At 44.0% G+C, this 62,500-nt stretch overlaps 2 protein-coding genes across 4 annotated transcripts; one reads left to right on the top strand and one right to left on the bottom strand.

Moving 5' to 3' along the window:
• Nucleotides 1-4,915: 4,915 nt before the first annotated feature.
• On the top strand, nt 4,916-14,667 carry pcgf5a (polycomb group ring finger 5a). Of its 3 annotated transcripts, none has more exons than XM_076978426.1 (9): nt 4,916-5,086; nt 5,611-5,692; nt 6,245-6,515; nt 7,690-7,786; nt 7,955-8,010; nt 8,138-8,197; nt 10,048-10,199; nt 10,288-10,386; nt 10,805-12,124. In XM_076978426.1, the coding sequence occupies exons 3-9, from the start codon at nt 6,404-6,406 to the stop codon at nt 11,264-11,266; spliced, it is 1,038 nt and encodes a 345-aa protein (XP_076834541.1). In that variant the 5' UTR covers nt 4,916-5,086; nt 5,611-5,692; nt 6,245-6,403; the 3' UTR covers nt 11,267-12,124. The 3 variants fall into 3 exon arrangements, with proteins under 3 accessions (XP_076834541.1, XP_076834540.1, XP_076834542.1); XM_076978427.1 differs by lacking the exon at nt 5,611-5,692 and adding an exon at nt 12,133-14,667 and having other exon boundaries at nt 4,923-5,086; nt 10,805-10,894; XM_076978425.1 differs by lacking the exon at nt 5,611-5,692.
• Nucleotides 14,668-42,078: 27,411 nt separating this feature from the next.
• On the bottom strand, nt 42,079-44,650 carry ppp1r3ca (protein phosphatase 1, regulatory subunit 3Ca). Its single transcript, XM_076978819.1, has 2 exons — nt 44,482-44,650; nt 42,079-44,020 (listed from the first exon to the last, which is right to left on the bottom strand). The coding sequence occupies exons 1-2, from the start codon at nt 44,493-44,495 to the stop codon at nt 43,066-43,068; spliced, it is 969 nt and encodes a 322-aa protein (XP_076834934.1). The 5' UTR covers nt 44,496-44,650; the 3' UTR covers nt 42,079-43,065.
• Between the last annotated feature and the right edge of the window lie 17,850 nt (nt 44,651-62,500).

Raw genomic sequence — 62,500 nt, 5'->3', positions numbered from 1 at the left:
TCCCTGGCAGAAAAGCAAGAAAACTGAGACACTCGCGATGCCTTAAACTGGACCTTTCTGTTGCCGCGTTGGAGTAAAACGAGTCTAGTCCAGCTTCAAATCGCCCTTTTCTCCCACTCAAGTGTGCATGTCACACTCAATGTGACAAATGAAGTTTACAGAACCCGCTGACTGGGGGAGGCGACCAGAGGGCACGGTGGGTGAGATCACATCTACGTGTGGACGTTATCGTAACGTTATCGTAACGTTATCGTTACACCCCACGAGCCTTTCCAGCTGCCCATCTCTCACCGGGGACATAGAGATGTCCTGGTGCAGCACGCCACGGCCGAAGTATCGCCGCTGTGTGATGGGGTCTGAGTGAGGTGGATGCTTCACTTCAGCTGAGGTGGAGCAGACGTAGACCGTAAGGAAGTGCCAGGTTCTGTCTCCTCGCCTGTCGTTTGCATGAGAGTTGTACAGTGGGAATAAAATCACAGGAAATGAACAGGAAGGTTCTGGGCAGGATACAAAGCAGAATCCATCAGACTGGAGAGCGGTGATCCGGGTTTGAATCGGGTTTCAGAGGCTCGGCCCGGGCTGGCAGCTGTTCAGGACAGCAGGCACGCAGGAGTCAACCAGCAAACGCAGACAGAGAAAGAGTTTCTCCACTTACAGTTCTCAGACACAGAGAAAACACACACGCACATGCAACACACACACACACACAAACATATGCACACATACAAACACATGCACACATACACACACACACACACACACACACACACACACGCAAACACACAAACATATGCACACACACAAACACACACACACACGCACACACATGCTGGCATGGACATTTGGACAAGTGCTGTTTGTAATGGGTTTCATTGCAGGAACAGCTGAAGAGGTATAAATGCTTTTATGTGCACATTTAAAAGTGAACACACACACACACACACACACACACACACAGTCAGCTGAACACATTTAAAAGTGAACACACACACACACACACACACACACACACTCACACACACACACACATACACAGTCAGCTGCACACTTAAAAGTGAACACACACACACACACACACAGTCAGCTGCACATTTGCAGGATTGTTTGAAACATTTCTAATAACCTTGTTGGTTTTGCTTCATCAAATCTGTGGGGTGATGCAAAACCAAAACAACATAAACAGAAAACAATAAACAAATTATGTAAACAAACACACTAAATCTTATCTAACCTTATAGAGAGAGACAGGAAGAGAGAGGATGAACATTTCAGAGCTAATAAGTGGTATTCATCAAGCTCATGGTGACAGATTTCTTGTTCATAACCCATCGCCCTCTCTATCCTATTTCTAAAGGTCTCTGCTTTATTTGAAAACAAAACAAAATTATTAAAATGTTTTAATTCAGCTAAAGGTTAATCTACTCGGCTGACATTTAGAGAACGTGCAAAGCTATAAATGTGAACCAGGCATGAATCGGAAAACTGCCTATCATAACATGTTAATAGTAGTTTACTTTATGCAAAATAAAGTCCTGATGGTTGCAGCATTATGCATATGTGTAAGATTCATTTTCTCATGGTATCAACAAACGTAACAGGTCTGGTGTTGCTTTATGGTCCTGGTTCAGACATAGCAGTGGGACATTTTCTTAGCTTGATTATTCTTGACAATCAGTGTATTTTAAACTGTGGCTAAGGAAAGCCTGTCAATTGCCTAACCAAGATCAATTGCCATTTAAAACTTTGCAGTAATTATTTAGGGCTTGTCTGCACAATTATGTTCTTTATGTACTAAGCCTGGATTTTAGCACAATCTACGACAAATCTGTTTGAACTTTGGCTGCTGACCTGGACCTTAGATGAGGTCAGTCTGAACACGAATGCCACAACTGAGCTGAGCTTCATGTATTTTGACATATTATGTGTTAGTTTGTCATTAAGCCATTAATAAAAAATTTCATTTACATTAAATTAAAAACGATTCAGAATCAAAATAGGAGTTTAAAAATTAATAGTTAAATTTTATTAAGTTCATCTTATTAAGTTCATTTTGTAATTGTTTTATTTTTTAATCAGTTTCTCAATCAAATATAACATTGCATATTTCAAACACCAAGCAAAGGTCTGCGTTTTAGGGTGAATCACATGTGAAGGCAGTACTGCGTTATAGCTGCCTGCTGTAGCTGCTATGTGCAGTTATAGTCTTCATGGTTTTGCTTTGGTCATCTGTTCTATAAATACCACAGGCTGGCAGCAGGTGACATCACTAGTCTGGCAGCAGGTGACATCACTAGGCTGGGTTGAAGGACAGCCAAAATCTTGAGGTCTGTGTGTGTTTTTGTGTGTGTGTGTGTGTGTGTGTGTGTGTTTGTGTGTGTGTGTGTTTTGATGTCTTTGTAAGGACCTGATGTCCTTATGACGGGAGCCAGGGAGACTAGGTCCGATGTTGGTAGGGGGTGTGGGCTTAAAACACCAAACGTTTTCCTGTCATGTCCCGTTCGGCTCGTTTTGTGGAGACGTCTTTGTACACAAATGGCAGGCAAAAGATTTCTTAGTCAGAGTTGCGTTCGGATCTACACGTGGCGATGCTAAGCTACAGTAATATACTACATGGTTCAACGGATGACATGCAAAGTTTCTGTTAATTACATGTGGTTATTTTTACATGAAGGTCTCATCAGTATATCTAAGTAGTAAGATATATTATAAGCCACATTTCACAAATCCACTAGTCATGTCTTCTTCTCTGATCACACAGCATGCTACACGCCCCTGGGGGAAAGTCATGCCTGGGGCAGGTCGGAGGGCAGGTCTGTGTGGCCATGTTCCATTGCCATGGTAACGTGCCCTAGTGGGAAAATTTTACATTATTCAGTTGTCAGACAACTTGGACTCTGTGTGGTGTTAACCACAGCACAGCAGAGAATCCTCTTTCATGCTTAGTGGACCGGGACCAACTTTAACACAGTGGTATTAAAACCATATATTACCGTTTATACTGCAGTGTTAACACCATAACTGATATTTCATACTAAAATGTTAATAACAAATCCTGCTTTTTATACTGAAGTGTTGAAATCATATATTACACTGCTGTGTTAATGCCACAGCTTACATTTTACACTGTAGCGTTAAATCCATTTTTTAACTCTGAAATGTTAAAACCATATACTGCCTTTTAAACTGTAGTGTTATAACAATCTTACTTTAAAAAACTAAGTGTTAAAACCACATCTTATTTTAATACTGCACCGGTAAAAAAAAAAATAATAATAAAAATAATAATAAAACAAACCAAGGCTTACTTCTTACTTTCAACAATGCAGTTACAAGAATATCTTACTTTAAACATTGTTCAAACCAAAATTTACTGACAGAAAAAGGCCTGACTTACATTGCTGTAGTGTTACATCCACACGTTAAGACTACACCTTACTGGACTGTGTTAAAATCACAAATGATTGTTGAAGCCATGCTTCACCTTTAATGTTATTAATATTAACCCCAGTATTTGTGAGGGTTGAGAGTGACGCTGTCTGTGACTTTCACGTGATCTTTGCTCAGCCGCGTGTTCAACGCCAACCTGCAGGACGTCACAGGTGTTGCTTCTTCACCTGAGCCACGTGCACACGTTCCCGGGTAAAACACTCGGAACATTTTTGAATGTATCTACGTTCCAGCTGCACTGTCCAATCAGGAAAGAGACAAATGAGCTATGATTTGCATGCAGTAAGCAAATGCACGGTTAGAGATTGGAGGGCGGGGCTTTGAAGAATGGTCTTGGTGGGATTAACATAGGGCCTTTGGTAGTTAAATGACACAGACTAGCAAAGACTGTCAAATTGATTACAGAAGCTTTCATTGAGCTTTAGTTTTATGCAGTTTTAGTTAATTGCACATTATTTGAGTACTTTATGCATGCTTTTAAAATAAACTGGCTAATGTATGTGCTTATAATTCAAGTAGTGGTGTCCACCCAAATAATGACACAACGTACACATGGGTGATGAAGAACGGCACTTTGTCGCTCTTGTGACCCGTTGGAAACTGGGGGGAATTTAACTCGCTGAACAGTGCTTTCATTCACGAGCTTTTAGGTAGCTGTGCAAGATGTGTTGCACTTTTCACGCTGTTTTGAGAACGTCAGTGTTGAACTGGAGACGTATTACAACTGAAACGCATTTTCAGTAAGCACACAGCGGTAATCAGCTATTATAGAAGCTGGTTTTTCCAACAGGCATAAAGACTTGGCTTTAGGAATATGACATTTGCTTAAAATTACTGTTAAGGTTCGTCTTACATCCCTCAATGTTTCGTAGCCAGCGATGGGGCAACAGATTCACAACACACGGCTGTCAGGAATGAGTTGTATAGTTTAAATAAGGAAGACATCTATAAGACAGAAGAAATAAAATGTGTCTTATACCAACTGGTTAAGAATGATAAAACACGTATGATTGGTGTTCGGGTAACGAGGTACAGTGGAAACAGACTGGATGGTGGGGAAAGGGGAAACTATAAGATACGCAGGAAACAAGGAGAGGAGGAGGTTTGGGGGCAGAAATAATAGAATTAACAGACTGTTCAGACTGAGAATAATGAATTCACTCACAATTACAGGCCTAATTTTGTCTAGTAAAACAATATCAACACGGTAAAAGTTCATTTATGATCCACTTTTACATTTGAAAAAAAAAAGAACATCAATGAAAATAAATTTCAAATTAAACTTCATAAGTTTGCTTTCTTTAAGTAGTAAACAACGTTAACATTCATTAATATCACTGTTAAGTTAAACCCAAGGGAGAAAGTGAAAGCAAAGAAGAGAAAAAAGGAAAGAAAGAAAAAAAAGCTGGCTTCCTGTGATTGGCGGCAGCGCGCGAACACGCGCCGAGAGCCCCGCCCCCCTTGGCTCGAGCGGCGCTCCGTGTGCGCGTGAGCTGGGCTAGTTCCGTGTTCCTCGCCACTTTACCCGGAGCACGCAGCGCTGGGGCCGCTACGTACGCGAGGCAGCGCGCGATGCGAGTCCGCGGAGTTTTAACGGGCGCCCCCCGGTAGCGCGACGACGGCGACGCAATTCGTTTCGGTGAGTAAAACGTTGGGTCGGTCACGTTTGGCCGCCGTTTACGCACGCCAGCGCGTGTGGGCAAAGTTTGGGGAGGGGAGGGACCGTCGTGTTGTCGCAGTCGTATCGCGGAGTCGCCGTCGGTGCCTCCACGAGACGTCGCGGGCGTCTCAGCGCGCAGCCGTCACGTCTTGGGATACGTCATGGAACGCGGACGGGGTCCGCCGAGCAGCGCGACTTGAGCGCGTGTTGTGATTCTCGTGCGGGTGACGTCAGGCGGACCCTTGACGTCAGCGCTCTCGGTTCTAGGCGATGACATCACGGGACCGTCGGAGCGCTGGACCGCGTGCGCCGCGTGTAACACGCGTTTCTCTGTTTTATTTTTTTTTCTTACTCCATCACGCTTTTAAAGGGGCAAATAACGCCGTATGTTGCCCGTCGTGGACGGTGTCGGACCGTTTTAGACGAGCTGTCCCGTATCGCGTGGGCACGGTGCCGTTATTGTGTGTGTGTGGCTGGTTTATTACATAAAGTGTCTCCGCTAGGTCCGCCGTCCCGTTACGTCATGTGGAGTGAGTGGGCCGCGAGGACGTGAAGCGGTCCAGTAGATCAAAGCGTTTAACCTCGGTGAGACTTCAGTGGTTTTACCGAGCGCACATTCGTAATAACGCTGCAGTTACTGCATTGCAGGTGTTGTATCTGGGTTTTGGGGTGATACTGTTATTATTGTAGGAATGCTTTATTCTTTTTGTAGTGCTTATACGCACGTTGTTATTACCCCTGATAACTTTTAGTAAACGTGAGTGTGTGTGTGTGTGTGTGTGTGTGTGTGTAGAGAGAGGGAGAAAGACAAAAATGTAAGAACATCATGAAAGAGCTCTTGAATTGACCACTCCCACTGATTTCCCTGTTTGTCTTGACAGGGACTTTCCAAAAAGTTCGCGAACTTGGTTAACCAGAAAAAAAAAATTACTGACATCATGTCTTCCTGCAGACATGCAAAGTCTGACTCCTCAGACACCAGTTGTGCAAAATGTGAACTCTAGTTTTTACTTTATGTCCTGAACACAAGTGTATGCAACTGTAATGTGATTTTACACGAGGACCTGTAGTGCTGGTGATAGTGCAACATTTGACTTGTACCTAATACTTACAAATAACATATTATTTGTTCTTCAGGGCACTGCAGACCAAGAGGAATGATGAGTTTTAATTGGATAATCAAGTGCCTCACTGTGGAGGCAGGGACAGCATCACTGTGGCGGCTTCTCCCTGTGCAGCGGCTGGCTCTGTGACGCTGTAGTGTTTGACCCCTGACCCCATGACCTTTTAGTGAAGATGGCGACCCAGAGGAGGTACCTGGTCCGAGACTTCAACCGCTACATCACATGCTCCGTGTGCAGTGGCTACCTGATCAAACCCACAGCCGTCACAGAATGTCTGCACACATGTAAGTCGCCTTACGCACACCTTATGCACACCTTACACACACCTTCTGTCCCTGTGTAACCTCCACCTGCCCCTAGCTTTAACCTTGACCCTGACCTGAACCCTGAATCCTAACCAATCCAAACCCCAGTCATAACTGCCTCTGCATTTGTGAGTGTTCCACCTTGACTCTTCCTACAAACTGTGACCTTATCCTGACCTTAAGCATGAACCTGACCCTACTGCTGCTGACGGTGATCCACACACGTATGATTGACCCTAACATTAACCCTCACCTCTTCACCCATTCCTAGCACCAGTCTGTCACCATCAGTAAGCGTTCAGTCAGATTAAAGTCTGGCCTTCCTAGTCCCCTCAAATACTGTAGGCCAGATTATTATTAATGGTTTAGTTTGTTTTTGTTTGTTTAATTTTGCCCAAATTTGTCATGGCGACAACCTTCTATGGAGTGCAGTACATGCCTTGAATGGATACGTTGTTATTTACTAGTTTATAACGGAGTTCAGACATGATGGATTTGTTGTGTGCTTTCTGAACGGGTAACTTTAAAAAACTTAATTTCCAGATTCTCTGAATAGAGTGAATAACCCTACTGTATTCTTAGTATGTGGAGCTTCTGTTCTCCAGCTGTGGACACATGAACTCTCATTAGCATGAAAATGTGAAAAGATTAAATATCTCAAAGGGAAGCTATTAAAAGGGCTATATTCATCATTACAGGTGGAATTAGAAGCTTAACTAAAGTACCTGTTCGGGTGCTGTGGAGGTGTTTCCTCTGCAGCGTCTAGCCTAGTTTTAATTCTAATCCTCCATCTCCTCTCTCCATCTCCCTCTTATAGACCCTCTTGGCACCTTCTGTGTGTGGTTGAACTCTGAAGTCACTCGCTCAGAGGTGATAAGCCAAAAAGCCAATTAGCCCCTCATCATGTGTGCCTTTCACAGCACTTTTTGGGTAGAATACTCCAAATTAGCCCTCACCTGAACCAGGCTTCGCTAGACCCAACCCCTTGATATAAGCCTCACCTCAGCCAGGAGTCACTAGATTCATCAGTGCCATGGAAGTGTAGCAACTCAGACCACACCATGCTCTCACGGGGTCATGGGGGAGATGTGATTGTCACATGACCTCCTACAGTTTTCAAATATGAATCTTGTCTGTTTCTCTCTCCCTGTAGTCTGTAAGAGCTGTATTGTCCAGCACTTTGAAGAAAGCAATGAGTGTCCAGAATGTGGCATTCAAGTCCATGAAACCAACCCTCTGGAGATGCTAAGGTGACACACACACACACACACACACACACGCACACTCACACACACACACACACACACACACACACACACACACACACACACACACACACACACACACACACACACACACACACACACACACACACAGTATGTAGCTCTTCATTGAAAATTATATTTTTCTCTTGTTAGGTTGGATAAGACATTGGAGGAGATCATTTTTAAACTTGTTCCCGGTCTTCGAGAGAGTGAGTTATGAGTTACACTGGGTTTCAATTAATGTGTCATTTTTAAACAATGCACAGTAAAACTCGATAACATGGTTGTGTGTGAAATTCATGTTTGTTGTTGTTGCTATTTGTTGTGATTAACTAGAGGAGGAACAACAGGAAATCGATTTCTGGAGGAAGAACAAGTCCAGAAGCATTGGTGACGGTGAGATGCGAACACTTTGGGGTTTCATCCTAAACCTGTGGTTAACTTCAGTAACCACAAATAAATATTACAGTGTCACAAATTACAGTGTCAAAAATGTAAAGATGGAATTTTTGTAAAAACAAACAGACCAGAACACAGGACGACTAGAGAAGGGTTGGTTCAGCATTGCTCAGGCATTGTGTGAACTGAGAGATCATTAGAGTTGGAGTGTCTGCTGTGTCTTACTGGAGAGATCAGCGCAGAGTTGGAGTGTCTGCTGTGTCTCACTGGAGAGATCAGCGCAGAGTTGGAGTGTCTGCTGTGTCTCACTGGAGAGATCAGCGCAGAGTTGGAGTGTCTGCTGTGTCTCACTGGAGAGATCAGCGCAGAGTTGGAGTGTCTGCTTTGTCTCACTGGAGAGATCAGCGCAGAGTTGGAGTGTCTGCTGTGTCTCACTGGAGAGATCAGCGCAGAGTTAGTGTCTGCTGTGTCTTACTGGAGAGATCAGCGCAGAGTTGGACTGTCTACTGTGTCTTACTGGAGAGATCAGCACAGAGTTGGAGTGTCTGCTGTGTCTCACTGGAGAGATCAGCGCAGAGTTGGAGTGTCTGCTGTCTCTCACTGGAGAGATCAGCGCAGAGTTGGAGTGTCTGCTGTGTCTCACTGGAGAGATCAGTGCAGAGTTGGAGTGCCTGCTGTGTCTCACTGGAGAGATCAGTGCAGAGTTAGAGTGCCTACTGTGTCTCACTGGAGAGATCAGCGAAGAGTTGGACTGTCTACTGTGTCTCACTGTAGAGATCAGCGCAGAGTTGGAGTGTCTGCTGTGTCATATTGGAAAGATCAGCGCAGAGTTGGAGTGTATTGAATAGTAGTCTGCTGTGTCTCACTGGAGAGATCAGCGCAGAGTTGGAGTGTCTGCTGTGTCTCACTGGAGAGATCAGCGCAGAGTTGGAGTGCCTGCTGTGTCTCACTGGAGAGATCAGCGCAGAGTTGGAGTGTCTGCTGTGTCTTACTGGAGAGATCAGCGCAGAGTTGGAGTGTCTGCTGTGTCTCACTGGAGAGATCAGCACAGAGTTGGAGTGTCTGCTGTGTCTCACTGGAGAGATCAGCGCAGAGTTGGAGTGACTGCTGTGTCTTACTGGAGAGATCAGCGCCTCAGTGGTATGAAGACTGAAGTTCTCTCTTTGTATTTTGCCTTCATTTGCAGCACCAGTCTGACCTCCGTCTGCATATTTAAATGGGCGAGAGGAGTCACGTGTATAGAAGGACCCTAAACGTTACATTTGAGTAAATGAGATCAGTATGAGTTGTTCTTTCCTGCTGCACGACTGCAGTATTTGAGAAACAAGTTGAGGAGTGAACATGCCAGATTTACAAGCCAGTAGGTTGTAGTGTTAAGATAAAGCTGCAAGAAGCTCACTAGCTCACTATTAACCATCAGCATTCTTCAGTGTCATCCACCCACGTGACTGCCTACCCAGTGATGTGATTAAAGGGAGAACACAGACACAGTGTTTTTATTTCTGTCCTCACTACTAACCAATTTGTTTGGCTGACAAACTTTGCTCCCTGCCTAACTAGCTATTGTATGTGTGCTGAGTTTGAGTAGTGGGACTCGGTCTGTGAACACGATTCAGTCTGTGAATATGAATTGGTCTGTGAATACGATTTGCTCTGTGAATACAACTCATTCTATGAATACGATTCAGTCTGTGAATACGATTCAGTCTGTGAATATGAATCTTTTTTCACCTCATTCACCTCGGTGAGCAAACAGTTCTCTCTTAGCATGTTGTCAGGATTTAGACCAGGATCTTCTGTGGTTTGGTCGTACACTCTTCATTAAAGCCTGTGTTTATCTCACTCAGAGGGTCCCAGGCCCAAGAAGACTCGGCTCAGTGAGGAAGAGGATGACAAGGATGAAGACAAGGGTGGTGACTACCACAGGAGTGACCCACAGATTGCCATTTGTCTGGACTGCCTGCGAAATAACGGCCAATCAGGGGAAAGCATAGTAAAGGTGTGTTTGTGGCAGTGTGGGGCGTGTGTGTGTGTAGGGGTGAAGGTTGTCTGTAAGAGAGTGAGTCATCCTTTTTACATTCCTACAGGGTCTGATGAAGAGGTTTATTCGTTGCTCAACCCGTGTCACTGTGGGCACCATTAAGAAGTTTCTCTGTGTGAAACTAAAGCTGCCAAACTCGTACGAGGCAAGACGACTGTTTCATCTTTCTTCAGTTCACACAACTAGCAGTTAGGCCTCGAAAATCGGTTCTGACCATTTAATAAAAAATCTGTTCTAGCCAGTTCGGGGAAAAAAACTAGATTTTTCCTTTTTTCCTAGCTGATGAGAGTTTGTGGAACTGGTGTGTTTGCTCGTGTGTTTATGTGTGATTTAGATTTTCAGGACAGAAAAGTCCTAGCAGTGTAGGAATACAAAGGGAAACGGGGTAGTGTACCTGTCAGAACCATCATCATGGTCCTGATGAGTCCTGTCAACACAGCCACAGGCTACATGGTTTAAAGTGAAACAATTTAAAACATTGTCTTTTGTTATTGAGGTTCTGGTTAATCTTCTTACATTCATATAAACATGTATTTAAAAATGTGTGTGTGTGTGTTTCCTAGCTGGATGTTCTGTGTAATGGGGAAATCATGGGAAAGGACCACACCCTGGAATTCATCTACCGAACACGCTGGAGACTGCAGGCTGACAGCGTGAGTGAGCGTACACGTGTGTGTGTGTGTGTGTGTGTCTGTGTGTGTGTGTCTGTCTGTCTGTCTGTGTGTCTGTGTGTGTGTGTGTGTGTGTGTGTGTGTGTCTGTGTGTGTATGTCTGTGTGTGTATGTCTGTGTGTGTATGTGTGTCTGTGTGTGTGTGTGTGTGTGTGTGTTAAGCACGATCTGCTTAAGTGGGCTCTGTGCCCGTTGCTCAGCTGCTGTGTAGAGTGTGCGTTCTTCCCTTGGATGTGTGTGTGTGTGTGTGTGTGTGTGTGTGTGTGTGTGTGTGTGTGTGTGTGTGTGTGTGTGTGTGTGTGTGTGTGTGTGTGTGTGTGTGTGTGTGTGTGTGTGTGTGTGTATTTTTGTTAACATGGTCACTGAAGCAAAACTGCATGAATGTAAAATTAATAAATCAACAGCCTCTGACCAGAAGGATCTGGTAATTAATTTAATCTTGTTTATTACTGTGTATTTCAGAAATGTAAATAATCACAAAGCTTATGTAAATTGTATTTGCAAAAAAATGTAATATGTGCCAAAGAAAAGATGCGGCCAGTTGACAGGTAGGATAGATAAGTGCGAGCGAGCGTGCGAGCGTGCCTGTCTCTGTGTGGTAGAGGGTGGGTGAGGGTCTTGAAGACTGTGAACAGCTGTCAGTATGGCTGCAGATACTCACATTTCTCTATGTACACACACACACACAGACACGTGAGACCTTTAAGAAGTTCCGAGAGGAAAGAATAGAATAACAGAAGTGAGAAGGGTCTTGAGGGTCCGAACTAGTGAAATCACCTAGTGAATGGAACGAAGTCTGACTTTTTGCATGTTCATGGAGGAAATGCCTGTGTAGTGAGTCTTCCTGGTCCATAAAAATGTAGAAGCAGATGTCTGTACTACCTTAACTCTGTACTACCTTAACTGTTCTACCTTAACTCCATTCTACCTTAAATCTGTACTACGTTTACTCTGTTCTACCTTAACTGTAACTCTTACAGCAATACAGCCTGAACGTTACATGACACGTGATGGCTGTGATGTCACAATGGCATCTCCCCAGCTGTAACAATCACCAATGATGCCATTCAAAAACGCAATTAAGATTCTAGAACTCTTCACACAGGACAGTTCAATTGCTCCTTGGTTCTAGGAGTCCTGGTTAGCTGTGTATTGAATTCCTGATTCTAACTGCCGATGTGTGCATATGTGTAGTGTGTAATCAGCCTTTTCCTCTGCAGGCTTACCCCATGGTTTTGGAATACCGACCCCGCATTGACTTCGGCTAAACCGAAAGCACTTAGGCGTTCAGGCATGCTCTGTGCTCCGAGCCTGACGAACTCACGTTGGATGGAGAATGTTAAAAGAGCTATAGACGAATGGATGTGCCTCTGCAGAAACACAGTAACTCAACTAACATGTCTGCACTCCTACGTCCGGCATCCCGGTTCACCCCTCCCCTTGTGCTTGAGTGACAAGGCTGGCTCCGCCCCCACAGCAACATACATGGCTCTTCCTTTAAGACTTTCATTAGCTTGCTGTCTCCATGACAACACGTCAGTGTAAAGTCAGCCCCGTTGGGAGTGGGCCAGATAGAACCGGCCTGTGATGGACAAGGCACTGAGACAGGCACTTCAGCCCACAGACGGCCGCAGGGTTGTTTCCAAAGGTCCCTGAAGTAAGTCGGGGTGAGCTGGCTGGTCTTCGGGAGTGGACGTCCCTGTGTTAGTATGTGTTTGTCCTGGCATGATGCCCTGTATCAGGAGAGCTCATGGTTCTGTCCTCCGCTCTTCAGACCTTCATTTAGGTCTATTTTTTCTTCTCTCTCATTCCATTCCCCACCATCACCTTTTTTTTTATCCCCCTCATATACACGCAGTCTCTTAACACACACACATTTATCTCTGTGATCTCTGTAATGGTATTTTCGGCAGCTGCCGGAGGTATTGATGGATCTCATTCGGGTGGGTTTCAATAGGAGGTGCACAGATTCCCTCCTAAACGCATGCAGGTCAGTGGAAGGAGGAACACCGTCTCCAAACAGCTGCTGTTTCACTCGTAACTTCTCCCTCCGTGGTACAAGATCAGTTATTAGTGCGGATTAGCCTAAAACATTACGCCATCACACATATTTTATGCAGGACTTGTGACTGTTTGAAGGGCAGTTTGATCGTGATCCAGCTGCTCACACATAGAAAACACACTGAACCATAAAAGGATTCCAGTGTTGAAGGTGGAAAGACAGAATTCACATTTTAGACTCGTGACAAGTTGCGGGTGGAGTAAATACGAATGGTTCTGCAAGCTCTGTGGTTTTATGGTGGTGCATCATAAGAACTAATTAATTACGTTCCTTTGCTGTGTTGGATAACGACGTCATAATGGCTGGTTCAGATCCGACCGAACCGATCAGGTCTGATGAGCAGGTCTGGAAAGTCGGTTGGTCGTCAGTTTCGTTACACAGTGTTCCACCACCTGGATCCACACAAAGCCATCTTGAAACCTGTTCACCATTCTTAATGCTCTTCACATTTCTTCTTTTTTAACATTCTAATTCTTCTTCTTCCTACCGATGATTCCTGGGTTTTTTATCTGGCTTCCATTTTTATCTAGTGTGTGACATAAAGCATTCTTCTGGAATGAGGTGACCACTTCTATAGTAAACCTGATTCACCAGACGTGAAGGGCTTGGTCCATGACTCTTTAGTGTTACTCTGAAACGCTGTCTGATAACAGAGTTAGGAGTTTCTTTCCTTGGTTGTGAAAGACACCTAGACATGAGCTCAGTGGTCCTCCCCTTCCCCAAGCCCACGCCCCCTACATCTGCACCCCCTCGCCCCCGGACCGGCCCGTCAACCCGCGTGCACTCATGCTCCACTGGCTCAGGTGCTGGACACTGGGACCGAAGCGTGAATGTGGTCTGGCTGGGTGACTCCAGATCCTAAGGTTCTGCAGGAGAGTCTGTGCTGACTTGTATGAGTTGATCGACGTTACCTGGAGGATCTGTTCTGACTCGTAAGAGTGGATCGATGTTACCAGCTACCTGTGCGCAGGCCCAGAGGAGGACACATGTAAATTAACTTCAGAAGCGGCCTTGAGCTCTGAGAAAGACAAATGATGTATTTTTGTAACTCAACAAAGCACTTGTGTATGTTTGAACCTATTATCAAAAGATGTTTTGGTTTTTTTTCCATAATCAGAGATGCTGCTTAGTTATTTATTATTCTATTTTTAAATGTGAATCAACTTGTCTGAGATGCATCCCCTGTAGACAGTAAAACTACACGAAGAGCGTTCGAAATGTATGTGACACGATATAATTACTATTTAATAATTATGAATATTAAAATGTGGAAAAATGTTGCTCTCTTTGCACGTTTCTTTTTACAGAATTAGCAGTTAAGCAGGAGATTTACACCCGGAGGGACTGAACAGACATACTAATACAAAGTCTAAATACTGGAACAAGACTGAAAAACCTTCTGGACTGAGCAGTAAAACGTTACTCTTTAATGGGGGATATTTGCATCCTTCTCTGATCACCATGTATTTGATAAGTTGTCATATTGATTGTTTGTACACTTGTTTCTTTTACATTTTGGGGTTCTTCGGTAGGCACTAAGGTTTTTTATTCACTTTCACTGTACTACTTTTTCATACGTAAACATTTTACTGCTTAATGACACATTTCTAAGACCGACACAGTGAGCAGTGCTAACCCTGTTAACCAAAGCAAAATAAAACAAAGGCAAAATAAAAGTTCAAACGCTGCTGTAGTGGACGAGCGTGACATACACATCTGTCCTCCCCCAAAAAAGACCCGCAGAAAGGGAAGGAGATCTCCCATTGTTCCCAGGACGAGTAACGTGCAGACGCAGGCGTCACATGCTCTGGATGCCTGGTGTGGGTACGTTCACGTCTCTGCAACAGCTGCCCAACCTCACAAGCACGGTGGATTACCAGCTCCCCGAAATCAACAAATGGCATGGCCGTTCTAGCACAAGTTGGTTAATGAGTTGTGGGTCTCAGCTGGACAGAATGCTTCTCTGCCCTGTCTTGAGAGGTTAAAGGTTAGGATAGGCGTGATGTTTATAGCATGCCACAGTTGTTTGTTTAGTAAAAGTAAAGTCACAAATATGTCCTCCAAATTTTGAGCAATTTGTCATTTTACAGAATGAGATTCAAAAGAAAAAGCGTAAAAATCATAAAAATCTACTCTCAGTAATTCTGGCTTTTACATATTCATACTCAAAACTTGCTCACACAGACACAGACACCTCACACACAAACACCCACAAACAGGAAGCTGGTCTACTGATCCATTTCCTGTTCTGATGAGCTGTGGTTTTCAGAGCTCCTTTGCTATGACTATCACACGCACATTCAGCCAGAACCGAGCTCACACTCCCCCCCCCCCCCCCCCCCCCCCATCACCAAACCAGTCCTAAAGGACACAAGTACTGCAGTGGCCGACCCAGTACCACTGCACCTAACCACTATAAACAGCACCAGAAGCAGTTGTGTTCATCTGTAAGCGAAACATCCAGCACTAATGACTCCTCGACAGCCGGCTGCTGTGTGCTGCTCTGCTGTGTATCTGAATCACCCGACTGCGGGAGCAGGTGTCTGCAGAACCAGCACAACTTTGTGGGCCACCTGTGCTGATTCCTGTTTGTCAGTGGTTTGCGTCGTCTACCTCAGGGATGTCCGTGGATCACCTCAGCGCCTTGTTTTTGCCCGAGTGCTCCAGGCCAGGTCAACTGTCCTCAAACGAAGTGATAACACACAGGATCAGCAGTGGCGTAATTTTACTGGCACAATAATACACGCGGGGCGGAGACCCTCCATCCCAGTGGCATTGTGGGAGTTGTTGTTACTCTGTCTTGCATCACTTTTCTGCGTCCTGGTTATTGGCCAGTTAGCATCTCCAGGCTAATTATATCAGAACCATCTGAATTCGAGTGAAAACCCTCCCTGAAGGCATGTTAACTGACTCATGCATGCTTTCATTTATAGATCTGTCACTGGCCTGTTATTGGAGGCCAGCATATACCCAGCAGTGCTGGAACTGATTCAAACTGTGACAGAAAGGATGATTTATAAATATAGCCTGTCTGTCTGTGTCCATGAGGTTGATGTCAATCATTCCTTCATATCTCTCTCTCTCTCTCTCTCTCTCTCTCTCTCTCTTCTCTCTGTTGTCATCACTCACTCTGTCTGGCAGTTATTATGACATCATGTCTCTCAATATGCAGTACACAACACATTTTCTCTCACTGATCTGTCCATATTAAGAGGTGATATCAATATGCACGAGTCAGCTTTGGCAATTATGTCATCCTCCTTGAGCAATGACATCGCTAGTGTAGCAAAGGTCAGCACAGCTGTGTTAGACTGCAACAAATGGTAGAGAAGTGTGTGTGTACATAAATAAATGAAGGTGACCCATTCAGTATGGAGGTGACAAGGTTGCTTCTATGACAATACTTAAAAGGGGCCAGCCAGGGATCCGAGCTGCATCTCAACCATGTACACCACTAGTCATAAGAAAACTACTATATATAGTCCCTGTTCTCTCTCTCTCTCTCTCTCTCTCTCTCTCTCTCTCTCTCTCTCTCTCTCTCTCTCTCTCTCTCTCTTTCTCTCTCTCTGTCTCCTGTCTCACCCCCCCCCCCCCCCCCCCATTTCTCTGGGTGTGTCCCTAGAAGAGACATATAAAAAATCCACGTGTATGAAAAGAAGAAACATTTAAATTATTGATTATTTTTCGATATCTATATTTAGTATCTTGGATTCGCAGTGATGCTGTACCTGGCCATGTATAAACATTCAGTTCTGAAATTACGAACACATGCGATACACAGTATTACTGGCGCCACCTTGTGGGCGTCTGAATATTTAACGACAATTACCCGTTTCCTTACCTGTAGCCAAGCCGTACAATAACGGCTGGATTTATCATCTTTGAAAACTTTGAAAATCTTGAGCAATGCTGACAATTATTTTCAAGTAAATGACAGAAACATTGTGAGGAAAACAATAATAGCCTACTTGAATATTTATACTTATACATTCTATTTTTTGACAGACTATACGGCTATACCATACTTGATATATCTAGCGATTATAAATCAATGGTAAACATTCCAAGTATGCATCATGAGGTTATAAAGCCCCTTAAAAGATCAATAAATATATATTTTTTTACCACCAAAAGGTAGTAAACAATATTAATGAAAGTTTTTTTTTACATTTTTATATAGTCACGTAAAATGGAGGTGACGTAAAATGAAGGTGCCCATGTTGAAAATAACTTTATTACAGAAAATCTGTAACTGAAATATCGAGACAACGAGGTGTCAGGATAATGATGGAGCCACGATGTGAAGAATAGTTATTTGATAAATGACTTATTGATCCTTTAAACAAATGCGCCAAGTATCTTTTATTAGGTTGATTTTGTTTAATATATTGCGCGAATTAATTATATGCAAATTTCTAGGGATGATTTGAACTTTCGATACCTGAATAATCCTGAACGTGTAGGAGACACGCGACCGAGCGCCAGGGGTCAGAAATGTCCGATGACCCGAACCCTAACCCATATGAGCTGCACACCCCGAGTCCAAACGGGACGACATCCACAAGACTAATATCCTGTGGGACCTGCAGATCCAGAGAGATAAACAAACATTGCCAAACATTGCGAGAGTGGACGAGATGTTGAAAACAGCAGCAGACGCAACAGACGTGGCAGTGATGGAAACGTACAAGTTGAGAAATAGGAAAAATTCCACAGACTGAAGAAGAAATGGAGAGAATGTGGAGGGGTAACACCATGGTTGTGTTAGTGGTGACGGGGGCAGTGAGGCTGGAGGCGTGCCTCCACACCCTCAAGGTCTTGGGCCTCAGGTGGAAGTCAAAAGATATCAGCACCCACTGGAAGGGTTGCTTCAACTCATACGAGTATGGGAACCTATAATGGAGTGAATTGATAACAATTTGATTTACGTTTTTAAAACGTCAAAGACGGGCGATATTCTGAATCCAACAGACATGAATAAGGCAGCCCGCTACTACAAATTCCCACAGTATAAACGCTTCAGTGTCTTTATGAATACATGGGAAAGTTGGATTTAATACTATTCTTTTTTCTTTCAGGTAGATTATGTATGTGACCTCTGTAAACGTTTCATTAATCTGTAGAGCCTATTTATTTGAGGTTTTCAGGCTGATGAAACCATACAGCGTCTCCCACTGTAGGCTACAGTAATACGGGACGTAGATCCAGTCAGACCTTCAGTGCAGATGAACATTAGTGGACCTCAGACAACATGACCACGGACCTGACCCACCATTACGTCCACAGAACACGGATATAGGTGTAGCCTACTGACACCTGGGTTATAGTCAACACAACACAAAAACCAAAATGTGAGCTTAGAAATGTAGGACGGGAAACTTCGAAAGGAGCAAACTATCTGAGAATGGTCATTAAGGTAACGCTGTGTTTCTGAGGTAATTGTACGTCTTTAACAGCAAACCAGAAATGTGATTTTTTTCTTCATTGTTTGCCTCTTCTAGCTCTGAATCCCTCGCACCTCCGAAGTTCAAAGTTTTTAACTTTAGACGTCATGTCAAAGTGGAGGGACTAACTTGTGTTTGAAACGTGAGAAGATATTAGGCTAATAAACAGCTGACTTTTTGATAAACGGTGGTAGATAATAGTTAATTCATTGACTAGAGACGAACAAATTCAACAGAAATAACCGCGGGATAATGCCTTGTACAGAGTTTAATGTTCGAGTACAAAATGTATTTGTAAAGTACCCAGTGTAGCAGTCACAGCCAGTTCCTGGACGCGGTTAAATATAACAGTGGCCTTTCCTCCGTGTAATGCTGCTGTTTGACTGCAAATGAAGGCTGCTTGATTTGTGACGCTTCAAGTGTTGTACATTTTGTAAAGTGTAAAGTTGTAAAGAGTAAACAATTTTATACGCCTCTGTGTTGCTGGGAAAATAATGTAGAACGATGATACTTGGAGACATTACAATTTAGCCTGAAATAATTGGAATATCCACAAATGCGACCATTAAAACAGCCTGTACCTAATGTAAGAAAAAATAAACTATTCAGATTTATTAGCAAATAAATACATTAACAAATTAAACAGACCCGATTAAACGTGTACCTGCTAAGGTTAGTTTTGAGTTCAACAAGGACAGCACGTGTGCCTTGAAGCATTTATGTCTGGAGTTGCTTGGCACTTTGCTAATGAACACTAGGGTCCTCTGTGCAAGGTCAGAGCTGAGTTAGGTCAGCGTTTATCCTGACCAGTGAACCCTCGGGTTTGTTGACGTGCTGTTAGAAATGAGTAAGGCGGATGAATGGTTCTGTGTCAGATATTACCTGTGTGATATATAGCATATTGGCCTGTGTAACAGTCATGGACGTAATTTTGATTTCAAAAGTGGGGGGGACATGGATTCGTAGCTATTTAAATATTTGGTTTTAACCGTAAAAACTGGCGGGACCAAAGCCGGCTTTTGAAAAAGTGGCCCCCCCCCCCCAAAAATTACGTCCGTGGTAACAGTGATCGTACATGCATGTTCGTTTCTAAATGTTTCTGCTTTCATCTCCTCAACTGTCCTATGGAAATGCCTTTAAAATATAAAATGGGTTGGAGATCTTGTTGTGTGTAGCTGTTAACATGCAGGATGATTGTGTTAATGGTGGCCTTACATGGATTTCAGTGAGCCTGCGTAGGCTCGGTAGAGTGGTGGATCTGTAGGAGAGATGAATACATCCAGCTACATACAGACCTTTTAATTCCCATTACTACATACTGAGAATGTTGAGCACTGTGGTGTTGGCTTTTAATCACCACCTCTTTTAATCAGACTCATCCATTAGAGGATCCAGTCTCGATGTGCACATAATTACGCTTTATTAACCCACTGGACATTTAGTGAACCTTTTTAGAATGCTTATGCAATTTTAGTACAAAAATTTTAGATATTCAATATTAGGAATCAATCTGAGTCCACCTACTGATCTTTAGAGGATCTCTTCTTCAACACCTGCAACTGAATATCTTGGAGCCTCCATTGGCTAAAGTCTTTTCATTCTGTGGACTTAAATTATGTAAAATAATTTTCTTTGCTTAAAAACCCATTCCAGTCTTAAGCTGTGCCTACACCAGGGGGCGACAGAGTATTATGCCCATTTTGTTTTGGCACCGTGACAACAGTTGTCTGATTTTCCAACAGGCTTTGATTATTGCTTTAGTCCCTTACAGAAAGTCCACTCATGGTCTCTGTATCCTGGTGGATTTTGTAACTTTTTGAAACTTCATATTTGAGTGAGTTCAGTTCTGTCTTGCAGCGGTGTTGCTCTTTGGGCCGTGTGACAAAAGCTTCTCCCGTCCTGGTGTATATCTAAATGAATCAGACTCCTGCAAAACCATGGAACCACAACCAGGACTTGGACCACTGGAGTGGACAGGTGCCAGGGACGTGGGTGTAAGGAAGGACACCGTCTCTCTGCACAGTGCCAGAGGGACAAGCATTGCATAACCATTCTGTGTCAAAGACTAGCCAGGTGTGTGAGGTTATAGTAGGAGGCAGTGTCGTGTGTGTGTGTGTGTGTGTGTGTGTGTGTGTGTGTGTGTGTGTGTGTGTGTAAGAAGAGGACAGAGGACTGCTAGTTTTGGCTTCCCGTGTAGCAGACGTGCCAGGGTTTGGCTGCTGGTTGAATAAGAGTGACATCACTGCCAGACTGAGACTGGCAACTCAGACGACTGTCCCTGCCCTCACGACTGTCCCTGCCCTCACGACTGTCCCCTGCCCTCACGACTGTCCCCTGCCCTCACGACTGTCCCCTGCCCTCACGACTGTCCCCTGCTCTCACGACTGTCCCCTGCTCTCACGACTGTCTCCTGCTCTCACGGCTGTCCCCTGCTCTCACGGCTGTCTCCTGCTCTCACGGCTGTCTCCTGCCCTCACGACTGTCCCCTGCCCTCACGACTGTCCCCTGCCCTCACGACTGTCCCCTGCTCTCACGGCTGTCCCCTGCTCTCACGGCTGTCCCCTGCTCTCACGGCTGTCCCCTGCTCTCACGGCTGTCCCCTGCCCTCACGACTGTCCACTTCTCAGACAGCTGCCTACTTCTCATGTGGCTGTCCACTGCTTTTATGACGGTCCTTCTCAGACAGCTGCTCTTATGACTGTCCCCTGCTATTACAGCTGCCCACTGGAACCAACAAGAACATGCTGTAGAACCTAGTACTGTTCCTTAAACACAAAGACTGCCCAGTATGCATAAATACACACATTTATCCTGAGTGCCGGAAGGTCTTGCTGCACTACAATTTCATAAGCTTCATAAGACAACTAAATACAGTCTTCTGTGACATTCCTCGTTTGATTAGGTAGGGCATTGAGACATCAGTGGAAGTGTGTGTGTGTGTGTGTGTGTGTGTGTGTGTTTATGCCATTCAAGCATAAAATAATCCGTTAATTTATTATTCAGTTGATAGTAATGAAGTCAAGTCTTTTCCTCGGTTTGCATCTTCTCACACCAGTATCAGCCTCCCTCACAGCATTAAACTAAAGCCTCTCACGACACCATTAAAGAGGCAAACACTTCAGACCACTTGATTAACCCCTTAAACACCCGGTATATTATTAATTCATTAATCTCAATGCATATCATTCAGCAACTACATGGAACAGATATGACATGTTTTAACAGGATTGGGAGTGTGGAATGACTTGTACTTTCTGAGCTTTAAGGGATTTGTGGAAGTTCTGTTTTCTCACACTCTTTTATCACTCTTTTATCACTCTTTGCCTCCTCTGATGAGCCCTGATTTCTGCCGAGTCATGCTGATGAGAGGATTGTCTAGTGCCGTCGAGAGCTTTGACAACTTGGCTGCTTTTCTCAGTTCTGCTGCAAAAGTTGTGGATTCAGGACACGGTGTAAGTGGGTTTTACATTGGGGAATTGGAAATGCTTTTGTGGAGGGATTTCTGGTAGAGCCACAGTGAGTCAATGGAAGTGAGATGGTGCAGTGCAGGAATGGAAGCGGTTATCTGACCCTCCGAGCGGCCGTCGGGGCGCTGCGCAGAAGGGACTAGTGATCAGGATGGAGTGCGTGGTGAAGTTCTGGAAAGACCTTCTACAACCACCAGGATTCTCATACATGCTCTAGAGTTGAGCTCCTGTTTCCTGTTCCATATCTGACATTTACAAAGTCTTGTACTCTCATGCGTGCTCTACAATACTGTTTTATTTAGTGAAATTAGTCAGTTTGAATAAATACAACATTTCTTTGTTTAAACCAATGAAAGACTTGCAATATCCTAAAGTTCATAGACACCTGTAGCAGTAACACCAGAGTGTGTACGGCTCTAACGGGAAGTGTGATGGATGGAACAGGTGATGGTGGAACAGGTGAGCGGGATCATCAGAAAGGGGGTGATTGAGATGGGGGCGTGGTTGTGGTCGATGATTGGCAGGATTCTGTGGGTGTGTGAATGCACGTGTTCTTGGTTGACTTAGCTGACCATATGTCATCCACTGCTGTAGTGAACAGGTGTAGCTTTCAGTCAAATACTGAGCAGAGAAATGAGAAGAACCAGAGGTCTTCAGACCAGGATGAACACGAAGATTTCCTCTCTGATGCTGGATCACTGACCGTACGTCTTACCAATATGTTTAGCACCGGGTTCACCCAAGATGTGGAAATGACTGGCTGTAAGTTCTATGTTATCTTCATTAAAGACCCTGGTTCTGGCTTTGAGCCCATTTGCAGAACCCTTCATTTAAGTATAATTTCAAAGAGTAAAGGAAGATTGGACCCATAAGGGAGACTATGGAGACGTAAGCTGGGGTGTCTGAAACCAAGTTGCCTGGTTGTGCTATTGATAGATGAAGTATCTCAGGTGACGGTGATCTAATCGTGGACATCACTCTGCTAACAGTGTCTGGAGGAGATGGGGACAGTGAAAGAGAAGGACGCTGAGACAGGAGGAGACGTTGAGAGTGAGCATTTCGTGAGCCCTTGGTCTCATTGCTTATGTGATGAAGTTGTGCAGCAGGGAGCCTATCTGCTGCTTAAGTGAATGCATTAATCATGAGCTCATCTGCATAAGCCCCGCCCACCCTGTTCTCTGGCCCTGATTAAACATGCAAACTCACATACTGTGTGAGTGTCCGTGACGCAACCTCTCTGAGTGCATTGGTAATGAGGATCGGTATGGGTACGATCAGAATCTCTCTGCCACTTGGACATTATTGTTTTATTATATTATTGCTTGTATTGAAGCTGTTTCAAAGGTCTTTGCAGCTCTGAACTTCAACTATGTAGCAAGCCCTACGCATTGTAGTGATTTATGGATCGGTACGTTAAGGGCTTGGTGGGGTTCCAGGATGGAAACTAAACTCTGTGTGTTTGCTCTCTCCATGTGTTATATAAGAGTGGAGACGTGTCAGTCATCGGGTGCCAGTGGCCTCTCCACTCTCAACCACTAGTTCTGTGTCTCTCCTGCAGTCACGTAAACAACACTGCAGAGTGCCTGCAAACTCATAACTGGTAATAGTGATATTTATTGATGAGTTGTCTGATTAACCAGTGCAAATACATCTGAGCATTTCTGCACCACTGCTAATAATCCAGGCATTCAGTTAGCACTGAATGGCACTAATGTTCTTAATTTGGCTGCTGAATTAATTTGTGTGTGTGTGTGTGTGTGTGTGTGTGTGTGTGTGTGTGTGTGTGTGTGTGTGTGCGCGCGTGCACTTGTGTGTGTTTATCTGTCTGCACACGAGTGAGTGAGAGTAAAAGTTCAGACTCTGTGTTTTGAACAACACAGTGACCTAAATAGACTTTGGAACAGTGGAACTTTGCAGTGTGTGGGTGTGGGGGTGTGTGGGGGTGTGTGTGTGTGTGTGTGTGTGTGTGTGTGTGTGTGCGCGCGTGTCTGTGTGTGTGTGCGCGCGTGTCTGTGTGTGTGTGTGTGTGCGTGTGTGTGTGTGTGTGTGTGCGCGTGTCTGTGTGTGTGTGTGTGTGTGTGTGTGTGTGTGTGTGTAATTCATGGTCAAAGTATCCCAGAGAGAGAGTGATACAGAGTGGAGAGTGCAACACATCTTGTTCTGCATGTTGTCTTTGCTGCAGGTGCCTGGTGTACTGAATAACTAAATATTTTACCTGAGAGTGCTTTACTGTTATTGACACACACAGCTGCTCACTGCCAAGATGGCATGACTCCATGGAATCATTTTTTATGTTACTTTCGTCCTGTTATACAACCCTGTTATGTGGTTAAGAAAACAGATCAATAGAGCAGGTTGTTATATCATCTGTATGCTGAAGCACTAATGAATAATACTCCTGATTCTGGTCTAAAACAGGCCTTATGTAGTATAAACTACCTAACTATTACATTGAAGAGTCTCACAGAGCAGTGACCGCTACACTGCACTGATAGTAAAATACTGATGTAAAATGACCATCACATCTCCTCACATCTCCTCACATCTCCTCACAACTCCTCACATCTCCTCACAACTCCTCACAGCTCCTCACAACTCCTCACAACTTCTTACAACTTCTCACAGCTCCTCACAACTCCTCACAGCTCCTCACTTCTCACAGCTCCTCACAAATCCTCACAGCTCCTTGACCTGTGTCTGTTGTAAAGGGTTAACCCTCTTTTTTCAAATATTCCCAAGGGACTTGATCACATCACACCTGTTATTGGAACTACGAAAAGGCCACGAAATGATAAGCAAAAAAATCTGTGGACAACGCAAAATGAAATCTTTGGAGATCCATGATTTATTCTGTTTGCTTTGCGTTATCAGACGGTTTGCGTTATCAGACCCCATGCCCCAAGGCCAGTGGAACAGGCCGGCAGCTCCATGAACGTGACAGTGAACATTAGCTTAGTGCAGCGTCCTTGGCAGGAGGTAGAACCTCAATCCAGCCAAATATCTGAACGAGGGCTTGGAACAAACTATTTATACCATCACCATCCATGCAGCTCCAGGCAGAGGATACGTGACATCTTGTTCAATCTGCGCCTGGATAAATTAAAGCAGTTATAAGTGCAAAAGCAGGTGATGACAAGAGTCAGGACGAGAGTGTCTTTGGTCGCCTTCAGTACACAACAACAGACCAAGTTTAAATGAAGACTGCTGGCAGCCAGACTGCCAGGATCTCAGAGACGTTGTGGTTTGTTTCATTATTCATAACAAAGTTGCTGTTATTGGGGAAGGGAAATCACTGGATGTTTGGATGAGATTCGTTGTGTTTGACAGGATCTTATAGGATCTCAACATTTTGCCTTTCACATGTAAACATCCATTTTCAGCAGTAGGATGCCGACCAGAGTACTTTGGTTTTCCAAGCAGAGCTGTGTCTTTGTATATCTTTCTATATCTATATCTATATCTATAATCTGGGTAAGGTCTCCTATTCCATCTGCAGTCTGGGTAAGGTGTCGTATTCCACTGTTGAAACACCACATGTTAAAGACTCTTGCGATGCAGAGACCCAATGCACCCAGTGTGGAAACAAGGTTTGACTCTGCAGAGAAAAGTACAGTTGATCCAGCAAGAGACACAGGACCAGGATAAACCAGATAAACCAGAATAAACAATGTTTAGGAAAGGTTTCTCAAAGAATACATATACTTTATGAACCAGCTTCTATCCTTTTGTCAGATCTTTGCTCTGTGTATGTCCGTTTCAGAAGATTTCATGTCAATGACTGAATAATTATTTTTTAATAATGAAAAAATAAACAACCCACCAAAGAAACACATTACACTGGGCAAGAATCTTTGAGCTTAAATAAGACGTGTTTGATTAGGATGTTTGCGAATTGTGAGCAAGGTTGTGTGTGTGTGTGTGTGTGTGTGTGTGTGTGTGTGTGTGTGTGTGTGTGTGTGTGTGTGTGTGTGTGTGTGTAATGCATGCCAAATTGCTTGCTACCATCTACTGCATGCCACTATTCTATCAGGTTTCTCTGTATGTCTGATGTATGGCTGAATGAGCTCCAGTGATATCGAGACTAGAAAGGTCGTGACCCCTGCCACTCCACACACCTGTGAACACTCTCTACCTCACACTCTGTTCCACTGCCCAACACCCTTCACTGAGCATGTGCAGACTGAGCACATGGGCAGAGGAAGGGTGTGGCATCTTAAAGAGCTGCTGAGGCATTGACATGTTCCGCTCAGATATGTTCCCAATTAGAGTGTGTGTGTGTGTGTGTGTGTGTGTGTGTGTGTGTGTGTGTGTGTGTGTGTGTGTGTGTGTGTCCTATAAAAGTGTAACACTATAATGTCAAGTCGTTCGACTGGATTATGCTGTGGTTGCTTTTTTTTGTAGGGACAGTTACTTCATCTCTGTGTATTTTATTTATGTATTTGACTCCCATTATCACATGTCCACGTGCTGAGTTCATCATGTCCATGGGTCACTGGGTTTGTGTGCGTGTGTGTGTGTGTGTGTGTGTGTGTGTGTGTGTGTGTGTGTGTGTGTGTGTGTGTGTGTGTGTCCTCAGGTGGAGTGTTAAAATCCCTCTTCACCAAACACAACAGTAGACCGTAACGGTTACGACAGGTACATCTTCCCTGCTCACAGTCTTGGCTAACTAGTTAAATGTATTGATGTAATGTTAGCCCTCCTCACGGTGAAAGAAGCCTGATGCTTGGACATCTTGTTAAAGTGAATTATATTATATTCTATATTATATGATATAGTATATTATGGCTTGGTCATATGATTAACGATGAACATCCATTCAGTACATCTACATCAAAGTGGATGAAAGACCGTGTTCATTTGCGTGAGATGTCTTAACATGTACAGCTGTGTAACATGCTTGGCAGGAGTTTATCAAGCTAGCACGAGCGTTTCTTTCCTGTCTGAGGTCTGAGGTATGTTTTATTATTGAGCATCCACGTACACATATTTTTAAGTATTGTGCTACTCGTTTGTAACACCTGAACATTTTCTGCGCTACACCAAACCAGTCATGCCGATGTCAGACGACGCTGCGGGCCGCACGGCGTTCATCACGGTGTCTCCAGACTCCTCTGGGTCTGTCACATGTGGTCAATGTGAACCTGCTTTCATCTGTGGAGATGACAGGGCACCAGAGACAGACCTGCCAACTCTGGTGTTCTCTGGTGAACGTCAGTGCAGCTGCGCGGTGCTGTTCTGTGACCTCGGGTCCCGTTATAGCACACCAGACCCTAACGCCCCCCTCGTGGAGTCTGGTTCTGACAGATTGGTCAGACAAATGCGCAGCTGCACGCTCCTGGAGGTCTTCATCTCTGTCAGCGCTCCTCCTCTTCCTCCTCGCACACAGACGCCAGTCCTGCTGATGGGTTGAGTCCCTTCTGAATCCCTAGCCCAGCTCTCCTGGTATCTCCATGCTCCTGAGACTGTGCTGGGAGACCCAGCAGAACTTCTGGTGACTACACGTATCGATGTGGCATCCTGGACGATCTGGACCACCTGTGCAACATGGATGAGCTGCCAGGAGTGAGAAGTGAAAACCTGCAGCCCTTCAGTAAGGACGAGGGAGAGTAATAGTGTTTGTTCTCTCTTCTTTCTGGGCTGTGGGGGTGTGGCATCTTCAGGGAACCTGTTGTCATCTTCATTTGCACCAAATCAGGCGAAACTGATACTGACTCCCTTATGATTTCCGGCTGGACGGATTAATATCCCTGACGTTTAATCGACTCGATGGTTTAGTTCCCCTAATTCTTTTGAGCACAGAATCACTAGTGTTCAGCTTTCGCATTGAAAGAAACAACCATTGTAATCGGTGTGAATATGGGACATGCTAGCTAGCATACTTGTGTTTACTGCAAAGACAAAATGTGTTATGACTGAAAAATGAGATTCTTCTGCTAGTGGCCACGTGGCACGTGATGCAGGTGCCATTACTGAGTTGTCAGCCCACCCACAGGGTACGTTAACAGTGACAGGTCTGTGTTACTATTGGATACCATCAGCGACTATCACAGGGCTTTGACTTCACAGACACCTCTACCTCTCTCAGACGTTCTGAACTTGGTATATACTGTATACTGTACACAACACTTTTTACTATATACTGTATACAGGCTCATGTAGTAGTATGGAGTATAGTGTCCAGTATGCAACAAACAAGTCATATTACAAGGTCACGTGAATATATGAGGGTTCTACGCACTTGGGAAAGATTTGCTGCCACTGTTGCATGATGGGATACAGTACACCATGAAGACAGCTCTGCTCACATAATGTATTTGTGAGTATTTGGTGGAAATATCATCTGGATATCTTTTGTGTATGTTTTGCATACTACATATGACATTCTGATCTGGGGCCCAGACAGCATGTGAGTAATACACGATATTGCCAAAAGTATTCGCTCATCTTCCTTGACTCACATATGAGCTTAAGTGACATCCCATTCCTAATCTATATAGGGTTCAATATGACGTTTGTCCACCCTTTGCAGCTAGAACAACTTCAACTCTTCTGGGAAGGCTGTCCACAATGTTTAGGAGTGTGTTTATGGGGATTTTGACAATTCTTCCAGCCCAGCTCCTGAAAAACAACCCCGTACCCTAATCCCCCCTCCACCAAACTTTACACTTGGCACAATGTAGTCAGACAAGTTTTCCTGGCAACTGCCAAACCCAGACTCGTCCATCAGATTAGTCACTCCAGAGAACGCACCTCCACTACTCTAGAGTCCACTGTCGGCGTGCACCACTACATCCGACACTTGAGCATTGCACTTGGAGATGTATGGCCTGGATGCACCTGCTTGACCATGGAAGCCCATTCCATGAAGCTCTCTGCACACTGTTCTTGAGATAATCTGAAGGCCACGTGAAGTTTGGATGTCTGTAGTGATTGACTGCAGAACTTCACCTCTGCTGATCCTGCTCCATCGGTTTACGTCTCCTACCACTATGTGGCTGAGTTGCTGTCGTTCCCAAACACTTCAGTTTTCTGATAATACAGCTGACAGTTGACTGTGGAATATTTAGGAACAAGGAAATTTTACGACTGGATTTGTTGCACAGGTGGCATCCTATCCAAGGCCGGCGCCAGAACATATACAGTGAGGGGGCGTCAGAAAATTTCGGGGGGGCGAACGTAAGTTGTTGAGCGGGGGGGGGGGGGGGGGGGGGGTGGGGGGGGGGGGGGGGTGGTGCGTGTAACGATTGTCGAGCGGCACCATGTAGCGATTGTTGTAAAATAAATGGGTCTTATTTTTTACATTGAGGGGGCGGGACACCTCGCCTGAGGGGGCGACGCCCCCATTCGCCCCCCCGTGGCGCCGGCCCTGATCCTATCACAGTTCCACAGTTCCATACTGGAATTCACTGAGCTCCTGAGAGCGACCCATTTTTTCACAAATGTTTGTAAAAACTGTCTGCATGCCAAGGTGCTTAATTTTATACACCTGTGGCCATGGAAGTGATTGGAACACCTAATTCCAATAATTAGGATGGTTGAGCGAATACTTTTGGCAATGTAGTGTTATAATGTGCTAAACTATCTCAAACACACACACACACACATACACACAGGTACCTCAGACATACTGTGGGGTCATGTGTAATTCTGGCGTCTGATAGGCCGAGGGGCTAATGCGTCTGATAGGCCGAGGGGCTAATGTTTGTAGTGTGATGTGATTGAGCAACAGCTGAGTTGCTAACAGGTGACAAGTTTAACACTTTCTGTGCTCTTTAGGCAAAAATCAAGAGAAAAATTTAATGGGCATGAACTAGCTAGCTGCTAAATTGATGTGTGTGGCTAATGAGAGAAATATGCTATGCTAATGATATAGTGCATCCGTAACACTCATGAATACATGTAATGACAGTTCACTTGTGCACAACATCTCTTTACAACAAACGCTGGCAACGTTTAAAGACCCGAGTTAACAACAGCCTTCTTGACAGACAGAACACTTTTGCCATGTTGTGTTTCTTCTTCTTTTCTTGCGTGATCCTTCTGTCAGTGGGGAATACATTTGAGGTGACACACAAGTCATGTTGCCATACTTATCAACACGGAGAACATCAAAGAATACAGGAGATGTTCCTCACACTTCATAAATCAAGCAATGAGTAAAAAACGTGAACAGGAAAAAACATACAATCCTCCTTATTTTAAAATAAAAACCGTTCTAAACAGGTTGTAATATTCAGTCACTTGTGAATGATCCAAAATCTACATGGAAACTAAGCTATAGAAGATAGGGTATGTTTCTTTAAGAGGGAGGAATGACACTGGACCTAGGGCTGTGTTTCTGGAATGTAAGTGTAAGTTTAAAATAGCTAGATTTGTGTTGATCCCCCAGGAAGGACACCTTTTGCCCCCATACACAGCACAGAAGGTGGTCAGGGATCAGAGGTCACAGGAGTTCACAGTTTGAGAGCTGCAGATGTTTTTTTGGACGTCAAGGTCACCAAGTATTTCCACACAGATACCACGCCATACTCATCTACCACCATAAACACACTCAGAAGCTTCCGCAATGTCATTTTGGCAACGGGAGTGTATAATAGTGTAAAGGTAACAGGCAAAATAATGATTTAATGCCAAACATTTTACTAATTTAATGCCAATAATAGTTGTTATATTATTTTGTCATTCACACACACCCACTTTCATTCCAAACTCTCTCCACTCAAATTGCCTGTGGTCTGTTTGGTACCAGAAAAGGATCTCAGCAGCTCAGAAGAACCCCAATGCTTCATGGAGCGTTCTGCTCCCAGGTCATCTACACGTGTTGCTCCACCGATGACACACTGTAGTGACGAGACATACATTGAGCTTCACATTGACACCCAAGCGAGCCAGGAAGTAGGCCAAAGAGCACAGGCGGGGCTTCTCATAACACAAGCGTTACGAAGACTACAGAACCAGAATACACCTAAAGGGTATTGTCTGTGTTCGCCCTGACCCAGACTGTGCATTGATTTGTGTAGGGATCCTTGCGTCACTGCAGGTCACTGGGTGTTTGTTTATGTATTTCTGTACGTGCCAGAATGTATGTCAGTATGCTCACATTACAGTAACATGTCTGAGCACACGTGTGTAGTGGCCTAGGGAGAAATAAACGACAGCGTGTGTCCTGTTGGGGTTCTCAAAGCTCCTGGTCCTCTCACTGTGGAAGATGATGCACATATTGCTGCCATATTAGTTTCTTCCATCATTACTCTTACAGCTGAGTGGGTGACGGGGTGTGTGTGTGTGTGTGTGTGTTGCTGAAGGAAGGCGGATCAAAGATGTCTATTTTTACACATACACTTCACACACCAACAGCTGTAACATCCCTGTAGTTGGAGCTCCCACAGAACCTGTGTAGCCTCTAATGAAATGCTCTCACCTTCCCAAGTCTCAAGTTCCCAAATCCATTACTCGGAGCTAAATGTAATCGTGACAGCAGCGTTGCTGGTTATGTAATTGTGTCAGTGAAGCACCAGCACCAAAGCACCAATTTGAAGGAGTTGTCTGGAATTACAGAAGCCATCGATGAATTAGTGTCATTTGAGTCTGGGGTCTGGGTAATGCCCCACAGCCCAGATGAGGCCTGGTAGAAAGATATGGGAACATTTAACATCCTGTCTGGATTCCAGTCCGTATGTGGCCTCCCTGACACTATCTCCCACTGGTCATGTGACCCTGTGTTGCTGGCAGGTAATCATGGTGTTTAGGTATACAGGCAGCGCTGGGAAGTGACCCGATGACCCGGAGTACCGCTGACCCATGACGGGGGGACCGGGAGGTACTTAGCTCTCTCCTCTTCTGAGTGCTCTAGGCTGATGTTTTCAGAAAGGTCTAGATATGCAGTCAGGAATTATTGTTCTTTGCATTCTCATTTTACTTCACAATGAGGCTTGGTTGGGTCAGGTGTGTTGGGTCAGGTGTGTAGGGACAGGTGTGTTGGGTCAGGTGTGTTGGGACGGGTGTGTAGGGACAGGTGTGTTGGGTCAGGTGTGTAGGGACAGGTGTGTTGGGTCAGGTGTGTAGGGACAGGTGTGTTGGGTCAGGTGTGTATGAACAGGTGTGTTGGGACAGGTGTGCTGGGTCAGATGTGTAAGGACAGGTGTGCTGGGTCAGATGTGTAGGGACAGGTGTGTTGGGTCAGGTGTGTTGGGACAGGTGTGTAGTGTCCATTAATACTCCAGAACTGGGACAGGAAAACATGCTCCATCAGTTGTCACAACCAGCACTTGTGCTTTTTTGTAGATTAAATGACATGAGGTTCAGAATTAATTGGGCTATATTCTTCACATTTAGGTGTTCCTTCATAAACATGAGAACATGAGAGAACCGTGACGTCCAGCTCCACCACCCTCCACACAGGAGCAGGGCTGTTGCCGACGGCTCCATATCCTGCCTGTAGGTCAGCTGGCCCCTGAAGAATTCCACACGCTCCACTCTATAGCCAAGAATTCACACCCGGCTAAATCTGTAGACCTGGGCTTGAGTGATATATCATGTAGCCATTTTCATCCTTGGTCCTATTCATCGTTTGTCTTCTGCTTGTTTGAAACAATTTACAATTGTTAATGAGATGTTTCCTTCGCCAAAACTCTTCAGAGTTGGTACTGAAGCTGTCTGTGTGGACCAAGCCATAGACATTACTTTCCAGCATAAGCATCAATATAGGACAAATATAGCTCGGATATAGGTCTGGAAAAAGATTAATTTTTCAGTCTCAACAACCAAAAGAAAATGTGTATATCTAGATTTTATGAATTGCATTAAGGAAACCAGCACTAATAAGGGGTTGTCTGATAGTGTTAGTATGAGACCACTAAAACCAGCACTAGTAAGGGGTTTATGTCTGATAGTGTTAGTATGAGACCATTAAAACCAGCACTAGTAAGGGGTTTATGTCTTATAGTGTTAGTATGAGCCCACTAAAACCTGGTGAGATACAGTCACAGGACACAGTCTTGATGTCGCTTGTCCCTCCTGGATGCTGTGTAGACAGCATTAGATCAGTTTTGGCAAAAGATTACACCCATGATCGAAGAGGACATTAACGTAGAGGACAGAGAGGACTTTTGTGTGATGTCATAGTTTTTCTCAGTTGCATGAACACATTTCAAGAGCAGTAACTCTGTTCTAACAAGCCTCAACACATTTCATAAAACCTTACACACATTTTGCAAATCATTATGTATTGTAAGCAAAATGAAACATTGACTTCAAAACCATGAACTTTATCCTCAAAATGAAATATTCACACCAAAATTCACACCAAACATTTTTTTTGCACCTATCATTTGAAAACACACTGAATTATAATACAATGTCAGATATTTGCTGCCTTAAAGACAACTGTTTAGCATTGGTGCACAGAGCTCTGTGCTGCCTCAATCACTACAAACTAAACATGTTTAAATTTAAGTTTACAATTCGATTCAATAGGAAAGGTATTTTCCCTGTATGGCCATAGTCTCCATGTGTACGTGTTGGTAAATAAAGCATCTCGGACCACCCAGTCATGTAATCTTTGCTGACCAAAGTTCAGTCCAAGTTTTCAGTCCAAGTTAAAGGATGTGAGATAGCAGATCCCCTGATCATATTGCAGGAGTGAGTTACAGTGAGCAGTTATTTTGATAGCAGCTCAAAAACATCCCCAGAGCAGTTTTAATGTTACGCTTTGTTTAAAGAATATTATCTACTACATATGTATGTTTCATATGGACTATTTATGTACTAGATTATTATGTACGAATTCTTTGTAGTATGTTTTTGTTTGCTGTTCCATTCACATATCCAAAATGAAACACTTAGAAATCAATGCATATTTTTGCCATATTTCTTGCGTTCTTGGACAGTGAAAATGGTTTTACTATGTTTTGGTTTGTTTGCAGTACACTAGACATGTTCCACATACAAGACTCCAACTATAACTGTATTTTATAACTATAGCCTATAACTGTATTTTATAACTATAGCCTATAACTGTATTTTATAACTATAGCCTATAACTGTATTTTATAACTATAGCCTATAACTGTATTTTATAACTATAGCCTATAACTGTATTTTATAACTTCATCATATAACATTATTTTATAACTATAGCCTATAACTATTTTATAACATTATTTTATAACTATAGCCTATAACTGTATTTTATAACTATAGCCTATAACTGTATTTTATAACTATAGCCTATAACTGTATTTTATAACTTCATCATATAACATTATTTTATAACTATAGCCTATAACTGTATTTTATAACTTCATCATATAACATTATTTTATAACTATAGCCTATAACTATTTTATAACTTCATCATATAACATTATGTTATAACTATAGCCTATAACTGTATTTTATAACTATAGCCTATAACTATTTTATAACTATAGCCTATAACTATTTTATAACTATAGCCTATAACTGTATTTTATAACTTCATCATATAACATTATTTTATAACTATAGCCTATAACTGTATTTTATAACTTCATCATATAACATTATTTTATAACTATAGTGTGACGGGCAGGTGTGAGCAACAAAAAGGAAGCTATCACGCCAAGTCTCAGGGAAAAAGGGTGGTTTAATATAAAGTGTGCAAAACCTAAAACCCGTGCAATAGATCCAAATTAAGGATATAATGACCAGCGGTCAACTGGTACAAAGACAAGACATATATAGGCAAACAAACGACCCTCAGGTGAGACGGATCACGGGCTCCGCCCACCCGAGGGACGCACATGACGTCACCAAACAACAACAACAACAACACAGCCGCTGTGGACAGAGGCGGCCGGTAGGGGGCCGCCTCACCGTGACAGACCCCCCCACCAAGCCGCACTCCCCTCCACTGGGTGTGTGGCACACAACGGCTGCACAACAACACGAAGGGGCAGGAAGGCAAGGACAGGCAGGGACACACCTCCTGCAGTCCACGAGCTGAAACAAAACACATAACATTAGTCAGCTCACCTCCCTGGGCGGGACCCTGGACCGACTGGGCCGTCAACAAGACAAAACCACGCCCCGGTCGGTCACAGGGCCCTCACGCCCTAACCGGCCTTAAGCCACATAGCCCCACAGGTGCGAGGACGGCGAGCCTCGGCTCCTTGTCCGTCCGGGGTGTATGTGTGTGCAGGTTACCTCCCTGGGGCGTGGCTACGTCACCTCCAGGACCCCGTGGAAGGGTCTCCGTCCTGTGCAGGAGCTCTTCAGACCGGAGCCCCATGGTCCCCAAACATCCGGGGGCCCCAGCCCTCTAGGGAGGGGCTCTTTCCGACCGGGCTCCGGTCACCCCACAACATAAGGGGGCTCCTGCCAGCTGGAGACCCCCACAAGGTCCAGGAATGCCACGATTCAACGCCAGGGAGAAGCACCTGCACATAAAACACAAATGCACACACACACCCACACACACCAACACAGAACACAAACGCGCACTACCCTGATCCCCCCTCCAGGGGGGAGGGGTCTCCATCCTAACTCAGGAGAACCCCCCACTTACCTGGTCAGGGCCTCCCTCGGGAGCAACGCCCTCCGTGCCACACCCCATGGCACGGGACCACAGCCGGTCCCCCCCCAAACACACATTCAGGGGGAGGAGCATGCGTGGAATTACATGCAAACATTAGACAACACGTTAGGACACAACACACACGCAAAGACTAGACAAGCAAACAAAAAACGGCGTACACACAAACAGACGGGACCCACAAACGCGCGCTCTACATAAACAGACACAGTGACGCGCCGCTCACGTTCGCAGTCGCTCCCCACATGAAACACAAAACACGGGGAGCGAGGCGACGGTGAGGAGCGGCACCCGCGTCACACACAGAACATGTAACATAACACAACGAGCGCGCATACCGATCGACACGTCCGTTCACGCATACACACATTCACAACAACACGAAGAGTTATCGCCAGGAAGACATTCCTGGTCTTCGCCGTGCCACGGACACAACTCGAAAACACGGCGGAACTCTTCACACACACTGACAACAGACCCGAAGAGCTTTCTCAGGGCAGACTGCCCTGGTCCTCGCCGTGCTACACACACACACACAAAACACAAAAGCACGGCGGAGCTCTTCAAACAAAACACTACGCAGACAAACACTTACCACGAGACATGACCACGAACGAAGGAGAAAGAAAAAGAGACTCGGCGGCTTCCGAAGGGTGGCTGGTCATTCTGTGACGGGCAGGTGTGAGCAACAAAAAGGAAGCGATCACGCCAAGTCTCAGGGAAAAAGGGTGGTTTAATATAAAGTGTGCAAAACCTAAAACCCGTGCAATAGATCCAAATTAAGGATATAATGACCAGCGGTCAACTGGTACAAAGACAAGACATATATAGGCAAACAAACGACCCTCAGGTGAGACGGATCACGGGCTCCGCCCACCCGAGGGACGCACATGACGTCACCAAACAACAACAACACAGCCGCTGTGGACAGAGGCGGCCGGTAGGGGGCCGCCTCACCGTGACATATAGCCTATAACTGTATTTTATAACTATAGCCTATAACTGTATTTTATAACTTCATCATATAACATTATTTTATAACTATAGCCTATAACTGTATTTTATAACTTCATCATATAACATTATTTTATAACTATAGCCTATAACTGTATTTTATAACTTCATCATATAACTTTATTTTATAACTATAGCCTATATCTGTATTTTATAACTTCATCATATAACTTTATTTTATAACTATAGCCTATATCTGTATTTTATAACTATAGCCTATAACTGTATTTTTATGTTTTTATATTTAGTAGTCTTTTAAATATAAAAACCATGTGATTGAAGGACAGGTTTGTGTGTTGCTGGAATGGTTTGCACACAACAGCTTGAGAAGTTTAATAACTTGGTACCAGCAGTGTGGTTATGTCTCTGTTTTAACCTGACAATGAAACCGGATCAGTCTGAACTAGGCTCAGGTTCTACAGAACCAGTCGTCTCGCTCGGGTGAAACCCAGCCGGTCTCAGTCTGAGCGACACGCCCACCCTCAAATCTCAGATGTTGATATATGGAGAACAAAGACCAAGAGGACTAGCAGTACTGGCAGCCAGAACATCCCAGTATGTGATGGACTGTGGTTCTGTAAACAGCTCTGGTGACAGAAGTGGTGACAGAAGGAAAGTGTTTGTCATTCCAGGAAAGTGATAAAACAAAGAAAGTGTAGGCAGGTGCAATAGAAGTGACACACAGACAGATGTCTAGACAGAGGGACATATAGACAGCTATACAGACACAGACAGATTGTTTTGTCCCAGAAGCATACAAGCATACAAAGACCGACACACAGCTGCCTGACAAAACTAATGAGCAAATAGATGCGCATCACAATATAGTGTGAAGTGGTTTAACATTACATACAGTTTAAGAAGAAAGGTTACTTCTGAAAGCACTGCAAAAATTGCAGTAGTTCTGAGTATACTTGGTTACTAAAAATGTCTAGGTTTAATTATCTTATTATCTAGTGTTTTGCCTACATTCACAGTGTTTTCACATGTTAAACATCATTTTAACCATGCTGGTTGTGCTACCATTTTTGTATTATTGAGGCTATTTGGATATAATATATATATATGTATATATAAAATATATGTTCAAGAAGAATATAAAACTAAAAGTTTAAGCCACATTTTCCTCTTCACTGATGAGCTAAACATCACAGAGTTTAGAGTGCTGTGTGAACCCAGTCACCTTTAGTGCGTGTGTGTGTGTGTGAATCTGCATGAGTCTTGTAGGTTCTTCAGGTTTTGCAGCAGTTTTGTCTTTACTGTCATCTTTTTGCAACCCTGGTGTTAAATGGGGAAAACAGCTGACATAATTTATGATGCTGAATGAGAAAGAATTTGCATAGTTGGACTAAAACTGAGGTTGGTCAGAACAAGATTATAATGGGACAGTTTGTTTATGCTACTACCATTTACATTATATTACACAAGAACAAACACCAGCAAATCTGATCATCTCTCAAATATGACTCAAATAAGTCACAGCAGCTCTTCTACTCTGATATGTGGAATCCTGGGAGCCTTGTTGAGCTATTACACTAGTGAGCAGCGTGTGTGTAGTGAGTGAGGAGAACGCTCAGGGAGGGGTGTGTATCAGCTCAGTAATGTCTACCTGTCCTGAGGTGTATGTGAGATTAAAATAGCCAAGTATCCAGACACCAGATTGTGTGTTCTGTAAAGAAAATCTAATTTGCCCCCAATAATAAGTGAGGAAGTGTGCAGGACCACACACACACACACACACACACACACACACACACACACACACACACACACACACACACACACACACTGTGCCTGGGGGCGGGGAGGATCAAAGCCTTCTTTGTGTGTTTTACACCCCCAGACAACTGCGGTAGAGCATTTGCAGCCCTTGTAGACAAAGACACAGGCGTAGACACAGGCACAGATACAGACACGGCTACAGGCACAGACACAGGCACGGCTACAGGCACAGACACAGGCACAGCTACAGGCACAGACACATGCACAGCTACAGACACAGGCACAGATACAGACACAGGCACCGGTACAGACACAGGCACAAATACAGATACAGGCACAGACACAGACAGGCACAGCTACAGACACAGGCACAGATACAGACACAGACACAGCCAGGCTCCAACGGTGCAGTATTTCATATATTGCAAAAAACTACTGCACACTGAATGACCACCAATTAGAGACACCAGAACTACAGGTGGAGATGTGTGGAAATGAGCTATAGCTAACCCTAGCTAACCCTAGGTATACCTGGCATTGGACTACAGGTTTAAATCAGGTGAGCAGGTTTTTCGTGGGTTAGTGTCCATATTTGAATGAGCAAACCAAGCGATCTGGGTGACTTTGATGAGCTGGGACCAGTACTGCCGACCTTTATCTCATCGTGTTGACAGGATTCAGGAACGAAGTAACTGAGGAAAAGCATCCAGTGAAACGGGATTCTGTTGATGTGAACAACTTATCAAGGAAAAGAGAAGGTGTCAAGAATCATTCAAGAATCATTCAAGAATCGTTCAAGAATCGTCCAGAAAAGCAGGTGATGCAGAGTCAAGCAGATTTGAGTGAAATACACCACAATTGGCCCAACTAGTCCGAACACGTCAGACCACGTCAGCATACAAGCAGCTCAACTGACACTACTGTCTAAATAGAACAGAAAGATAAGATTACAGTGTGCAAAAGTGCAGAAAAATCACTGAGCAGTGACAAACATCCCCTGGTCAGATGAATCGCCTGGTCAGATTAATCTGGTTGTATAGTGATGGATTGGTTCCAGGACCATGATAGTGAGTTCTCCTTGATTCCCTGGCCGTCCCAGTCCCAATACCTTAATCCTGTAGAACATCTATGGGACGAGGTGAAATGAGCTGCATGTCAGTACCTCCATCTAATTTACGTCAACAGAGAGAAGCTACCCTGTGTGTATGGGCCAAGATTCCTTCAGGATGATTTCAGCATCAAGTGGAATCTTATCCCAAGGTGCTGAAATAAACCGACTGCTGCACCTCTGAGGGCCAGAGATGTCCAGAGATGTCCAGAGCTACCAGATGCATGTCAGCCATAGAGTGTGGAGTCATTGGGCTTTGACGTCGTGCTGTGACACAGTAGCTTCTTCATTCTGGGCTGTTCTGGTTTGGTCTGTAATTCATGAGCACAAAAATGGATCTGGAGTCTGGAGAACCACTAGTGTCAACAGAACGTGCAGGACAGAGAGACAGAGACAGGACAGAGACAGGACAGAGATGGAGATGGAGAGAGGAAAGAGACAGGACAGAGATGGAGACAGGACAGAGACAGGACAGAGATGGAGACAGGACAGAGATGGAGATGGAGAGAGGAAAGAGACAGGACAGAGATGGAGACAGGACAGAGATGGAGAGAGGACAGAGACAGGACAGAGATGGAGAGAGACACGCAAGCTAGAACGAGAGAGAATGACAGATAATAAGTTGTTAGAAAAGCCTGAAGCCTACACTCGTGTTATGACAACCACTAATATAAGCAAATATGAAGACAACCCTGATACTTTTAACTCATTAGCCATCTGCAGTGGTCACTGCGTTCACTGAAAGGTGGAGTAGAAACCAGTATAAGCAATGCCTCTGTTCAAATTCACTCCACCCACCAAAACAATGTCCTTCAGAGACACTCTGGACTTCCCCATGGGAGACTGTCCTACTGGTCTTAAATTCACGGTGTCTGTCTTCACAACATCACATGTGCACACCACATGCACTAAGATATCATCTTTCTTGATCGAATCACAACAGTATCACAGCCCATCAAGAAAGGTTAACGTGTTTATCTCAACCCAGCTAGCATTACTTTTAGAACTGGAATATATTTTGAATACGAATATTTTAATGTCATTGCACGTCATTTGACCATTTTACATAATTTATGGTATAGAATTTTGGGTTCACTAGATATTTTATATATATTTATTTAACTTTATTGGAAAACATTTGTTTATGCAATAAAAACCATTTACTTGAACAAGAAAATCATCGTTGTCATATTTTGAAGGCAGTGGCCCTGAAATCTTAATGCATCATGTTACCTTAATTTTATATAGAGCACTGGGACATTTTCTATTACAAACAAAGTTTTTTTTTTTATGACACTGAGTGAATATATTATGGAATTGATTGTTTCTATTAGATAATATTAAAACAATCTTGTGAAATAGTCTCATTCACTATTGCATCATCTGACCCAGAAACTACAGTGATTGTTTCCTTTAGTGTTCTGTTTGCTTTCTGCTGTTTTCTGACTCACGTCCAAGGTAAAGAGCGTAACCACACGGGGGGGCAGACCTGGACTGTGTGTTTGCACATATTGCATCATACCGTTTGCTCTATTTTGGAGTTTTTCAGAATTAAAGAGGAATTTGGCCATCCAGAGTTTTTGCACGTCAAACCATATAATTTCATTAAGGAATTGACTGCAGTGTATTATCATTCTGCATAGTGACCTTCTATTTCCGGAAGGGTCACATGGTACCCTGTCAGTCCTGTGTGGGCATGTGTGTACACATGCCTACTTGTAAGGTTATCTGAGTGGAGTGTGTGTCACTCTCGGTCAGTCTTCAACGTTGATGTATTCTGTATGGTAAAAACCACAATAGTGAACTGTGCTTTAACAGTAACCCGCACGCGACACTTCTGAACAATGCTGAATGACTTTGTGTGTGCTGGATGGAATTAAATGTGACATCTGCTGAAACATGGGCGTGGTGTGATGTTAAATGCCACTGCTGTGGTTGTTATGAGTAGGGGTTTGGTTAGCAGAACTTTGAAGAAAATGAGGTGATGCTTGATAGTTTATTTGGTTGTGTGTGTGTGTGTGTGCGTGTATATGTGTGTGTGTGTAAACTGGAACATGTCATTCCTTGTGTCTTTGACAACCAGTTCCTGAGGCAATGCTACTTCTTCCAGCTTCAAACAGGAACTAACCAGCTTCATGGGTTTAAGACGTGTGAATATGAGAGAAGTGTGTGGGGGATTATGAGAGGTGTGTGGGGGGAGTATGAGAGGTGTGTGAGGGAGTATGAGGTGTGTGGGGGGAGTATGAGAGGTGTGTGAGGGATGGAGATGTGTGTGGGGGGAGTATGAGAGGTGTGTGAGGGATTGAGAGGTGTGTGGGGGGAGTATGAGAGAGGTGTGTGGGGGAGTATGAGAGGTGTGAGGGATTGAGAGGTGTGTGGGGGGAGTATGAGAGGTGTGTGAGGGATGGAGAGGTGTGTGAGGGATTGAGAGGTGTGTGGGAGAGTATGAGAGGTGTGTGGGGGGAGTATGAGAGGTGTGAGGGATTGAGAGGTGTGTGGGGGGAGTATGAGAGAGGTGTGTGGGGAGTATGAGAGGTGTGTGAGGGATTGAGAGGTGTGTGGGAGAGTATGAGAGGTGTGTGGGGGGAGTATGAGAGGTGTGTGGGGGGAGTATGAGAGGTGTGTGAGGGATGGAGAGGTGTGTGAGGGATTGAGAGGTGTGTGGGAGAGTATGAGAGAGAAATTGAGAGAAGCTGAATTGTGTTCATCACACCCCGTGGCAAGAAAGAGGTTTTAACATGTGGGATAATAATTTGTTAAATATATAACACAAACATTGTTTAAAGAAATTAGAATTTATTTAAACCACAAATACATTTGGACAGGCAACCATCCAAACATTAGACCACATGAGTGCACCACTCCTAACAATCCCCTCACACAACACATTCCTTCACACAACACAATCTTCACAAATCCACACAGGTGTTCACATGGTCACGACAATCAAGACACTTGTGCACTGAAAGAAAACATCTAAACAGCGTATACATTCATCTTTATTTGGTGCAATAACGTGACTGATTCACAGATCAACGCTTATAGCTTCAATCTGAAAAAAAAAACGTTTCCCGTGGTGCTGAAATAATTAGTAACTTTTGATCAATAAGGTTCATCAGTATTACTGCTTCCTTTCTGTGATCATTAGAACTCGCTTCATCACCAATTAGTTTAACCCTTCAATATGAAGGAGAAGCTTCTCAGCAACCAGACGTTCGACACGCCACACTTCACTTTCATTAAGGAGATATGGCCAGAAATGGCCATTTCTGCCCATTTAAAAGAACATGCTTGGATTTCCTTTCTGATTTGCAGTGCAATATTAGCAGCGTTGACTTTTCTAAAGATCATTACAGCAGTTCAGAGCTCACTAAAATAGTTTAAACATCTGACACATCGCCAAAATGCTACAAAAAGGGGCAAAGCAGGTCATTTGGATTGAGCTGTAATACATTATGTGAGGTTAAAAGGTTTTTTTAAAATAGCCATTTGCAATTAGCCAAATAGATTAGTTAGTTTTATAATAAAACATGCTTGAACATGTTCCCCTTCAGAGAAACATGGTAAAAGTCTTTATTTCAAACATTAAATTTTCTTCCATCTTTACCCTTTATTAAATAATAATCAAGTGTTTCTATAGCTTATATCTAGGAAAGCAGCTCACACTTCTAAAAGCTTTATGGGAAGTATTAGTATTTTAGAAAATAGAGCCACATTGTCCCATATTGTTATTAAAACTCATCTGATCTTTGACAGTCCCAGGCTACCAGGAGGGGGCGCTAGTTTTAATGCACCCCCAGCTCTGCCACTTGGGGACGAATCCCTTACAGGTGCGTGGGTTTCCGAAGCGGTGCAGCGTGAGATCTCCTTTAGTCTTCTGGAGCTCTTGCGTCTTCTTCTGCTCCGCTTGACAATCCCGTTTGTCATTCTGCGTCAGGGTGGCCGTGACCAGTCCGTAATTTCTGCCGTCGTTGTTGTCCCAGTACGTCTGCCCCCCCGTGGTGTAGCTGACGCAAAACTCCACCTTGTTCTGAGGCACCATCTCCACGGGCAGCTCCACGGTGAAGGAGAACGTGTCCGTGTCCCGGCAGCCGTAGACGTTGTTCATGTACGTGCACGCCACGTCCCGGTGGCTCTCCCACGAGTCGAAGGTGACCCGCACGTGGACGGACTTCTCGAAGGCCAGGTTCCGCACGGCGACCGTGCCCGTCAGGGTCCTCTCCTGCAGCGAGCAGCTCTCCAGGCACACGTGGTTCTCCGTCAGGCGCCTGCGGAAGTCCAGGTAGTCCGCGGCGGGCTGGGAGAAGTCCAGGACCCGGCTCTGGGGGGCGCTGACGCACAGGCCGGCCACGGCCTCCTCCAGGTCCCTCGCGTCGAACTGCAGCGAGGACGCCGGCCTGCTGTGTCTGCTGTCGGACGGCGAGAAGACGTGCACGGCGGTGAGCGACATGCCTCTGGAGTCGGCGAACACCACCTTCTTCTTGGTCTTGCTTCTGGGGGGCTGCCAGTCCAGGCGGGGCGGGTCCGGGGGGGCCCTGGCGCTCAGGCAGGGACGGAGGGGCTGGCGGTACCTGTGGCTGGCGAGTTTCTTGGCCCTGCACTCTTCATAGGTGCTGAGGAAACTCCTCAGGGGCGGCGAGTGGGCGATGTACAACTGAACCGCCACGTCTACGGGCATGGCTGGACCCGGCATGGGCCGCTCGAAGAGGTGCAGGACGCTACACACACACACACACACACACACACACACACACACACACGAGCGGGATTAGCACATATTTCATTACTTTCATTACTTCTCGAGTACAATTAGAGTACAATCATTAACCTACATCCTGTATGTTTAGCTGTTTTGGAAGGCGTTGAACTGTAGGAACTTGCGCACAAAACTTACGAAAACGTTACGAGAATAGCAGAACTAAAAACGTACGTAGTGCACAAACGTGCCCTTACAGCTGGAATAATCTGAATCTTTCAGTGCACGAAGACTGAAACCGCTTGCAAGTTAATGTTTATATCCATATTTTCATGTCATTACTTTTGATAATTCCACACATTAAACGTGAAGTTGAGAAACTACGCTACACAATCCCAGGTCGTCTAACTGCCCAACGTGTGCGTAGCGGACACTTCACGTGGCTTCTCACGTAACCTAGTGCACTTTGGCAAACTTTCTTACCTTGTAGAAATCATTGGAAATCCTTAAACACGAGGAATGAATCGGAACTGTGGGAGTTGAACAATTTGAGGGAACCTTTGGTAAAAGCGACGTTGTATATAAAGGATTTCCCGCAGCGGCGACACACCCCTCCACGCGACCGGCGCTGTGCTGCCCGCGGCCGCCGCAATTTCAACAGCCCCTTCTAGCTCATTTGCATATTTTACAAATCCTACCATTGACGGCCAATAACAGAGGCACAAAATCTTTTTTCGGCCAATCATAGGACACCCTTATCTGGCCAATCCACAGGAGAATTCATCAACGTCCCGGCCTCTGTCGCGATAAGGCAGCGCACAGATTTCTTCAAAGTCGTTGTGGACCCCTGCCGGTTCAAACGGTATCACACTTGAATTTAGAGATGTGCAATCCTCTCAATGTAAAACGGGGATTGAAAAGCCAAATTTATAAAAGGAATACCGGATGTCACTCGTTTAACTTATTCACTCATTTAACACAAAAGATGGGAACCCCTCCCGCTTAAAATACCTCCAGAATGGTCTTTCCTATTCACATGTTGATGTTTACTTTGTCCATCTGGTCCAAAGTGCATTTAATAGCTTTAGTTTGACCTCATTCTGGTCATGATCTAACAGCCTGACAGAGAAGTGAAACCTGCCTGGGTTTATATCTCATATCACGACACAGTCACACTCACTTATGGACTAGAGATGTGGACATAGTTCATTTTTTATCTCTTTCAGTCATTCTCTCTCTCTCTCTCTCTCTCTCTCTCTCTCTCTCTCTCTCACACACACACACACACACACACACACACACACACACACACATATACACACTATTGCTGTTGATGTCATCAGGTGACACACTGACCACCTGATTAACTTATTGAGCTTGAGGTGAATGTTTCCTAAACAATCGAGTGCAACTTCAAACCCTTTCAAGCAGTTAACACTATGTGAGAAAGTGACACCTTATTGGTTGATGATAAGGACTGTTTGTCATGATGAAAAGGCTTTCATGCTTTTCATTAAAAAGAAAAAAATATACATATTTGATTAATTTATAGCCACTTTTATTTCAAACTAAAAATCATTTTGGGAAATTTGGTCTGCTTGATGTATTATATAAACAAATGTGCGCCTCTTTTAACGTTCCTCCATACATGGTAAAAACCTATTACACCATCTCATTGTCCATATGCCGTAGAAACAAAGCAAAACCAAACTAAAAATGAAAGTAATTCATGTTGATAAGATGCTTGCCTACCTCAGTTTGATCAAAGCAGTGTTTATGTTATCCGGGTATGGTGTCAGACATATTTTCTGACATATCTAATATTTTCACAGTTGCCATTATAGTTACCAGAGAAGATATTCTTTAAAAAAATGTGTCCGTGGGGGGAGGGGGAGTGTATTCCTTAAAAAGTTCTTATCATATTTTGTTACAAGGAAATAATTATTCTAACAACTGCAACTTGCTGTAGTGCTGGTGGTTAGTGTAAATGTTTAGACCACACAAAGAGCATTTGTTTAGATTGGTTTGTGTGTGCAGACCTGTTTGTGGATACAGATAGACCTTTTATTGTTTATTCTTTAATTAATGAGCCCTAATCTAATATTTTCATGTCAAAATCCATAATTTTCCTGTGCAATCATGTGGAATCATCTGTCAAGTCATATAAATTATACAGTATGTGACTAGTATGTGGTGTAAACCAGGCCGACCAGCATTACAGTAAATGTTCAACAGAGCACAGGAGTGGGACAGGTACTCTGATCTTATGACTCACCGATCCCTTTACCCTGGTCATAAACATCTGCCCACAGAACTATATGAAGCATCTACTGAATTGAACTCAAGTCAGTTCAGTAGAATTCAGCACTGAACTGAACTCAGGTCAGCTGTGGGCATCGTGCATGTCCTCTGCAGGCCACCTGCAGGAGCACACACTGTATCTCCACCCCTTTACGTGGCTTTGTTCTACTACGTACTTGGCACCTGCTTTGATGCCTTCAACACCAACACAATGCTCCATGGTCTCCGGCTGGTGTCTATGGAGCGCGTTCAGGTCTGATGAACACCGCTGCCGGCTTTGATGGTCCAGGCGGCTCAGTCTTTGGTACTGCAGATGGTGTCAGCGATAGCTTTCAGCACCTGGTCACACCGCCAGCACTCACGACCTTCACCCAGTGCCCTGGGACAACAGCTCGGATGTTCTCCAATGTTGACATGCCACATGTAGCTTTTCCCTAGCCGGTGAGGTCTGATGGAATTGGAGGAACGTCGCAGATGGATTGTATGAAAAAAGCTTTATTTGGAAAGGCTCGGCCTGCCACAATGTGTTCTGTGAGATGTTCCTCAACCAGCACCTGTTCACATCTCCTCCATACTACCTGCTGATTCATATTTACCCTCTGGGTGAGATGCAGTTCCTCCACCTTGGCTCTCCACTCCTCTTGGACCAAGTGGTGCCTGTCCTCCACCTCAACTTTAATGTGTTGATGGAAAGCTGCCAAGCTGTGCTCATCTTGATCTCACAGTTCCCACCAGAGCTCCTCATCCACGGACTTCACCTGGTCCACGGGATCCTGTGCCTTTTGTTTTCTCCCCTTTCGTACCTCAGTGCAGGCCTGGGGACCCTTTGAGTCACGTGACTCCCTGTTCTGCAGTTCCTCGCTTGCAGAGGTGACCATGAGCTCCTTAATTTTCCCAGAACTTGAGGCTTTTCCTGTACAAAGTGGTGCTGTTCTGGCTGTCCGAGGGTCTCAGCTACCTGTGCAGCTACCTAACTTCTCCTCTCAAAACCCACCACCACTCACAGAGGAGATTCATAGATCATGATAATGAAGAATATCTTTCCCTTAACGCTGAGTAATGACATCATCTTGAACTGCTCAGTCTTGAGTTCTCCTTCTTAGGAATCCTCAGTCACTCACACAATCTCTCACTCACTTATTCACTCACTACCTCACTCCCTCACTAACTCCCTCGTTCACTCACTCCCTCACTCACTCCCTCATTCACTCCCATTCGCTCACTCACTCACCCACTCACTCTCTCACTCACTCCCTCACTCACTCACTCATTCACTCCCTCACTCACTCACTCACTCCCTCCCTCATTCACTCCCTCACTCATTCACTCACTTACTCCCTCCCTCCCTCACTTACTCCCTCACTCACTCCCTCATTCCCTCCCTCACTCACTCCCTCCCTCATTCACTCACTCACTCACTCACTCACTCACTCACTCACTCACTCACTCATTCACTACCTCACTCACTCACTACCTCCATCACTCATTCACTCCCTCACTTACTCACTCACTCACTCACTCACTCACTCACTCACTTCCTCACTCCCTCACTCATTCACTCACTCACTCAGGGTACGTAGAGGTACATCTTCTTCTCAAGACGTTGGACTTGATCAGTGGGGCCATTACTGTAGTGATCCTACATCCTAAATCGTATCTAGATGCTTTAGGCGATGGCGTCATGTTATTTTTAATAGTGGCGTTGAGGAAAATAAATACCCTACATGCAGTTTAGTTGTTTAGGAAAAGCTAAAATATCAACTAAAATATCAACTAAAATATCAGCTAGAATGTTATTGCCCAAAAAATCACGATTAAGGCTTTTAAATACTTTTTAATGGTCTTCATTTTTCCAAAAGTGATTTATCAACTTTTAATACTTTTAATACTTGGACGAAATTTTGATTTCATAGGTGGGGGGGACAGATGGCTTGAGAACTGGGGCCCGGGGTTTATCAAATTCGACTTTTGAAAAAGTGCAGGGGACATGTCCCCCCCGTCCCCCCTCCCCCAATTACATCCGTGCCCGCAGACACACTTACTGTATAAGAATAAAACTATGATAGCGATATCTGAAACACGTAAGTCAACTTAAGACACTTTTGCTTTCTGTGATTTAAAGACTTGACCAACTTTATTTGGTTTAGAAGTGGTTTGTAGGTCGAATTATTTTATGTTCTTTCTATTTTTGTTTATTTTATATCTTGGTTGCCTAATTATCATGCTGCTATAACAAAGTCACCTTGTCAGCAATGCTAGTGAAATGCCAATGACCCTTGCAAATATATATAAATATATCTAGCTTCGGGATCATTAAGGCTAAACTGAGGTTAATGGTTGTTGTAACTATGCTACTTCTCGACACCGTCTTGATGTTGATTCTAAATCCATGAGCAAACGAGGTAAATGTCGCGAAAATATAAAAGAGGAAAATATCGAAGGGCGCGTTTAGTGACGTCATATCACGTGACACCGGTAAAATGGCGGACGTAGCAGGTCCGAGGTTGTATTCAAACTGCCCAGTCGCCTACTGAAAGAACGCACAGCATTAAAATCTAGTGTGTACTGCTTAAGTGAGCTACCATCTCCCTCCACCAGATAACCCCCCCTAGTGTCCTAGGACCTCCTCCCTTGCTACGTCACTATTAGTGTCATGGAGATGATGGTCTACTAGGGTTGCCACCTAGGTCTGACAAAAAACAAGGACACTGTCATACTGAGCGAGTGTAATCTGTTGACGGGGGGGGGGGGGGGGGGGTGGCGAAGGTAAGTTGTTGAGCGGGGGGTGGCGAACGTAAACATAACGTAAAACGTTACCGGAGGAGGTTTAAAATGGTCACAGTGAGGAAAAAAAAACAGATTTAAAGTGTGCTGTGCAGAAACAGTCTGAATCATGGTTTGAACTAACCTAGATTTTTTTGCCGGGACGAAAAGCCGGGACAAACCGAGACAGCCCAGGAAAACCGGGACAGGCACGTGAAAACCGGGACAGTCCCGGGAAAACCGGGACAGGTGGCAACACTATCTACTCTGTGGAGTAGGTGAAGTGGCCTCTAAGTTTCTGTCCTAGTAGCTGCTTTGTAAACCCAAGTGTGTTTAAAACGAAGACTGCACACCTCCTGATGCACCCTCTCCCCTCTCTCCTGGGTTCTTCAGTCTCACAGAGGGGCGTGAGATTCCTCCAGAGCATACGGCCTGTTTCTCTAGCATGCCTACTCTTTCAGGTTCCTGTGTAATTCCATTACTGCGTATTGTTTACTTTACTTTTTTACATTTTATGTTATTTTACTTTAATTTCTTCTAACATTTTCTTTTTGTCTTCTCCTTTTTATGTTTCTTTTATTTATACTGTAAAGTACTTTGAGTTGCATGTATGTATGAAAGGTGCTATACAAATAAAGATTATTATTATTATTATTATTATTACTTTGTCACAAACGTTCACTCAGTTGTAATAACGCTAAATAATAATTACAATGCTAAATTGTTAATCATTCGTTAAATAATCTAATAATGTGGTTTTCAATAACGAAACACATTTACATGACTCATATATGGATGAATACTTCTGAAGACTGACTGATTTCTCATCATTTCAGTGTTTCCTGCTTGTTATTTCTAAAAAAAAGCAGCTGTAATTTCAGGATATGTTTGCAAACACGTGTGGAAACCATAATGATTTATCTGGATAGCCTCATGAATATGTGGCGTTAAGCACTTCTCACTTGTCTTCTCTCTGGCTCTGATCGCCTCCTCAGGTGTTGAGTTTAATCATCAGTGATTGCTGATATCAGGTCATTCAGTCATGCCCTGTGGGTCCCTAAAGCTTTGCCTTCTGGGATGACACAGAGCAAAGTGCTTTTTGGCAGAAAAACTGAATAACGGTTGCATAATATGATTAATAATGACTACACATCTGCAGGGAAGCAAGGTCTCGCCGTTCTACCCAGAGAGCCAGGGTGGTTCTGATCTACCCAGAGAGCCAGGGTAGTTCTGATCTACCCAGAGAGCCAGGGTGGTTCTGATCTACCCAGAGAGCCAGGGTGGTTCTGATCTACCCAGAGAGCCAGGGTGGTTCTGATCTACCCAGAGAGCCAGGGTGGTTCTGATCTACCCAGAGAGCCAGGGTGGTTCTGATCTACCCAGAGAGCCAGGGTGGTTCTGATCTACCCAGAGAGCCAGGGTGGTTCTGATCTACCCAGAGAGCCAGGGTAGTTCTGATCTACCCAGAGAGCCAGGGTAGTTCTGATCTACCCAGAGAGCCAGGGTAGTTCTGATCTACCTAGAGAGCCAGGGTGGTTCTGAGGGCTGCAGTTCTGTTGGGATCTGAACACAATGTCAGAGCATGGTGTTACTGAAACCATGCGAGGACGTGATGAGTGTTCACACACAGGCCTTTAGAAGTTTGTGATCAAAGCTGGAGATAAACTGAGTTGAATGGAAAACGTATTATGTCATATCTAACAGCCACTGGACAAGACAGTTTGAGGTGGTTTGAGAAATGCATGTTATTGGGGCAACAGAAATTCCAGACATGGTATAAATTCAAGAGGGATTTAACATCAGCTGTGTTAGACACACATATTGACCAAGCTGAACGTTCTTATCAGTCCAGCAAGTCTTGCACCAGAGAAATTTGTGAAGTTGTGACATACCAAGTTTACCTCTGTGTCACATCTTTTTTTAGACTGGTGGTTGGCATGGATATAGAAAAAGGGGGTTGGATTAGGATGGGGTGGGAGGGGACTGGGAGATAATACTGCACTCTGATTGGCTGAAACCCCTCATGCCTGGTGAATATTTAACTCAGTATGAAGCCAGGGTCGGCCTGTCATAAAATCTGTTTGCCCTTGCAGTGTGCTGAAATGTGAAGGAAATGTTAGTAGACTTTGTTGAAGCTTGCTGTGCTGTGTCCCAGTGTAGTAATGCTCTGCTAGGAAACCCATGGTCTATTTATTGTACCTGGATTGAACATAAATCCATTTAAATATAATGAAATTGCAGTGCATTTTATGGTAATGTTTAAGTTTCTGCTCAGTAATATACACACATCAACACATGCACATGCAAATCTTTCTCTCTCTCTCTCTCTCTCTCTCTCTCTTTCTCTTCCCCCCCCTCTCTCTCTCTCTCTCTCTCTCTCTCTCTCTCTCTCTCTCTCTCTCTCTCTATATATATATATATATATATATATATATATATATATATATATATATATATATATATATATATCACCAAATATTCTACACAGTAGAAGGAGGGACCTGTTCAAACAGTGCATTTGCAGATTTATTGGGATCTAGAGATCCAAGAATGTACATGAGTTCTTGTTTCCTAACGTCATTGTTACCATGTAAACAGCTGGCCATTAGCATTTCAGTTCCTTTCCTAAGGTGCCCAGCGTAACCACGGTGCTCAGCGTAACCACAGTGCCCAGCGTAACCACAGTGCCCAGCGTAACCACAGTGCCCAGCGTAACCACGGTGCCCAGCGTAACCACGGTGCCCAGCGTAACCACGGTGCTCAGCGTAACCACGGTGCCCAGCGTAACCACGGTGCCCAGCGTAACCACGGTGCCCAGCGTAACCACGGTGCTCAGCGTAACCACGGTGCCCAGCGTAACCACGGTGCTCTCACGGTCTTCTCTTCTCTTGGTGTTTCTTCCACACCGTTTCAGCAGCTCTTGGTATCTCCTGCGGACAGGTTCCTACTGCAGGGATCAGTCTGCAGTTCTCATTCAGCTGGTCATTCATCTCACTCTTGGTCAGCGTGTGATTGATGGTTTTTATGAAGAAGCTTCCAGATAACTGCCATGCACTGTGGTAAAATATGTAGAAATAGTGAAAGGTCCGGTGAAGTACACACGGTTTCCAGAGCAACAGAACATTTCAGACAGAAGTCCTTCATCAGGCGTGTGAGTGATCTCCATGGAATGAATGTTATGATTGAAATCTCCATACCTTACACAACCCTGTTCATCTAGACCTTTAGAAGCACTTAACATGCACAACTGTGAAGGGCCTAAATATTTCAGAGTAGTTCAGGCAGTGGCTGATATTAATATCCTAATATCATAACAATAGCTGATGTTAATATCATAATAATAACTAATCATAATATTAATAATAGCTGATGTTAATATCATAATATTATAATAGTAACTAATGTCAATATTATAATAATAGCTTATGTAAATATCATAATGTAATAATAGCTGATGTTAATTTCATAATGCCATAATAATAACTGATGTTAATATCATAATATCATAATAATAGCTTATGTTAATATCATAATAATAGCTTATGTTAATATCATAATAGCTGATGTCAATATTATAATAATAGCTGATGTTAATATCATAATATCATAACGTGGCATAACATACTGCAAACGTGGCACTTCGTCCCTGGCAGAGGACTCAACACTAGGACTCGACACTAGGACTCGACACTAGCTTTGGGAAGAACTCTCCCACGTTCAGGCTCAGATGTCAGGACACGTTCCTGAACAGTTTTGGCCGGCAACACACCTGGGCTCAGTGTGCTACCACATGTGGAGTTTTGAGCTAGCGAGAGATTCCTGGGGCTTTGGTGACCACCGTGAGCTCCAAACCAGCTCCACGCCGCACGCCTCTTCCCACTGACAGATCAGACAGCTCCGTATAGATACATACAGATCACAGGGCAAATCTTAAGCCAAATTGCCTGCTAAAAAAGTAGAGGGTACTTTCCTTTGTGGTAAAATAGTAATTGCAAGTATATTATATGCGTAAATTAATATCTTAATGAATTAAACATAGGACCTGGGGTATATTTCCGTCCTTCTGACTATGCATGCGCCTCCTCGTTGTGCTTAGTGGAGTAACTTTTCTGCTAACGTGTAGTGATATATTTTCACCAGTAGGTGTCACTTTTGTCTAGGCTGCGGCTGTGGCTATGATAATATTTCTCAACTTGAGTACGATGGTTTGTATTCATTCAGACTGGCGACTGGAATTATAAACTCGTACCCACAGAGAATCAACCTCTCTACTTATTTATCCAAAAACAGTGGACAAACAAAAGTTATAATTAAAAACAGAAGTCAAAGTCATAACCCACTTAAAACTCTAAGCTTAACACAGAAAATAAATTGTTATATACCTTGCTATAAACTCAAATGCTTTGTGATTAAAATCTTCCAGTGCATCAGTGTACTGATCAACTTAATCACATCCCTAATTCCTAATAACTAATCCCTTATTTACGCAAGTAAACCAATTCAATTTTATCAGTGTTATCAAAAGTTCAAATTGATAAACCTAAGATAAGAGTGTTGACTTTAGGATGTTGTGCTCTCCACTGCAGATCAATGCCACAACCCCATGGAGGAACCTCGCCTGAGAAAAACATACAATCTACAATATAGTGGGGCGGGAACGTATTCCATCCCAAATATGAAAATATCAAAAATGTTCCAGGGATTAAACCCCTGGGCCCCAATGCTAGAGGAGGGACAGTGTGTCTCTGCTTATAATGTCCCAGCTCTAGCAGTAAAGTGTATTCCTCTATTTCCTTTTTAAGGACTACACCACGGCTGCCAGGAGACTCAACCATCACACACCCATAATGCACCCGCACCTTTCTTGGTGAACTACTGTAAAGCTGTACTTTAAAATGGATACATACTATATGTACAAAATGCGACTTTGATATTGTCAGAAACACACCATCTTCCAGATGTCATGGTCAAGGCAAATACAAAACAATTTCAAATATTTTCTGCAATAAAAGACAAAAAGGTCTTTCTGTAGATTTTTGCATGCTGTAACATGAGATGAAAAAACATCTAGCAAGACACTCACACTCACAAAGCCCCTCGAGTACTAAATGATCAAACACAGTGTTTTTTGGATACCAGATGGACATAATTCAGCTTTTTATTTGATATATGCACACATGTAGCTTATACAAAGGTGGCGTGACATGAAGTATGACAGGTCTAAAGACACAGCATAGCAAGACAACAATTCACTAGACAGCAGGCCGTAGACAACAGGCCATAGACATGTTAGACTTAACAAAGGAGTACGGAGTGGGGGAGGGCCAAGATCTCATAACAAGAACATAAAAAAGTGCCTGAAGTCTGTTTCTAAGTGTACGTATTTACTGTATATAAATATGTAAAGAGTCAGTTCAGCTCTAACCCTAGCCCTAAACCCTAACCCTAACCCCTAACCATAGGCTGAGGGTCAGTATGAAAATGCTTATGAATTTATTTAAACAAATGTTTGTTTGAAGGATGAATATAAAATGTAAATGTGACATATTTGTCAATCGTGATTTTCATCTCAATCGATATTTGTCCTCCACATTAACCCATCTGTGCAGTTAACACACACACACACACACACACACACACGCACACACACACACACACGCACACACACACACACACACACACACACGCACACACACACACACACACACACATACACACACACACACACACACACACACGCACACACACACACACACATACACTAGTGATTACTAGGGGGCTCACTAGTGTATCTTTCCATGTGAAGACAAAAACAAAAAACATTTTTAGAACATGAGCAGAACATGAGAACATGAGCAGAACATGAGCAGAACATGAGAACATGAGCAGAACATGAGCAGAACATGAGAACATGAGAACATGAGAACATGAGAACATGAGCAGAACATGAGAACATGAGCAGAACATGAGAACATGAGAACATGAGAACATGAGAACATGAGCAGAACATGAGAACATGAGCAGAACATGAGAACATGAGAACATGAGCAGAACATGAGAACATGAGCAGAACATGAGAACATGAGCAGAACATGAGAACATGAGCAGAACATCAGAACATGAACAGAACATGAGTTCTTCGCAGACTTTATTTGCCAACTGCACCTCCCTGGGGCCAGTGTGGTCCCCTGGATCTAACCCCAGTCCAGGTGCACCTCCCTGGGGCCAGTGTGGTCCCCTGGATCTAACCCCAGTCCAGGTGCACCTCCCTGGGGCCAGTGTGGTCCCCTGGATCTAACCCCAGTACTGTTGCACCTCCCTGGGGCCAGTGTGGTCCCCTGGATCTAACCCCAGTCCAGGTGCACCTCCCTGGGGCCAGTGTGGTCCCCTGGATCTAACCCCAGTACTGGTGCACCTCCCTGTGGTGCTTGTGGGGTGCTTTGCAGCCAGATTTCTGAAATGCTCTTCTGTAATTTGTTTTGTGCCGCATGGTTTTGACACAAACATGCACAACCATTCCTCACTGTTATTTACTGACCCAAAACAAACCTATAAATCTTAATAATATGAATAACCTGATTCTCATGTTGAACTTTGTGGAACTTGTAACAACTATGAAGGGGACGGGTGAAAAGCATCACTGCATATCTAATAAATAACGTGTTCATTTGTTAACACCACATTCTGATTTTAAAATTTCAGAATGTGTAATTCGTTATCAAAATGTGTAAATTTGAATGCTAGCGAAACACATTATGTAAACAAGTAGTTGCCATAAGACACAGTGACAGAGATAATGTTCAGTTAGGAGGGAATGATCCGTTCTGTCCCTCTCAACACTTTTGGGGTTGGGGCAGAGAGGGGTCGTGATGGGGCAGAGAGGGGTGGTGTTGGGGGGGTGGAGAGGAGTGGTGATGGGGGCAGAGAGGGGTGGATGCCATTTTAGAAAAGAGTCTATAGAAGGGGGTCCGAGAGAGTTCACCCCTCCTCCGCCCGGTTTGTACCATCCTGTTCCAATGTGGGAAGAGGCTCGGGTCTCTTTATGGGCTTGAAGGCTGCCCTGTGGGGGTTTGAGTGCTGGGTCAGACGTGTCTTTGCTATGCCTGGTGGTAGGCTGGGAAAGGGGGCCTTCAGTGGGGCGTCTGGAAAATTGCCAGCTTGAAACACTTGATTTATGTGCTGTGATTAGAGGCCAAAGTAAGTGCTCTGTGTGTGTGTGTGTGTGTGTGTGTGTGCGTGTGTGTGTGTGTGTGTGTGTGTGTGTGTGTGTTAATGCATAATAGATGCTACAAAAGAAATGCAGTGCATTTACATTCTGTCTACACTTGTACTCTGTGATTAATAAAAGTCCTCTGTGTTTAATAAAAGTCCTCTGGTCCTGTAGAGAGTGGATCTGCATTCTTGACTGAACTCCAAATGTCACACATATTTGAACTCATGAAACATTCAGGCATGCGGTGGATAAACAACCACAGAGCAGGTGCGCTGAGCAGAATCCTGTTATACCCTGTGAGCTGAGGCTGAAGGCATGGCTGGAATAATGAAACTCACACGTACAGTATGTGGACTCTTCATCATCATCTTCATCTTGTTTTGTTGCGTATGAATGCTGGTGCCCTTAGGCCTGTATTGGACGTACCACGTTTCTGTCTTTGTATTGTATATCTAAATGACTTTCATTCTTTTTAAAAACTAAAACGACCTTCGTCTGTACAAGTTTTGACAATCCACACTTCACTCTCACAACTGAATGTTGATATCTGTCACAGCACAAACCTACAAAATATTAAACTCTTACAAAGCATGACATGTTGTGCTCAAAACCTTTGAGTCATTAGAAAAAAAACACAACAATGAGCAAATTATTCAGTAAATAACACATATAATGTAGAATATAAATACATATAATATGATTCTCTTCACAATATGTAAATATACATAATAGATCAATACATGTCCAAACTGTCCAAACCATTCAAAGGAGACACATTTACTTTGTCCTTTACTTTGGCTCCTTGCACTTTAAATCAAAGATCACGTACTCAGACGTGCTCCATATTCACACATGCTCCATATTCACACGTGCTCCATATTCATACGTGCTCCATATTCACACGTGCTCTCTCTCTCTGGCCTGTCTGTGGCCTCCTCTGGGTGTCTGTCCTGAAATCCTGAAACTGTAGTCATGTACTGACATGCTCCCTGATGTACTGACTGTAGTACAGTACTGTAGTGATGTACTGACATGCTCCCTGATGTACTGACTGTAGTACAGTACTGTAGTCATGTACTGACATGCTCCCTGATGTACTGACTGTAGTACAGTACTGTAGTGATGTACTGACATGCTCCCTGATGTACTGACTGTAGTACAGTACTGTAGTGATGTACTGACATGCTCCCTGATGTACTGACTGTAGAACAGTACTGTAGTCATGTACTGACATGCTCCCTGATGCACTGACTGTAGTACAGTACTGTAGTCATGTACTGACATGCTCCCTGATGTACTGACTGTAGTACAGTACTGTAGTGATGTACTGACATGCTCCCTGATGTACTGACTGTAGTACAGTACTGTAGTCATGTACTGACATGCTCCCTGATGTACTGACTGTAGTACAGTACTGTAGTGATGTACTGACATGCTCCCTGATGCACTGACTGTAGTACAGTACTGTAGTGATGTACTGACATGCTCCCTGATGTACTGACTGTAGTACAGTACTGTAGTGATGTACTGACATGCTCCCTGATGTACTGACTGTAGTACAGTACTGTAATGATGTACTGACATGCTCCCTGATGTACTGACTGTAGTACAGTACTGTAGTCATGTACTGACATGCTCCCTGATGTACTGACTGTAGTACAGTACTGTAGTCATGTACTGACATGCTCCCTGATGCACTGACTGTAGTACAGTACTGTAGTCATGTACTGACATGCTCCCTGATGTACTGACTGTATTACAGTACTGTAGTGATTTACTGACATGCTCCCTGATGCACTGACTGTAGTACAGTACTGTAGTCATGTACTGACATGCTCCCTGATGTACTGACTGTAGTACAGTACTGTAGTGATGTACTGACATGCTCCCTGATGTACTGACTGTAGTACAGTACTGTAGTGATGTACTGACATGCTCCCTGAAGTACTGACTGTAGTATAGTACTGTAGTCATGACATGCTCCCTGATGAACAATTGATGACTAAACACTCTCACAATTGATGACAAAGCACTATCACTGTCCCATCACAACACACCATCACGTCACCATCACTTCACCACGTTACCATCACGTCACCACGTCACCATCACGTCACCATCTCTGCACCATGACGTCACCATGACGTCACCATCACGTCACCATCTCTGCACCATCACGTCACCACATCACCATCACGTCACCATCACGTCACCACATCACCATCACATCACCATCACGTCACCATCTCTGCACCATCACATCACCATCACGTCACCATCACGTCACCACATCACCATCATGTCACCATCACGTCACCACATCACCATCACATCACCATCACGTCATCACATCACCATCATGTCACCACGTCACCATCACGTCACCATCTCTGCACCACCACGTCACCATCATGTCACCATCATGTCACCATCACGTCACCACATCACCATCATGTCACCATCACGTCACCACATCACCATCATGTCACCACGTCACCATCACGTCACCATCTCTGCACCATCATGTCACCACGTCACCGTCTCTGCACCATCACGTCACCATCTCTGCACCATCACGTCACCACGTCACCATCTCTCCACCATTGCAGCACCATATGGCACCATCACTGCTGGTGTGTCACTCTCATTCTCTCTCTGTCGCTCTCATTCTCTCTCTGTCACTCTCATTCTCTCCCCTTCTCTCTCCTTCTGCCTCATTCTCTCTCTTTCTGCCTCATTCTCTCTCGTATTCTCTTTGTCATTCTCCCTCTTTCTTTCTCATTCTCTCTCATTATCTCATTCTATCTGTCTCCCTCTGTCTCATTCTACCTTCTCTCTTTCTCTCTTTGTCATTCTCCCTTTCTTTCTCATTCTCTCTCTCATTCTCTTCTACCTCTTTCCCTGTCTCCATCTCTCATTCTACCTGTCTCATTCTCTCATTCTCTCTCCCTCATTTTCTCTCTCGATGTTTTTATTAATATTAGTTCTAAATTGCGTGGGAAGTCTTGGGAAAATCTCCTTATTTAAACACTGATATAATTGCTGTTTTAAAATAAGAGCACAACAAAGATCCTGTTTTCTACATGGAAACATAAACGGTCTTTTAAATAGTGCTTAGCATCGTTCAATGAGTTGTTGTGTAACTGTGTGTGTGTGTGTGTGTGTGTGTGTGTGTGTGTGTGTGTGTGTGTGTGTGTGTGTGTGTGTGTGTGTGTGTGTGTGTGTGTGTGCGTGTGCGTGCGCATTTTGGCAAAGAAAAGAAGAATGGAGATACGGACGTAGTGATGGCGCACTGTAGACCCAAGCAGGTCCCCCACAGAGGACACGGGTGGGGGCTGGAGTCGGTCGCTATCCCAACACACACACACACACACACACACACACACACACACACACACACACACACACACACACACACACACATAAATTTAACGCTCACAACACACACCACCCCCAACTCTGAGCGAGTGAGATCATCCTTCTGCTAAATCTTCAGCTGTCTCCAAGGTCTGTCATGAGACAAAAAGGTGATTAGTCTCTCTGATTAACGCTCAGTCCTAGCCAGACAATAGGCTGTGTTTGTGGAATAGTAAACCAACTCTTGCCCCTCCCTCTCTGGCCCCTCCCTCTCTGGCTCCTCCCTCTCTGGCTCCTCCCTCTCTGGCCCCTGGCACACCAGATTTTGGGGGGAAAGGCAGTAGCATTTTAAATCTTGACGTTGGTACAGGTGAAGGCTGTAATGCAAGGCAGTTTTAGAATTATGTTAGAAAAATTCAGCAAATCTGTTCGCCCTATTCATCCTTTAGGGGATTTATGGGAAAGTATGTTGGAAATACTAGCCATTTAGTACTGTTTGTAGCTAAACTGTAGTCAATTTCAGTCATGTTTAACCCCCATAGCCCCATAACAGCCAACCAAGCTCTAATAAAACCCAAATCTTTAATAATTTTCATTACTGTAACTGCACAGAATCTCTTAGTCAACTACAATATGGCTAGACTAGACTCTACATAGACACCTGACGTGATTTTTAATTTGTACTATGAGACTGACTGAAGGGACAGAAAATATGTAAAGTAAAGTAAAGTAAAGTAAAATACATTTATATAGCACTTTTCACAGGCACAAGCCACAAAGTGCGAAATATATGTGTGAAATGTGTGAAATATATAGGATGAAGAGTGTTTTTAAAGCACAGTTTTGCTCATTTCTTACATTTTTCTTAATTTAAAAATAAGTGTTTATTTCATAATGTTAAGGATGCTAATTTCTCCAATAATGGTGAACACTGAATTGAGCTATGTTCTCTAATCGCACACGTGTGTGTGTGTGTGTGTGTGTGTGTGTGTGTGTGTGTGTGTGTGTGTGTGTGTGTGTGTGTGTGTGTGTGTGTGTGTGTGTGTGTGTGTGTGTGAGCAACAGGTAATAATGTTCTATTATCTGTAACTAGGTTCAGTTAAAAAAAATATATGCACACACTCTCTCATACTCACACACACACACACACACACACACACACACACACACTCATCTACCTTTAGCTCTGAGTTCTAGGATAACTGTCCATCTCTCAGATGAGTTGAGGCCTTTTGTTGCCATAGCACCCATCCCATAATCCTGCTGTATCAGTGAGTGTCCTGCTGTATCAGTGAGAGTCCTGCTGTATCAGTGAGAGTCCTGCAGTATCAGTGAGAGTCCTGCTGTATCAGTGAGTGTCTTGCTGTATCAGTGAGAGTCCTGCTGTATCAGTGAGTGTCTTGCTGTATCAGTGAGAGTCCTGCTGTATCAGTGAGAGTCCTGCTGTATAAGTGAGTGTCTTGCTGTATAAGTGAGAATCCTGCTGTATCAGTGAGAATCCTGCTGTATCAGTGAGAGTCCTGCTGTATCAGTGAGTGTCTTGCTGTATCAGTGAGAGTTCTGCTGTATAAGTGAGTGTCTTGCTGTATCAGTGAGAATCCTGCTGTATCAGTGAGAGTCCTGCTGTATCAGTGAGTGTCTTGCTGTATCAGTGAGAGTCCTGCTGTATCAGTGAGAGTCCTGCTGTATCAGTGAGTGTCTTGCTGTATCAGTGAGAGTCCTGCTGTATCAGTGAGAGTCCTGCTGTATAAGTGAGTGTCTTGCTGTATCAGTGAGAGTCCTGCTGTATCAGTGAGGGTCCTGCTGTATCAGTGAGAGTCCTGCTGTATCAGTGAGGGTCCTGCTGTATCAGTGAGAGTCCTGCTGTATAAGTGAGTGTCTTGCTGTATCAGTGAGAATCCTGCTGTATCAGTGAGAGTCCTGCTGTATCAGTGAGTGTCCTGCTGTATCAGTGAGAGTCCTGCTCTATCAGTGAGTGTCCTGCTGTATCAGTGAGAGTCCTGCTGTATCAGTGAGGGTCCTGCTGTATCAGTGAGAGTCCTGCTGTATCAGTGAGAGTCCTGCTGTATCAGTGAGGGTCCTGCTGTATCAGTGAGAGTCCTGCTGTATAAGTGAGTGTCCTGCTGTATCAGTGAGTGTCCTGCTGTATCAGTGAGTGTCCTGCTGTATCAGTGAGAATCCTGCTGTATCAGTGAGAGTCCTGCTGTATCAGTGAGTGACCTGCTGTATTGGTGAGAGTCCTGCTGTATCAGTGAGTGTCCTGCTGTATCAGTGAGTCTACTGTTCATGTGAAGGTTGGAAGAACTTGCCAAGGTTTTTTCTTTTTTCTTTTCCATTTATGTATTGTTCACATATTTGGCCATTTATGCATTTTCTAAGATCACCACATTTTTAAGTTCCATTTTCCACTGGCTTCGGAAACTTTTTCAAATTTCACAAATATGAGAATTATTTTTGTGTAAAAAGATCTTTTGCTATGTGATGAGAATTTGGTGTCAAAGAGCACATGCGTCTTAGCCTAGCATATTTCACACGTTTGATTTGCTTTCTTAGACACTCTAGATCACCCCTTTCCTTAGACACTAAATCACCACTTTTCTTAGACACTCTAGATCACCCCTTTTCTTAGACACTCTAGATCACCCCTTTCCTTAGACACTGGCATTCAGACGCTGGAGACATCACTCCAACACCTCTAGCATCAGGGAGGTAGTAACCTTCCAAATCTAGCTCTTGGTACTGATGAATGTTGATTTTAGCGATGTATGGTGCAGTTGTATGTAGTAAAAATTCAACATATCTGTTCTCTCAATTCATGCCAGATTTAAGAATACAAATTAACAAAATATTAAGTGAAATTACATAGTC

Source organism: Brachyhypopomus gauderio, chromosome 17 (assembly GCF_052324685.1).
Source record: "Brachyhypopomus gauderio isolate BG-103 chromosome 17, BGAUD_0.2, whole genome shotgun sequence".
Classification (NCBI taxonomy): domain Eukaryota; kingdom Metazoa; phylum Chordata; class Actinopteri; order Gymnotiformes; family Hypopomidae; genus Brachyhypopomus; species Brachyhypopomus gauderio.
This window is presented reverse-complemented; position numbering and strand designations above follow the sequence as displayed.

What these genes read in the sequence shown, in the direction of transcription:
- pcgf5a (XM_076978425.1), top strand. Translation starts at nt 6,404, where the DNA reads ATGGCGACCCAGAGGAGGTACCTGGTCCGAGACTTCAACCGCTACATC. An exon ending in AACCCTCTGGAGATGCTAAG is followed by an intron (nt 7,787 to 7,954) that starts GTGACACACACA and finishes TTCTCTTGTTAG; the next exon opens with GTTGGATAAGACATTGGAGG. An exon ending in TGTTCCCGGTCTTCGAGAGA is followed by an intron (nt 8,011 to 8,137) that starts GTGAGTTATGAG and finishes GTGATTAACTAG; the next exon opens with AGGAGGAACAACAGGAAATC.